Source organism: Cryptomeria japonica, chromosome 1 (assembly GCF_030272615.1).
Source record: "Cryptomeria japonica chromosome 1, Sugi_1.0, whole genome shotgun sequence".
NCBI classification, from domain to species: Eukaryota; Viridiplantae; Streptophyta; class Pinopsida; order Cupressales; family Cupressaceae; genus Cryptomeria; species Cryptomeria japonica.
The window spans coordinates 238,075,604-238,147,692 of NC_081405.1; the positions used below are offsets into that span (position 1 = coordinate 238,075,604).

The 72,089-nt window shown below is 35.8% G+C and overlaps 1 protein-coding gene across 4 annotated transcripts; it reads left to right on the forward strand.

The window, feature by feature from the left end:
• Window positions 1-13,722: 13,722 nt before the first annotated feature.
• Window positions 13,723-45,175, forward strand: LOC131050849 (G-patch domain-containing protein 1). Of its 4 annotated transcripts, none has more exons than XM_057985142.2 (12): window positions 13,724-13,935; window positions 23,184-23,294; window positions 33,457-33,541; window positions 33,647-33,726; window positions 33,936-33,954; window positions 34,079-34,169; window positions 34,313-34,391; window positions 35,848-35,932; window positions 36,219-36,493; window positions 44,125-44,448; window positions 44,563-44,679; window positions 44,810-45,175. In XM_057985142.2, exons 2-12 carry the CDS (start codon window positions 23,196-23,198, stop codon window positions 44,870-44,872), a joined length of 1,317 nt encoding a protein of 438 aa, XP_057841125.1. In that variant the 5' UTR covers window positions 13,724-13,935; window positions 23,184-23,195; the 3' UTR covers window positions 44,873-45,175. The 4 variants fall into 4 exon arrangements, with proteins under 4 accessions (XP_057841127.1, XP_057841125.1, XP_057841126.1 ...); XM_057985143.2 differs by having other exon boundaries at window positions 34,313-34,379; XM_057985144.2 differs by lacking the exon at window positions 23,184-23,294 and having other exon boundaries at window positions 13,723-13,935.
• Window positions 45,176-72,089: the final 26,914 nt, after the last annotated feature.

Genomic DNA, 72,089 nt, shown 5'->3' on the forward strand with positions numbered 1-72,089 from the left:
CACTTGAGTCAACTTTCAAGAAGCTAGTGGCAAACAAAATAATAACAATTTCAGATATGCCTCCATATGAGCCAAAGGTCAAACCAACTTGGTGGAATGATGATGAATACTGTGAATATCACAAGAGAAAAGGCCATAATACAGGAAATTGTCATCGACTAAAGAACATCATATACAAGATCTTATTGATAGAGGAGACATTGAGATCGAAGGACACTCATCTAACCAAGAACATGAAATATTTAAAGAACCATTCCCAAAACATGACAAGGGAAAATCCAAAGCCACAGATGAGCAGACCAACTATACTAGAGCATCTTATAACTATGATTCAACTGTTAATCACATTTCGATGGACAATTATGTCTCCACCATTATTATAAAGGACAAAACGCCTGAAAATTATGCCCAAAGACCCAAAATTGTCCTAAAAGGAATTGGATCTTCTTCTGAACCTACCTTTGAATGTAATGTTACAACTCGTTGAGGTAAGGTCACTTTGCAAGGTGTTCCAGCTAAAACCACTACTTTCTCATCAACTAAACCTGAGTATGACCTTGTAGAATAGTTAGGGAAGACACCCGCGCTTATGTCCATCCTTGAATTGTTACGCATATCCCCTGCACATAAAGCCATTCTTGACAAAACTTTGAGAGACACTTCCATCCCCACTGATCTAAATGTGGACCAGTTTCAAGCCATGGTGGGATACCTTTCCGTTCCATATTCCCTTACATTTACAGAAGCTGACGATGCATTCGTAACCCAGCCACATAATGCACCTTTACACATTGAAGCCTTCCTACACAAACATCGAATAAAATGAGTCCTAATAGATGGAGGAGCTAGTCTCAATATATGTACTTTGAACACAATAATACAATTGGGATATTTTGAAAAATTTGTGAATGCTACAAACAAAATTACCATCAAGGCATATGATGATGAAGAGCGCTCATCCAAAGGCACGGTCACCTTACCTCTCAGAGTAGGGCCAGTTACGAAGGATATGGTTTGTCAATTCCTTGATCTAGATCTCACATACAACATACTCTTGGGATGTCCATGGATTCATGAAATGAGAGTTGTTCCATAAACATATCATCAATGTATCAATTTTTCACACAATGGAGTTGAAGTGACCGTTAAAGGTGATCAAAATCAGTTTATATATTGCAATAACCTGCAACATAGATCAGAAATAACAATACCAGTCAATCGAGAAGTTGTTCCATCTTCAACATATGTGGACCCACAATCATTGAAAGCCTCTACATCAAAATAAACAGAGCTCAAAGAAAAATTCAAGGTTAAAGACCTGGGATGTGGTGAGTATATCTTTCATGTTGATCAACTCCCACTATCTCCTAAGACATTCAGTTGACAGGAACAAACCTACAAATAATTTTCAATGCCAAGGAATTAGGTACGAAGAACCTAGTGTTGTGGCTACTAAGTCTGAAAGCAAATCTCCTCTAGTGGTGCAAGCAACTCTTGATATCAATGGTCCTAAGAGTGGTTCCAACAAAGAATCTATTGAGCGTATCGCCAGCCCTCTTGAGAACTTACATAGCTTTACCATTTCATCCACTCATTCCATTTCCACTCCACTTCCAGACTTGGATCAACAAGAATCACAAAAGCCCTTACTAATTGGGGATCAAAAATCAAGCTTTGAAAAGAAAAATCTAAAAGTCAAAAATAAAGAAAAGTCCTTTAGTCCAAATCAAAATCAAAAGCTATTGGACTCTGCAAAAATCAAAGTCAAGGATAAAATTCCTATGAAGCAAAAATAACAAGAGTTGATCTCCCCTAATATCAAAATAACTGGGGGCAAAAGTTCTACAATTTTTAAGTCAAAAAACATACTTGTTGATCCTAAGTCTCCATCATGCTATCCTACTTTCACTTCTTTTCGCAATCATAAGCCTTCATCACTCATCCACTTGTTCCACACATCCTTTCCCTTCTAGTGATACATCATGGACCTTTAATGGAGCTTCCTCCAGGGACTTTGTTATCAAGGATGCCCAAACTTCTTTAGGTGACACGCATATGGGCCTATGTAGTTCACACTCTAGTAATTTTGCCTTAGTTCCTTCATCAAGGAAGACAATCACTCAAGATACACATCATTCAGTCAAGGAGCGACACAACTACAATCATAAGGTTAAGCCTCATACACTTGAGGTGGGTGACTTAGTTCTCAAGGAACATCCTAAAAATCAGCAAGACAGACAGAAGAAGGACAAGTTCGAACCAAATTGTCTTGGTCCCTACATCATCACAACAATCTATGGATCAGGTGCATATCATCTTTCGACACCATATGGAGAACCTTTGGAGGATCCTATCAACAACATGCACCTTCATAGGCTTTGCACATAGCTCTTTAGAATATCCTAATTCAAAAATTAAAAAAACTACAAAAAACTACAAAAAAAACTAAAAAGAAATAAATTCATCCAACGGTGAAAACCACTTCGGTGGCGCCCTGGGCAAGTACCATGGTGAAAATCGGGTCACCGACGCCATGTGTAGAGACATTGCTCCTCCCTCCTTGAGGATTCAACCTCATCCTTTCACTTTGCACACACTCATAGCCTATCCATCCATAATAAACTTACCCATTTCCATCACGACTTGTTATTGATCTACCTAAGATTGGTTAGCCATTCATAATAATCCCTCTTTTTCACCCCTTTTCATCCATAATAAATCAGCTCCTATCTGTGGCTAAGGCAAAATGCTAAGTCTAGTGATGGGCATGGAACTGAGAGCATCACACATTTTGAGGAGTACAATTTCTTCCAGTTTCTCTAGTCTATCCGCTCACAATCCACAATAAAGCAACACTTGCATCGCCAATCCGCAATAAAGTTTCATCTTCTCCGTAATAAAGTATCAGTTGCATAGATTCAGTTAGTTTCAGATGAGACACAACAACAACAATGGGCTTCAACAAATCAAATCTTTCAATAGACTCAAACAATATTATGGTTCAATGATATCTATCCTTTTGCGAAAGTAAACATTGTGACCACAATCAAATAGACTTATACAAGTGACAAGAGACACTAAACTTGAGGACTACAGTGAATGTTGGTGTCAAGTCTGGTTTTCTTTTGATTTTATCTTTTGGTGACATGTCTTTTAGCTTTTCCAGGATGTCTCTGACTAGAGATTTTATCTCCAAGATGTCTTTGACTAGAAAGGCAAGGATGGGGTATCATCACCTATTTCTTTGCTATCTGTGGATTGTCTCTTAGTAATTCTATGGCTTGTCCAAGGATACAAGGACACTTTGAGTCTAGTGTAAACTGGGGCATTCTTTGTTTGCGATTGTTCGATCTCCATGCAAACAGATACAATGACTTTCTAGGTCCAACATATATCTGGATTGTCATAACCTATTTGCCATAATAAAGCTCAATGATGATAATGCACGAGAAGCTCTTTCACTTTCATATCTTCTATCTTCTATCCCCCTTTCTTGATTGATCTTCATCATCCTTGAGTCCGTGTAGCCTGCTATCACATGATTGAGTATAATGACATGCCAAAAATATTTGCATTTCATGTAGTTTGCACCCACATTACCACATATTAGCATTTCATACATATAGATATCAATATTACATCACATCCTGCACACAACACGTGTTACCACATTTTACATTTTCATCATGTAAATAGTCATTTGCATTATCATATTCATCTGCATTTCATACATTCACATTTGCATTTGCATAACATATTTAAAAACATAAAAGAACAAAAATATTGCATTTCATCATGTACATATTTGCATCCATATCATAAGCATCACATAGATACATGAATCACATAGAAACATCACATAGGTACACATGCATATAGTTGCTGCAAGGATGAATCATCTCATATATATATATCAAAATCATAAGTGTCACGATACAATGATGTCAAAATACATATGGCTACAAAATTACCCGAAGGTGTCTACATCATCATACAAAAAAGGTACAAAAACTGATACATAGGGAGCCCTCTAAGGCTATGATGAACTCCCTCCCTCAGAGCCAACTGACCTCGATGGAGTTTGAGCCCTGGAAGTCCCTGCCCGAGGATCATCTTTCCTGCCCCCTCTATCTCATGGTGGTGGAGGACCCATGACCCCACCGCTAGACGCCTATCTCCTGTCTCTCCCTCTAGTGGTCGTCATCACCTATGATGGTCTCCGGAAGCTCCTAGCCCATTGATCTGGTGGCACCACTCCATAATATAGGTCTCTCTAGTAGGCTATCTCCTCCCCTTCCCATAGAACATAGGTGTATCCTGCCCTTATGTCCTCTATTGTCTGTCTCCCTGCCCTTAGTGTTGTCTCAACCTCTGTATAGCGCTGAATAGCCTGATTCCTCTCTCGCTCAGTGTCCCTTAGCTATCTCTTGAGCCTAGCTGTATCCCTCTCCAGATCCTGGATCTCATCTACCTATCCCTAGGAGATCTCCCTCAAGGATAGTAGCTCATCCTTCTCCTCTCCTCTCCCCTCACCCTGTCCCTGTGGTTGATCCTGTGGTTTCTCCTATCCATGTCCGGCCCTCATCTCCAGTCCTGGATCCTGAAACACTCATCTCAGTGCATCCCTGTCTCCGTCTCAATCGTAAGGAACCAACTCCCCATCGATCGGTATCCGCAGTATCCTATATACATCCTCTATGGTGACTGTCATCTCACCCATCGACAAATGAAACATACATGTCTCTGAGTGCCATCTCTAAGCTAATGCAGTTAGCAACCCCATGTTCGCCTGAAACTCAGGCACATGCAAAATATATCGCAGTCCCATGACCTCCACTGCTTCTCTATCCTCGAATGTCAGCTCTGCTCGTAAACTCTGAGTCGAAGGGAATCTCTCCCTCGACTCCAGCATAGGTAAGTCCTCCTACAGTCAAACAAATCAACTATGTCAATCCTAGTGGCATTCCCTGTTCATCACAAAGTGTTGCTTTTTATCTTAGTGCTTATATCTATCATATGGCAGTCTATCCTAGTGGTACTCCTTGTTCATCACAAAGTGTTGCTTCCTATCCTAGTGGCATTCCCTGTTCATCACAAAGTGTTGCTTCCTTTCCTAGTAGTACTCCCTGTTCATCACAAAGTGCCTCGATCTCTCCTATCCTAGGGCCTCTGCTTGAGTGTATCCTCTTGAGTAGTTCCCTGATTGGCAACGTATGTTCTATCACAAAATTGTCAATTTGAGCCCTATCTGCCATCCTAGTCTTTCCTAGAGGATCTTCTTGAGTGTATCCTTTCAGCAGCTTATCCAATCGACAAAGTATGTTTATCACAAAACTGTCGATTTGACCTTGAAGACATAAACGCCTATTCATGACACAAACACGCTTAAATACTTCACAAACATTTATGCATTTCACAGACGCGTCTGAAACACACAGACATGCCTATCCTGCACAAACACGCCTGAAATACACAGACACGCTTGCATCTAATACAAACGCTACTGGAATCGTAGATGCTCCCGACACGAACCCAGACGCGCCTGGCACCAACATAGACGTGCCTTAACATTTTCCCCCCCGCTTGACATTTTTCTCAACATTCCTAAAGCACATTTATTACATTACCTAGCATGCATTTATGACAACAATTAATGCAACAAGGTACAAGGAGGTTTTGTGGTACTCACTAGCTCTCCTGCATCTGCTAGCCTCTGATATCGGCGAACACAATCGAATCTATGCACCAATGCCATCATTGTTGACTGCTCTCTGCTCTCTCTACACTCTGATCTCTTAGATGTGTGGATGACAATGAGGATGTTTTCCCTCGTAATCTATCTTATAGACTACCCTAGCCCTAGTCTCCCATGTCAGTCTTCTTTATCCCGTGACTTTGTCACTCTATCCTATCTTGTCAGTCCTTTCTCACATTTCTTTCTTATCGAGAGATTGTCTGTGATCTTTTCAGACATTTTCATCCAATCTCTCGAGGGGGCATATCATTCCCATCTTGGGGCAACTTTGTATCAGTTCATCTTATCTTCTTTGAAACAACGCGACAAGCTGCATTGTCTCGAAGAGGGGCAAAATGTAGACACCTAAAATTGTCCAGTCTAATTAAATAAATATCTTTATTTATTTAATTGTTTTATCCTAATTCTTCTATTAATTAAATAAATCTTTATTTATTTAATTAATTCATTTATCCTCTTCTAGCCTTATTTATCATTTAAATAGATACTTTTATTTATTTAAATTATCCTTTTCTTAAATTAAATGAATACTTTATTTATTTAATTGATCCCATTTCCTCTATTAATTAAATAAATCTTTATTTATTTAATTAATTCATTAGCCTTTTCCACCCATGACACATGTCATTCATCTCGTAATTCCTACACTACCTACCCTCTCATTATTTTCTTATTTTCTCTACCTACCCTCTAATCTTAGCTGACCATTTATCGTTTACACCTCTTAATCTTATCCCTCCATTTCTTATAGTGTCTTCTATATAAGGAGATGCTTCCTTCATTATCAACCCCCAACTATGCTTTCGAATTTTCATATGCGATCAAGCCTACTTGTAACCACATTTTCGTTCTTTGTTGAGCTCTTGTGCACACATAAAATTTGAGAGCAAATATCTCAAGCAAGATCAATGGAAATAGGAAGAATGGAGATCCAAACCCTATTGGACATGTGATGGTATAATCTTTGTGATTTCATTTGATTTGCATTGTCTTAGGTAATCTTCATATGTTATGGTGGATCTTTGTTGTTGTTAGGCTAGGGTTTTGTGGTTGAATTCTATTTAGTCTTTCAATATTATTGTTTCCATTTTTACCATAAACAATAACATTATGAAAAGTAGATACATTCACATCTAAAGCTGGGTTCATTTTAAAACACCGAATGAAGTGTTCCTATGATAATATTTAACATAGAATATGATTAACCATCCATCCATAAAAGAGTAGCCACTACTAACACCACACTACTTAAACATTACTCAAAGATTACATAAATTTTCAACTACATTAACTAATATTACATCAACCTCCATAAGGAGTGTCCAATATATAAGAATAAGGTTACATTTACAGTAATATCCAAGTTACATAAAACTTTTTAATACATCACTAAATCATCTACAAAAAGAAATGTGAGAAGCTGGAAAGAAGATACAAGATCCATCTAATGCACATGAATGTGACCATTGGTTCGCAATGGAGGTAGGGAACAACCTCCCAACCATGTGGAACCATTAGGTCCACCCCACCATGCTTTGGAGATAGACACAAGGCCCCACACAACACAAGAAAACTAGGCTGACAAGACCAACCTCCAAGAATATACAAGAGACACAAATGGACAAACACGACTAACCACAAGGTTTTACTAGAGGCTTCTAACATGATCACTTAGGATAGGGCTCTAAGATATAGTTAGGGAAGAGTGTCATCACATAACCCCAACATTGGTTATCCTATCTAGCCTCTCTAGGCCCCGACCCCCATTTGAGAACTCATGTGGAACCGAACACTACTTTCATGAAGACAAGGATGTTCGATCATGCCAGCTCAACATCCCCAGGATGAACAAGCCTTCCTGATCCCATCCTTAGTTTGTACAAGAACTAAGGCCATGGGTGAGGCATCACAATTATCTTGTTAATGCGTGTTTATCCCTGTGGTTCATTTATTAGGTTATCACTTGTTAATGAAACTCACAATGGGTTATCCTAGCTAATTGATTTAGGGCCTCGACCCCCATTGAGAGCCACTCCCCCTAACTTGCACCCATACAACTCTAACCTAGGGCTTAATTACAAGGAATTGTAGGAATTCACAATACAAATCTACCAAATAATTCATACATGAATCATGATCTAAAAATTGAATCAGATATTCACATAAAGCCTTCCTAACCATATCCAAATAGATACACCAATGAAGGTTCCTCAAATGCAATAATAACTAAACATACATACTACCAATCATAGAGTAACGTATGTAGATAAAAATGAACTCAAATAAGACTCTACTAACCTCCAAATACAAATATAACAATGAACAACCCCAAGACAAGCCTGTGAAAACCACCCGAACTCCTGAAACTGAAAAACATGACAAAACTAACTCAAAACCTAAACTTGCATATATGAACACTGAATTTATGCATATGACCACTAATTATATGCATATGCTCAAGTTTTGTACACATAAGATCATTAGTTCTACGTATTTGTGCTTTGTACCCACACATTTGAACTAGAGACCGAGTAGATGAAACAAGGAGAACTTGGAAGGCACAACATACCAACAATCAAACCCTGGAAGTGAAAACAGATAAAGACCCATTTGATATGGATTTGTTTCTCTTCTATAAATTTAATTAATTGTACCGCAAGACAATAAAAAGTGGTTACAAGACTCACAAAATAAATAAAAAACAACCCCTTAGAAACTCCATTTGGAGAAGGCTTCACAACATAAACTTAACTCTCAAAACCAAAAGAATCAATCACACTCAAACCTCATAGAAATACACTAAATACACCATTTCTTTCTACCAAAATCAATCAAAACAAATTTCACTCATTTGCATAAAAACCCTAAACCAATCTATAGAAATCCATTAAGAAGGAGAAGAAATTCGATGCCATTTCCAACACAAATACAACCAACAACCAAAACAATATCAAACCACATTTCTAAGCACTGAAAACATTTCTTTTATTTTCCAATACAAAGAGAATTCATTTAGAAATTATGGGTATCAAACCCTACCTTGAATCCTATAGAGACAACAAGAAAATAAGAAGAAAGAAGAAGACCAAAGCACAAAAGCTAACCACACACAACCAAAAGCTCTTCCAAACAAAAATCAAGGCATAAACAACAAAAAAATTCTAACAATATCTTCAATCAACCATCCCAATAAAACTCCAAAATAATCCCTCTCCAAATTTGAACAAATACAAAGAAAAAATATTTTCCCCAAAAGGTCTCTCTCACAAATGCAAATCAATCTCAAAAAACTTTAGCAAAAGTCCCTTGAAATGAACAACATTCTTCCCTCTAAAAACCCAAGATAAACCAATAAAATTCCTTCACAAAAGTCATCTAAGGGAATGCCAGCCAACTCTAAAAAATAAACTTAATAAAATACTCATACAATGAATAACTAAGTTCCCATAAAAAAAAAATAATAAAATAACATAACCAGAATATAAATATCATTACCTCTCCAAAGTAAAATCACAATTAAAACAATATATATTAATTTTACCATCATCATATAATACTTACATAACAATAGTTTCATAATTAATAGTAATATAAGTGAATTTATAACATATAGTTATATGATTATTTTAATAGAAATACTAATAATCATAAGTACTCACATTTAAATAATATTATCCACTCATAACATAATCAAAATATCACAGAAGAAAGTATAAGACATAACCAAGATAAAACCATCTATCACATGAACATGACAACTAACTCATGGATTCAAATATTGCTTTTATGACAATTCGAACAGGTAGACTCAAGACCATAGGTGATTGTCCTAGTATGGGACAATGATTAGGGCTAAGTCAACTTGGGCCTATATGCTATCTGTATTACCACCATCGGGGATTGTTAGGCACGCTCAAAATTGTGTAGCCAGGTGGATTCGATGCTTAGTACTTGCATCAAAACAAAACACAAAACATCTACACACATACACATCCATATACACATCTAGCAAATAGGATTAGTAGTTCCACAAACATTCCTCATATATAATCATCCGAACATATGTTAGTACATCATAAACTATCATAAACATATTACATCATCTAACATATAATTACCAAGACATCATAAACATGAAACCCTAATATCATCAGTATGACATCATAAGAATAAACCATTAAAATCAATAACATGTCCTGAAACATAGAGATGTCATGAATAATCCATCAACATGAACCAGCTAAATATGTCCACACACACAAGTCCAAAGAAAGTCACTCACACAAAGAATCAATCATGAGTCCATCAGAAACAAGATAGGAATCAAACATGGAAGGGTACTACAATTCCAAGGAGTAATTCATGAATTGCAAACATCAAACTTCAACATCTACGTTAGAATTCACAAAACAACATTGCTGATTTTTCCTTCTTTTTTTTTTCCCCATGCAAGAGTTGAAGAATTCAATAAAGACTTAAAATCCTTCATCCTCTTTCCCATTTCTAGTAAACTTTGTTTGTTGATATATATATTGGGCTGACATAGGAAGAGGAAACAAATTTGAAAATTGAGAATCATTTCCACACATCAAGCTACCCACTAAGAATTCATTCTCATATGTGGAATTGTCAATTGTGGAGACACCATCATGAAGGGCTATAATCGACATGCTTATCCACCTTTTCCATGATCATTTAGATGTTCTCTACACTTTCCATCTTAAAATCAATCACTGGCACGCCATCTGTACACACAAAAGAAAATACACGTCTCCTCATATGGATCACCTCACATCCAACTATCAAGGCCTTTCCTTTCTCACATTTATCATGATTTTGCTAATTTAAGCAATCATCATATCTCAATGAAACATATTTCTTTATCAAATAGGTCTTAACTTTAACTTGTGTATTGGGTATGTCCAAGACATTTATATCCCACAACATCATCCGTGAGATATTTTACAATTATGAAGAATAATTTCCCTTCCACTTTATATATCATATTGTTGAGTTGATTCCTCATTCACTTCCTTGCTACACATATTTTCTTCATGTGATACCTTATTAAAGGTCACTAAAATATTTACCTAGAACATCCAATTTGGGGTTCCTCTTCCTCTTTGGAGCTGATTTAGACTTTGGTTTAATCTTTTCTTTCTTGATATTTTGTGGTTCTATTGCAACCAAATCACCTCTTCCAATTCTAAGGTCTTTTTGGGGTCTTTATCATTGATCTGTTCAATGATATTTTGTGACTCCACCTTCAATTGTTCTTTCTATTCCCTGATTTTGGTATCCTAATTTAGTTGATCTTCTTCCATTATTCTTTTTGGATAATATTTATAAAACGGTATTTCAAATCTTTTCTCTGAAAATTACTACTCAATTTTTTTGATCATCTCTCCTTCTTAGAGAATTTCTTTCTCAGTAAGCTCTGCATATTCATAAAATGTATGGGCTACCTTATAAATGATATATTTTATCAAATGTTCATCAAATCAATTAGATATCACCACAATACTAAATTTATTATTAGTTTTCAAAGTTTTATATAGAAATAAAGGCCTATCACATGAAATTACAACATGCATAAAAATTTGAAACCCAAACTAATCTTCTACAAAAAAACTACAACAAACAAGGAAAACTATTGAGTGTAGTACACTAAAAAAGCCTAAAAAAGCACAAAAAACCCCTCTAGATTGATATAAAATGATCTCGATATCCATAAGAGTGTATCACACACATATAAAAATCATATTTAAATATACAAAAAAACAAATAACAAAATGAAATCCCATACCTAACACTTAGAAATAATACAAATCACACACTGTGAACACACAAATTTGGAAACCCACAAAACTGCAACTTCTTCAACACATTGGCAACCTTTGGTTGAGATTGATTGTAGAAACCTAAGGCCTCCCATTCTTAGATAACTTGAAAACCATGAACATCCTATCCATGAGCCTTTTACTTCAATGGTTTATTGGCCACTAAAGGGTTCACACACATTTTGCTCTGTGAGATAAAATGAAAGATATCAGATTGTGAGAAAATGAATGAATTTTTATATTTTATATGTTGCATACCCAAAAACCCCAATGCTATGATTTGGAAGGGAAAATCAATTTGAATTGGGAATTGGGTCCTACTTGATAACTCTCTGTCAAACATGATAATTTGTCTATTTCTTGATGATGCTTCAATAAATGCAAAAAATAAATCTAATTGACCCCAGAGGAATTCAATGCCCCTCTTGTGCTGATACCAATAAAATAATATTAAATTTAATAATTATTTGTCCAAGGGATGTAAATTAATCTTGGACAATATAAATACTAAATAAATGATTTCTCCCAATATATCCCATCACAATTGAGTTACTACTTTTGGTCAATGGGGATTTACTATTTTTAGTAAGTTTTATTTTTGGAAAAAGGGACATGACAACATCACATTCAATTTACACTAATTGAGAGGACTAAAAGTTATTTAAAAAAAATACAAAATGTTAAAAATAGAGATAAAGCAATGTATGTATGGTGACCTCACATTCCATTTACAACCATACAAAGGACCAATGTTGATTCATAAATATACATAAACCGAAAAAATAGAGCCAAAACAATGGATGATGACGTTAGCTTCCATTTAAAGCCATACAGAGGAGTGAAGTGAACAAATGCCTTTTAGAAAAGCAAAAAAAATATTGAAAAGTTAAATAAATTCTAGTTCATTGCCTTGGAGAGGTTTAACAACCTCATCTCCAAACACATACACATTCCCCTCATGTTGGCATCAAGAAATTGCTTGGAAGCCATGACAAAAGGTGAGTGGAAGTGATCATGTTCTAGTCCCAAACCATGAAGAAGAGTCAATAAAGAAGTGTCAATGAAAGTTTAACGCTACAATACACAACATTGAAGGTTCCATCATTTCAAGACCTAGTGCCATCTTGAACACTGAACAATGAAATTCAAGGGAGACAATTGAGTGTGAGATGACATGGGATAAAGGATACCATTTTCGAATTAAATGGCCATCCACTATTTGATCTTGCAACATGGTGTACACATATGAGGTATGTTGACCTTTGCCACCAGGAATCTGCATGATCTACCCTCGATCAACATTGAAAATTGAAATAAATTGTGGGGCCTCCTCTTCATGTCATCCTCCACGTGGTTGTTGTGTAAGATAATCCTATAAAGAAGATTTTTATGTTCACTACATCATTGCATACGTGGTGGTTTAAAAATAACTGATCTTCATCTCATGTGACACTCCACATAAATCCCACAAGATAGGATGCCTTGTTGTGAGAGTCTCTCCCTTAGATAAAACTTCTTGCCATCCTCCTAAAAATTCAAAATGTAGCATGCCCCACTAAGGCTGGGGTCCCATGAAGGGGGCTTTAAGAACAATTTTAAGGAGTGGGAGGTCCCATAAAATCAAAACAATTTTTTATAGGATTAATTGGAATCTTTTCATGAAAAATAGTAGCCTCTACATTTGAAGGCTACGAATTTGAGTGGGTGCAAATGGTGGGGGGCTAGAAATTGCACACTAACTTTTTTCCACCACTTGTTAATCTTTGAAGTTTTTCATTTTTATCAATTAATTTTTTTATTTATTCACGTGAATTAAATATGTTAAATAAAAAAATTCACAAGACCACCAACATCTATGAATTTTGGAAACATTCTTAAATCTAGAATAAACTACAAAATTCATGAAACGACCCACTTTAAAATAATCTTAAAAAATTTCAACACAACCTGAATTTTTTTTAAGAAGTGCCCTCATAACACACCAGCCTAAGTGATCCTTTTGAAATGTGACCTACAAAACATGAGGGGTAAACGGTCAAGACGGCAAATAAACATTTTACTTCAAACGGGACGGCTGGCAAGTATGAACGCACCAAATATCCAAAATTGCTATAAAATACATTACAACCATCATATGTCTTCTCTTTGTTTCCTCCTTGGGAGGAAGACAGTCAGGGTTCAGGGTACTTCTATAATCGACTCTGGGAGCATTACACTTGTGTAGATAATTGAAGGATTTTGTTGAACTCAGATTAAGAAATCATGGCGGCACCCGAAGGACCTGTTTGTTATCAAGGAGTTGTCAGACAATCTGCAGCTTTTCGACTAATGAAACAAATGGTAAGTCATTTTCTCCGCTTTACATAGTACACGAAATACTTACTAGAAGCAAAGTATGATAAGGAATTGAGAAATTTACAGAAAGAAATTATTTTCGCTCCATTTCAAGTTTTAGGGTTTTAGTGCCAAAACCCTAATTTTGAAGGGCGTACAGTAGCATTCGAAAATGATAGCTATACAATAAATAAACAGAATTTTGAGAGGACATTTTACCTACGTTTTGTCCAGCGACTGGATCAATTCACATGGGAAGATCGATTTACAGTTTTGGAGCTATAACTGCTTAATTATATAACTACATTCCTATATGAAATCATTAGTCAAGACAATCATAGAAATGTTCTTATAAACACTCAAACACATTGTTATATGTTAGTCAGATTTGGTCTGAAGGACTTTAAAGGTAATCTTACCATACCATATGGTATGAGATTAGAATTTTTCATCACGTAATGCCTACTGGATACGAGCTCACAATACATACCCTAAATTTATATAATAATTACTAATTGTTTAAGACAAGCTTTTTGTAAACTAAAGATCCAGAGTCTATATTTTGAGTCACTCTTGTTCATCCATCATCAGTATCAAGCATCTGATCCGGAGTGTTGATTTTCAAAGTCTCTGTACTTGTCTTTTTACAGAAATTTTGGCTTCAACTATTGCGTAAAATGTCTATAAATTGCCAATGCTTTCTACTAGGTGTTCTCTTATAGCTCCCTCATATTTAATTTGTGGATATTTTCCAGTCCGTTGAGCTTTTAATATTTTGAAATGATCACACGAAGTCCCCTATAATGCATCATCATTCTAAGATCACCATGGGTGTACAATTGGATTCTATTAAGCCAAATATTTTTGTGTATTATAGCCTGTATTATAGCAGCTGCATTAATGGCTTAAGGGGCTTAAATTTTGGTCATCATAATGGCAATTGCTTCAACTCACATATAGCAGAGTGTTACTTAAAATCCCAAATTCACAGACTAAAAAAAACCAGAAACATAAATCACATGCATTGAGCTCTCATTCAAGATTACCTCAATCAACAGAAATTATGTCCATAAGATTCACTTCTAGAATTTTTTTTACGGATTCAGCCGTATCTGCTTCACTTAATGCTGAAGTTAAACACCTCTTGTGAGTGGATAATTTACATTTCTCTCTTAAATAGAAGAACCTATTTACATTTTCTAATTAGTTTCTAAAATCAGATGCTGCCTTTATAGTCTTCCCTACCTCTCCAGTCCTACTTTATAATGAACTTTATTACACTTCAATCCCTACATTAGCAACCTGTGTGTATGTATAGAAATTACACTTGCTATTGTGTATCTTTTCTCAATATCACTAACAACAATTTTTGATGGTTTGCAAGGGCATTGAAGGTAGCAATCTTTTACTACTTGACCGTTGTTTGTATAGATTTTGTAGAGTGCATAATACTTTTACATATTTATTTAATTATCCCATGTTGACTATGCATAGGACAAGTTTGCTTAGGTGTTGATTTGTACATGTGTCACATTGTAAGAGGCATCTTCACTCACCCATGTGTCTCATTCATAGCAAGCATCTTCTATTATTAACAACTCATATTATTCTTGCTCCCTTCATTGTGATTCACCTAGTTGTCTTATGGTAGGACTTTTCTTTTGTAATTCTTATAATACTTCTCTCATTCTCATTCTTAGATGGATTGAAGGAATGAGCTTGCATCATTGTAACTTCGCACTTGCAGAATCTTCTTTTTTTGGTCGGTAACATATAGTATATTTTATTAATAATTTTGAAAATGTACATATACTATATATCAATATCGACACCATGCCAGCTCTGTGCAAACAAAAAACAGAGCCATAATCACCTATCTACCATGCCAGTCCTACATATCATTTACAGTGTGAATATTCAAGCCACCCTCCTGGCCCTTACAATTGTGGCAGTAAGCCATCAACAAAAAACCCCAAACCATGAACCCAAAACCAAAATTTATCACAAGAGTGACTCCAAAAAAACTAACCCCAATACATCCCATTCAAACAGAGATTCATAAACACAAAGTCGCTGCCAAAAAAGGAGGCCACAGCTCGCAAAAAAGAATGCAGATAGAACCTCCTGGTCATGCCTTCACCTGCGCCTCCCGCCACTCAATTCCTCCTCTGCGCTCTGCCTCATCTCTTCCTTTTCTTTCGCCTACCATTGTCGCCGCCCTCTCCATCTGCCACCACAATTGCACCACCCCAACTACCTCCCTCTGCTTGAGAAAGTTTTTCAGAGAATCCCAAGCAATGAGGGCCTCAGCCCACCTTTCATCTTGGTTGAAACCGGTTGGCCACCTCATAAAGGGAACCAGCTCATGCAATTCAGCCAATGCAGGGTCTTCAAAACCTTCACTCACGTCGAAGCCCGCACTAGGTACAGCCCATTCCAATACTGAATTTAAACCCCCGGCCATTTGTCATCCACAATCGACCGCACCACCCACAACACATTGTCTGTGGTATCTCCCAGCTCCAGTCCCCATGGTACCACCATGGTCACAATATCCGTATTTGTCCGATAACGGTTTTTTGCATCCAGAGAAACATTTCCCAGCGACAGTTCCATCAGATGGATGAATTCCTCATCCCCCAATTTGAATAACTGCTTCATTCTCCTCGCCGTAACCAGCCCAAAAAAGGCAGCTTGGGGCTTGGAAGTAATAAGGGGAAAATTCGCCTCCATAATAGCTCCGCCACCCAACATCACAACAAAGAAACAGAGAAAGGCATAGACGAAACCGCAGCCAGCCGCTTTATTGCCAGCGCAACTTGCATAGTCCCATCAATCAATCAATACCCTTCCTCTTCATAAATGCCGTTATTATTAATTAGAGTGCCAAAGTACTCATTGAAAGGAATGTTGCAAAAATTTTCAAATTGTACCTCCCCCAATCTCCTCGAAATTTACTGCCCATTTTGATAGGGTGTCTGCAACCTCATTCGCCGAATGTCTCACGTGTGTTGTGAGGTATTCACACATCGCCCCATCGCAAATGGGGACCCCCACTTTTTTTCTTGCTTCCTTGGTTGTGTTTGTGTCCTTAGCTTTTAGCTTTTGCATTTGAAGGGGAATATAAGGTCAGGAGGCCAGGAGTCAGGTGAATAGCCTTGTGTGAAATGTGAAATGAGTAAGTTTGTAGGGTTTGCATGTCATGTCAGTAAATCAGAAGTTTAGCTAAAGAGTCTAAATGAAGTTGCTGATAACGATAATCCAAGAGTCCAAGGTTGTAGGTAAGCTCCATTGTTTTAGTTATCCTTAGTCAAAGTTGTTTCCAAGAGTTTTCATCTCACAAGTTTGAAGGAAGAAAGTGAACCAAGGTGATATGCATAAGGGCAATTTTAAGATGACAAATCACCTTAGTCTCTAGGCCTCAAAACCACACTTCATGTTGAGTGATAGATGAGCGAAATTTTTCCTTGAGACTTTTGATTGAGAATTGGTGTATGTATGAGTTTGAGCATTTGAATGAATTATTCCAAGGATTAAAATCTTGTGCAATGAAGTGATCAATAAGCTCATTTGCAATCCACCTCATCTCTAAGTCTTCTCCAGGTTTTAATTTCATGACTTACACTTTTGAAGCGAACTTCATGTTTGAAGGATATGGAGCGAACTTCATGAATGAGGAGATTGGAGCAAATTTCACTTATAAACTTTCATAAACAAGGTTGGCAATAAAGGAATGAAGTGAAGGAGTTGAGAGCACTAACTTCATGAGTTCACCTTTTGGAGCGAATTTTCAGCTTCATGAGTTGCACTTTTGGAGCGAAGTTCTAACTTCATGAGTTGATGATCTCAAGCGAACTTCTTGAGTTGGGGTATTGGAGCGAATTTCATGACTTGCCACCTTGGAGCGAACTTCATGAGTTAGACTTCTTGAGCAAACTTCATGCTTGAGAGATTTGGAGCGAACTTCTTCATGTTGAAAGTGGAAGAATGAGGGAAATTCAAAAAGTGCGAACTTCATGATCAAACACTCAAGAGCGAACTTCATGACTTCATGTTTTGAAGCGAACTTCATGACTTGCCACCTTGGAGCGAGTTTCATCAATGAGCATACATGAGCGAGCCTATATGAGTGAAGTTGAAAGAGAGATGAAGGATGTTTGATAGTAATTGCCTTGAATAGATTCAATTCCAAGCTAACTTCATGAGTTAGACTTTTGGAGCAAACTTCATGACCTCACCTCTTGGAGCGAATTTCATACTTCATGAGTTGGGTTTTTGGAGTGAACTTCATGATCTCACAATTTGGAGCGAACTTCATGAACTCAACATTTGGAGTGACTTCATGAGTTAAGGAATTGAAGCGAACTTTAGGTTTGAGAGATTTGGAGCGAATTTCATGTTTGGAAGAGACAAGCAAGCTTAGCAAGCAAGGCAATTGAAATAAGACTTCATGTGCACACCACTTATGGCCAAGAGCGAACTTCATGAGTTCAAGGTTTGGAGCAAACTTCATGAGTTCAAGGTTTGGAGTGAACTTCAGGAGTTGAGCAATTGGAGCAAATTTCCTACTTCATGAGTTCAACAATGGGAGTGAATTTCCTACTTCATGAGTTAAACAATTGGAGCGATTTTCCTACTTCATGACTTCACCTTTTGGAGCAAACTTTACAAAATGAACTTCATGAATCAATGAAATGGAGTGAATTTTACACAAAATGCACTTCATGAGTTAGGGAAATGGAGCGAAATTCATGATCAAAGGTAGAAGAGCGAATTCAAGTGTATTGAGAAGCATGAGTGCACTTCATGAGTTAGAGGTTGAGAGTGAATTTCATGATTTAAGAAAATGGAGCGAATTCCTTATGAAGGTGAACTTCATGAATTCATAATTTGGGCGAACTGCATGTTTGAGAGATTTTAAGTGAACTTCATGAGTTTAAGGTTTGGAGCGAATTTCAGGAGTTGAGGATTTGGAGAAAATTTCTACAAAGGTGAACTTCATGACTTAGAAGATGGGAGCGAATTTCATGAGTTGAGAAAGACAAGAAAACTTAATAAGCAAGGTGATTGAAACAAGCTTCACATGCACACCATCTAGAGCAATCTTCATTTTCAAATATACATAAGCGAATCTCAACTCCATGTTCAAACCTACATGAGCGAATATCAACTTCATAAATCGAGCTACATGAGCGAATTTTAACTTTATGTTTGAGATAAGTGAACTTCATGTAGGGGGCTTCAAGGGCGAATTCCAACTTCACAAACCAAGGGATACGAATGAACTTCAAGAATTAAAACATGAGCGAACTTCATGATTTGGCCTACATAAGCGAACCTCACAATTTGAAGGATATGAGCAAATTCCACAAAATGAGCTTCAAGAACGAATTTCAAATGAGTGAACTCTACCCCATGTATTCTTAATAGAAGGCGAAGTTGCAAGATTTGGAAGAGCCATTTTGAGTTGAGGGAAAATGAAGGAGAGCAAGTTCAAAAGACAATGGCAACTTACTGAATATCAAGAGTGGAGTAATTTACGAGCGAAAAACATCTTCAAGTGTTGATTCATGAGGGCGAATTCTCTTTATATGCTCTTATTAAACTTACATATTAAGTGTATTTGATACTTGCTTGTTTGTTTTATAGGAGATGAAGAAAGAAATAAGGAGATCACACAAGAAGCATTCACTTACACAAAGACATGATCTACAACATCAATGACATGTAGTCACAAGAGAAGGAATTCCAAAGGAGAAAGACTGGAATGATATGAGCTTAACTTTGAATTGTTCTACACTCATTGCTTATGCATTAACTTGAATGGTGAGCAATGTTTGATGGTATTGATTCGAACATCTTTGAAATGTCCTTAGAAGATTGCACCAAGCTTGTGTCAAATTGTTCAGTTTGATGGTGAGACCTTGCTCAGTAGGATTCCATCTAATCATTCACCCATCTTCCTGCATTCTTAGGATTAGAATAGACTCTCTGAATCCTTCATATTTTGCCATTTTTTAAAACTCTAGCTAGTTTAGGATCAAAGAGTATCACCATATTGCAACATCAATTGATCTAAGTTCCAACAAATCAAGCATTCAGGCATTCACACGTAAGTCCCCTTGTGATTCCAGCACAATCACATCAACCAACAAAGCTTATCCACACGTAGTGACCCTACATTCATGAACCTTGGAGTCTTCTCAAGTGATCCTTAAGCTAATCTTCAACATTTGAGAGATTTTGTTCAAGAGAGGATAAGATACTTCAGGTATTTTATTCTGTGTTCGCATGTGCCTAAAAAACACATCAACAACGTGCCCGACTTGGAAGCACCGTACAGACGCCAACTCACTTCAAATTGCCAAAACGAACTTCTTCAGATGCCACGCTTCAATATCCCTCGAGATGATAGCATAAATTATTATTAAGGAGTCCCCTTCTAAGCGCAATTTAGTGACTCCCAATTTCTTGCCAAACCTAATAGGATTCAAAGCCGCTAAGGCTTCTGCTACATTATTTGTCCCATTGCCGATTCTTTGAGCCTCAACGGCCATGATATTCCCTCTCCAATCTTGTGCTACGAATCCTATTCCAGATGGTCCAGGATTGCCTTTTGACGCTCTGTCAAAGTTGATTTTCACCTAACCTTCCTCAGGTTAACACCAATCGATCTTCACAGATCTATTAGCATTCAGATTCACCTGATGAAGCCCATGCATGGGCCCGCACTTGCAGAATTTATTATTATATCATTTTGCATATTTATGCTTTTTTTATTGGAATAACTATTGTTTTGCTACTATAATGTGCTTCACTCATTGAGATTGTGGGTTTTGTGCAATGTTGTCTTGATTATAAGCAAATTTACTTTGTATTAGAGCCATATGGTGAGAAGGAGCTTGTGTTGGCAAAAGGCATCTTAAAGGCATCCTAGTGTGAATTTGACATCTCTATTGTGTCTATGGTGTCCAAAATTCCCAATTTGCACCTTTGGTTTGCAAATATTTTTTTTGCAAACTATATTCAAGACAAAAAATAAATAATTTGTTTTGGGGCAAGGTATACCACCTCTCTCCTCATTCCTCTAATAATTTTCTTTTAAAGAAAAAAAATTGAAATTAAGTGAGCAGGTACAAATTGCACAAGAGCACATGCATCTATGAATATTTGCAATCATATACCTCACACCTTTTTTGGCAGTTTTTCCAATTTTTTATTTTGGCATTATGATAAATTTTGAAGAGCTCTCTACATTTGGTGGCACCTCTACATGTAGCAGTTCCTCTATTTATGATGGAGGTTCTATTCTTCATGGTCTTTTTGGCTTGGAGGAATTGGCTTCACAAATGAGCTATTTCCTCTTTATACCTTCACTTCACTTGGCAATATCCTGGTCAAATGGAGGTGATTTTAGCACTTTTTTTGACCTCACCCATTTTGTTGCTAGCTACACACTGGTGAAGATGTTTTTTTATGCCAATAGGCATCTACAATGACATACAAATATCCATAAACAAAAAATTGGTTTTGAATAAATTTGACGTGTAGATGACAGGTAAATGCATGCATGTTTCAGTTTCTCTATAAGTATCATTTTATTGCTCTAAATAAAATAGAATCATTGTCACTTGTCTCTATGTATATGAAACTGTTACATCTTTAATGAGAGTGAAAGAGTGCAGCTCCATGTCCTTCTTGACAACTAATAAACATGCAAGACAATTATGTGATATCTCTCAGCATTATTTAACGTTTTTTTAAAGAATATAAGTATAGTAGTTATAGATCACACCCATATTTTTTTTAGAAAATTAGACTTCTAGTAGACTTTGCTGCACAATCTTTGTTTTGTGAACTTGTAAACCTCATAACTTTCACAAATGAACTTAAGATTTGAGTGCTGTTTTCCCGAATGTTGAGTATTTTCTAAGCACTACAAATTGGTGTGGTGTTGGCCATTTTTTTCCTACTCAAACATTGTATTGTACTTTCAGCTTTGTGGGCCATATTGGATGTTGTAAAACTTTGAAAAATCAGTTTTGATCTCTCTAATTGCACTACCTATAAAGTGCCCAACACTAGTTTGCTTAGGTTGTTTTTATTAAGCAATTTTTGTGTGTAGGGTATTATTAGAGTATTTGTTTAATATTATAATAATTTATGTTTACTCTTGTAGAAAGTTAGGCTTTAATGAAGTTGTGTTGTAACCATCATCTATTTTTAATATGTAATTACTTCCTATTTTTTTTATATGATCAATAATATAATGCAATGCGCTCATCCCAAGAAAGCATGTCATTTTCTTTTTATCTTGTTGTTGTTGGGATTAAGGTGTCTCAACCTTTGCAAGTCTTAGCATTTATTTGGTGATTATTTATTTAATTATTTTATATAAAGTATATTTGCTTATGTAATTTAATTATATGCATTGTTACATGGGGACGCTTCTTCCTTAAAAAACCCCGCGTTCCTTGTAAAGGGATGTTTTTGAGACTTGGGGACTTGGGGACATGTACCCCCATAGCACCACCACCTCTGCCACCTCGGTCAGGGATGCCGCTGGGTTACTTGCTATATGGAATGTGCCATTACATACTAATTACAATCTTTAACTTTGTTAAAACTAGTTTGCCTTTCATGGGGCACTCACAAATATTTTCTATTGCAGATATTGCCTTGAAGATTTCCATTCACCTCAATTTGTATATTAATGCGTTCCCCCCACTATTGCTCCACCGTTGACTCCTTTCCATCCCCTCATTGTCCCCAAATTTTGGCCCTTGGTTCCCCCCATCCTCAAAACCCATATCCGCGTTCTACTTGTTAGGAAACTCTGTGGAACTATGATTGTCTGTGCACTCAATGATGTCATTTATTGGAGTGGCACTTTGAGTTGTCTTCTTACATGTGAAGTACCATGGGTGACATGGTTCCCATTTTTTAGGAGGTAGGCATCCCATTTTGTATGAGTTGACTAGAGTCATAGTTGATAGTTAACTTATGTCGGATTGCCAACTACTAATGAGTCAATGGCAATTTCTATTTTCGAGGAATAAAGTTTGGAAGTTACTATAATAGGTGGAGTTATGCATGTAGGCACATTTTATTTTGTGTTTAAGTGGTGCATTCTATTTTGTGTTTGAGTGGTATGTTAAGTGGGCACCTTGGAGGTGTAGTTAATGATTGACAGGTTGCAATTTTGCATGTGTAGGTGTCTTGACAATTGATAGGTTGCAATTTTGCATTTGCAGGTGTGTTGACAAATGGCAAGTTGCAATTTTGTACGTGTAGCTGTTTTTGGTGCCTTGCTTGTGCATCTTCAGTCTTGGGCGTACCATTTTGGAACATCCATTTTATGCATTGTAATTGCCATATATTGAGCACTTGTATTTTTGAGTTGTATTATGTTGTATTCTTGAGTACTATTAGGTTGTTGAAGTTACTCCGAAATTGTGTAGAAGTGTGAAGACTCTCGCAAGAGCATAGCTCAATAATCGTATTGTAATTACTTTACTGATAATACATTGTGTTGTATTTTGGAGTGTGGGTTTTTTCTCATGAAAGGGTTTTCCCCATGTATATACTGTGTTATGGTGTTCACTATTTGAATATTTGTTTAGATGGTATCGAATGTGCTTCTGAATCTGTAATAATTTAAGGTGTTAGAATTTTTTTTGCACTATCTCTGTTGCTTAGATTGGTGTAGGAAGCGTCTTTCGTGCATTTGGCTTCCTTTCAGTTGGTATTAGAGCTTGGCAAGTCTTCATTTCATTGTTAGGTTGAAGGGTTTTCTTTTATTGATCTTTGTTTCAGTGGAATTTTTCCAAAGTGTTTTTCGTAACTTTGTTGTAGGTAGGCAAGAGATGGAGAAGTTTAATTATAGTGAAGCATTTGTTGCAACCTTGGCAACACATGCATTTGAAGATGTGTGGTTGATAGACTCGAGTGCATCTTTTCACATGACCTCACATAGGGGTGGGTTCTCGAAGTATGAAGAATACGATGGTGGAAGGGTTTATATATGGTTGATGACTCTCACTTGAGGATTGTTGGCCGTGGGAGAGTCAAGATTAGATTCTTTGACAATAGAGTAAAGGGGATTGATGGTGTGTTGCATATCCCTCCTTTTAGTGAGTAAGTTGAATGATGTGGGTGTGTAAGTTGTTTTCTTGAACGGAGGATGCTAGATGATGAGAGGAGCTATAGCGTTGACTAAGGGTGTTGAGAATGACACTTGTACAAAGACAATGAAGCATTTGTTGCAGCCTTGGCGACACATGCATCTAAAAATGTGTGGTTGATAGACTTGAGTGCATCTTTTCACATGACCTTGCATATGGGTTGGTTCTTGAATTATGAAGAATACGAGGGTGGTAAGGTGTCTATGGGCTTGACTCTCATTTGAGGATTGTTGGTTGTGGAAGACTCAAGATTAGATTCTTTGATGGTAGAGTGAAGGGGATTGATGGTGTGCTGCATATCCTAGGTTTGGCAAAAAACCTCCTTTCAGTAAGTTGAATGATGTGGATGTGTAGGTTGTTTTCTTGAGTGGAGGATGCAAGATGACGAAAGATGATGAGAGGAGCTAAAGTGTTGGTTAATGATGTTCAGAATGACACTTTGTAAAAGATGAATGCATACACTGTTTGGTGCAATAGTTCTTTTGACAAGTCGAAGAAAAGAGCCTTAGATTCTTCATCCTCACCTTCAGATCAAGTAGTGAAGAAATTTGTTGCATCTACTTCCAATGGTAGTGCATTTTGGGTTCCTAAGGGTGCTTATTTTTAGAGGTGAAGCTTCCAATTGAGAAGACATGTTGTGGCACCAAAGACTTAGCCATATTGGTGAGAAGGGTCTCAAAGCCTAGAAAAATAAAAGTTGTGTTTAGTTTTATTCAAGTTCTCACGAGTCTTTTGGGGTTTTGGAATGTACTCATTTTGGTGTGTTTGGTACTATTAATGTTCTTTTGCTATCAAAATTTGTATATTTTGTTTCATTCATTGATGATTAAAATAGAAGGATGTTTGTATATTTCCTCAAGAGTAACTCTAAAGTCTAGTAGGTTTAAGAAGTTTAAAGCTTGGTTGAAAATCATATTCATAGAAAGATTAACTGCTTGGGGATTGACAACTGTGGTGACTTTTGTTTGATAGAATTTGCCAAGTTTTGTAAAGAGAACGAGATTGAAAGACATAAGATGAGTCTATACACCCCTTAGTAGAATGGAGTTGTGGAGAGGTTGAATAGGATATTGGCGGAGAGAGCTATGAGTATGTTGAGTGGTGATGGTCTTGAATAGAAGTATTGGGTTGAAATTGTAGCCACTTTTGGTAAACTAATCTCCTACATCAACCAACACTTGTTGATAAGACACCAATAGAGGTGTGGTCAGGAAAGAAGCCTTCGATGAGACATCTCAAAGTATTTGGTTGCGCGGCATATGCACATTTGTTGGGTGAGAAAAGGTCTAAGTTGGAGAACAAGGCAATCAAATGTATTTCCATTGGCTATGGTGTTGGTGTGAAGGGGTACAAGCTTTGAGATTCAGTGATCGAGAAGGTTATCTATATTAGAAATGCAATTTTCAAAGAAATGAAACTTTCCTCTTTTGAATTGCAATGAGAGAAAGGAGAAACAAAAGGAGGGAGTCTAGGTTCCACCCACTTTGATGAAAGATGAACTACGTGCTCTTGTTGGACTTGATGATGAGGAGAGATCAAGAAGTTTTGAAGAAGAAGAATCTTAACCTCAACCATTGAGGAGGTCAATGAGAGTTAGGCAACAATTAGAAAGGTTTGGTTATTCATTGTTGGATTCCAATTGTATTTTTGCTTAGATTGCTAACATTAATGAGCCTATGATTGTTAGAGACTATGGGTATGAGTGATGCGGATTCCTGGATGAAAGCCATGGATGAAGAGATGGTTGCTTTGAATAAAAATAACACATGGGATTTGATACCTTTGCCTGAAGGACGTAATCCCATTGGTTGTCAATGGGTATTCAAGAAGTTTGGTCTTGATGGCAATATTGAAGAGCATAAACCATGGTTGGTTTGGAAAGGGTGTTCATAGGTGGAGGGAATTGTTTTCGGTTCTTGTTATCACTTGCAACAACTTACAATTTAGAAGCTGAGTAAATGGAGGTGAAGACAACATTCCTTCATGGTGGCTTGGATGAAGATATTTATATGTCACAACAAAACATTTTGTGGTAGAAGGTAAGAAAATCTGGTTTTCAAGTTGAAAATATCTCTGTATGGTCTGAAATAGTCTCCTAGGATGTGGTATCAAAAGTTTGATACTTATGTGTTGAGTTTGGGATTTTAGAGGTCTAAATCCGATCACCGTGTTTATTACAAAATTGAAAATGGTTGCATTCTCATTATTGCATAATATGTAGATGATATGTTGTTCATTGGGAAATGAAAATCTTTACTTTTTGATTTGAAGTCGCAATTGTCAACATAGTTTGAGATGAAAGAACTAGGTACATTTTAGGAATGGAGATCAAAAGAGATAGAGCTAGTAAAAAGCTTTGGTTAAGTGAGAGCAAGTACGTGAATTCGATGTTGGAGAGATTCAACATGATAGCTTGCAGATCCTTGGTAGTTCCTCTTTTGCAAGTAACAAAATTATATGTGGAGGACTGTGCAAAATCTCCTATTGAGATGGACGTTATGATGAGAGTACCACATGTGAGTGTTGTTGGTAGTTTGATGTATGCCGTGGTTTGTATGAGGTTAGGCATTGGCCAAGTAATGGGAGTCTTAAGTTGATTTATGGCTAATCTTGGATGGGTACATTGGATGCAATGAGAAGAGTGTTCAAATGCTTTCTGTGTTCTTTGTAGTATTCCTTGTGTTTTGATGATTATCCTATTAGACTTTAGCATTCATTTTGTATTTGTGGATATGTGGATTTAGATTGGGTAGGTGACATTGTCAACAAAAGATCCACCAGTGGATATATGTTCACGATGTTTAGTGGTGCTATTAGTTGGATGAGTAAGCGACAAGTTGTTTTGTCCATGATAGACACAAAGTATATGGTAAGCTACTCATGCTTTGTATGGAAGCCATTTGGCTTAGATGGTTGTGGTCTAATATTGGGTTTGATGCAAGGGTGATTACTCTTTGTTGTGACTATTAGAGTGCCATTTGCTTAGCAAAGAATCCTACTTTAATGCTAGAACAAAGCACATTGACGTTTTTGTTTTATTTTGTTTGTGATATGGTGGAAGATGGGAAGGTGAAATTGGAGAAGGTAGACACTTTAGTGAATGTTGCAAATGCATTGATAAAGCTAATGAGCATTGATAAGTTCAGATGGTGTTTGGAGTTTATGGGCCTGACGACCCTTAGTAGTTGAAATCTTGTTGATACCATTGGCTTTTCAAAGGTGTTTGACAGGTGGGAGAATTTTGGGATTAAGGTGTCACAATCTTCGCAAGCCCTAGCATTTATTTGGTGATTTTATTTTATTTTTTATCCGAACTTTATATGCCTATGCAATTTAATAATATATGCAACCGATGATGTCATTAGTGGAAGTAGCACTTTTAGTTGTTTTCTTACATGTGGCATGGGTGACATGGTTCCTATTTTGGAGGAGGTAGGTGCCCCATTTTGTATGAGTTGATTGGAGTCATAGTTGATAGTTAACTTATGGTAGATTTTTAGTTACTAATGGCAGTTTCTATTTCAGAAGAGTAAAGTTTGGAAGTTGCTATTACAGGTAGAGTTATGCATGGAGGTGCATTCTATTTTGTGTTTGAGTGGTATGTTAAGTGGGTGCATTGGAGGTGCAGTTAATGATTGACAGGTTGCAGTTTTGCATGTGTAGGTGTGTTGACAATTTTGCATGTGTAGGTGTGTTGACAATTTTGCATGTGTAGGTTCTATATGTTTAGTTGTTTTTGGTGCCTTGCTTGTGCATCTTCGATCTTGGGTGTATCATGTTGTATTCTTTAGTATCGTTAGGTTGCCGGAATAATTGCAGAATCATGTAGAAGTGTGAACACTCCGTGCAAGAGCAAAGCTTTGTAATTGTATTGTAATTATTTTACTGATAATAGATTGGGCTGTTTTTTGCAGTGTGGGGTTTTCGTCCTGAAAGGGTTTTCCCCATTTATATGTTTTGTAATAGTGTTTTTGTTTGAATATCTATTTATGCTGATATTGAATGTGCATCTGAATTTGTAATAGTTTAAGGTGTTGGAATTTGTTTTGCACTATCACCTCTATGTAGATTGGTGTAGGAAGTGTTTCCTATGGACTTGGCTTCCTTTTAGTTCTTTGTTTTTATACCAACATTGGTATCAAATGAATTTTCAAAGGTGGTCTGTAAGATAGAGGTTGTATGGTGTAGCTGGTAAAATTTAAATAGGTATAAAATTGTAGGGCAAAAATTATAGGCAAAATCATGTATTGAAATTGTCATTTGCAATCAAAAGCGTGAGGTTTATAATTGGATTTTGTGCTAAAATGGAGGGCATTCATGGCCAATGAAAAAATTATTTAATCGTGTTTTTTTTCTAGCTGAATGTTGTTAGTTCTTTCTGTTGGAAATCTTTATTTTTTTTGTAGGAAATCGTCAGTCTTAACTCTTAAAAGCATCCTAATGGGCATTTTTCCTTTCATAATCGGTTAAACTCATGGAGCATTTTTTAGAAAATTGTGGTAAAAATTCTAGACATGGGAATTTAAGAATTGTTTCCTTTTTGCTGTTGCATTTTTGTTGGTTGCAAGTCAAAGTTGCAATTTTTACCAGTTATGTGATTAATTCACAAAAAATCGGGATCTACTGGGGGAGAAAATAGTCCATGCGACTGATTTGCGAAAAAATGGTTCTAATCAAAAGATTTTTTGGAGATTTTTTTCTTCTACAGCTGGTACAACTGCTTACATTTCTAGTTGTCACTAGGATCACAAGTACAATGAATAACATAGTGTAGCCAATAAAAGGCGTGAGGTGAGTGTGTCGTGACCCAATCTTGACTCGGTAATACCTGATTGGAAATTGTCTCATGACAGTGGGACTTCACAATTTCCCAATTGTAGAATGTGCACATCATGCCTGTGATCACTCCTGAATAGGCCGAAATCATTGTGTCAAAAACATCCGTAACAAGGAGCACAACTTAAATATCGCCCCTCTCTCTCCTTATGAACAGGAGCCTTCCTGTTGCAGGAACAATTAAGCATTTAAACTAATAGAGTGATTATCGACAGTCAAATCAAGGCGATTAAGTGTGAAGAGGTGCAACGAGAACAAATAAAACACGACTCTTTCCCATGGGTTGTGTCCCTGCAGGAAAAGACACCTCCACGAACCCAATAGAGGGATATAAAGGGGCTTCATTGGCATTGAAGGAGGGGCATTGGGAAGGAAAAAGATCATCAGATTACAGCATCAATAACCCAGCACAGAGGATGCAAGTACTGCAATTTGAAAGAAAAAGGCAATCGATCAGCAGACAGATAATAATATAATAAGATCACCGGATTCTGAAATACCTTCTCTCTATATTGTGGTATAACGAGATGTTAATACATCTGTCTTTATGTCTGATTTGTGTATATACTGTATGCAGATGTTAATGCTTATTGTATGCAGATGTGAATGCCTATTGTATGCATATATGATCTAACATTAATGTTTATTTAGGCATGTGAATTCCTATGAGTAATAATCGATCCTATGGAAGGAACGAAGGGAGTGCAAGGAGGGGGAATGGTGAAAGGATCCTCACTAGGTATGGTGCCTCATAAAGATGGTTGAGGACCATTGGTTAAGGACCATGAGGCCACCTCATGATGATGGTTAAGGACCATTGGTTAAGGAAGGAGGATAAGGTCCTAACCTTGGGCCTAGGGTTGAGGGTCAAAGGACACCCTATTGCAACTCTCTACTATCTCCACATTGATCAATTATTGAAGGGATACTCAATCATAAGAAGAGAGGATTACAAGTAGGGGAACAATGTGTTGACTTGGTGGTCAACACCTCCTTGTGGACTTGTGACATGGCTTAACCGCCTTTTATGGGTCGGGTTAAATCTAGCGTTTGTATTGGGCGTTGAAAGTTCGAGCTTTTGGCGCAATGGCAAATGATTCCAACAATTCGTATTAGAGTCTTGGGAAACGGGTTCGAGTCTCCCTTCAATGGGTACTGAGGGGGAGATTGTTGACTTGGTGGTCAACACCTCCTTGGGGACTTGTGACATGGCTTAACTGCCTCTCGTGTGTCGGGTTAAATCTGGCATTTGTATCGGGTGTTGGCAGTTCGAGCTTTTGGCACAACGACAAATGATTCCAACATGGTGGTGGGGTTATCTTCTAGGTACACCACCTCATGGTATATGACTGGGGAGTTCCATGAGGCCAAAGGATGAACTTCCAGGGCACCCTGTTGTGAATGCTCCTCACATCATGGTAAATAAATTAAGAATTTTCAATCATAAGAAGTAGGATAGGGGTGGCAAGATTGAGGGGAATGCTTATAGGACATCTCACTAGGTATTCCACCTCATATTGATGGCATGGGTCACATCAGGCCAAGGGAGGGATAAGGTCCACCCTTGGGCCTAGGGTAGAGGATCTCTAGGGCACCCTATCAAGTCACCATATCTTAGCTCTTCTATGGTTGAGCCTTCTCAAAATGATTTAAGCAATATTGTGATTAGATCTATACTTTTAATATATATACTTGCTGCTTTCTAATTAAGGAGATCTATTGTATGAATTATGATTATGAATTAATCCCTAACTTGTTTGTAGGGCCTCAATCAAAGTAAAAGGTATCTCTAACCCTATCTTGTTTCAATTAAGAATTTTGATCTATGGCAAAATTTGGGATTCCATAATTTGGGGATATTACAGAGTGGAACCAGCCATCTCATGAAAACCATCAGCAATTGGCTTAGCAAGGTAGGCAACATCATGCTTGAGGAATTTAATTTGGGGCAATGTGCTTGCTAGTGATCAACTTATGACTTCTTCCATATGATATTAAAGAAGAAAATGTGGTAGGGGGAATATATATACTCAAAAAATATGTATAGCATACCTACCTGGGATACCATAAGTAGTTGAGGTCTTTGATGCCCAAGTATGAAGATCAAGATCAGAATAAGAGGGATTTTTAAGGAAGAACCTCCAAGCGTTTGTAAGCATTGTTAGAGTGTAATCATGCATGATTTGTTTTTGTTGCATTCAATTGTGCTCCTTTGGGAGCATTGCCCTAAATATGAAAATTCGTACCACCGAAGACAAGTGTCTGATTACTTTGTAGAATATTGTAAAAATTTAAAAACAGACGACGAATTTACAGAAGTAGAGAATAAAAGTCAATTTCATAATTGCTTGAAAGGAAGTTGGTCATTTAAATCTTGGTTGCTTGGCATTCAACTTGTATTGATTTTTTTTCTTTTTTTGCCATGGATATGAACTTTAGTTGTTCGTACCCTTTAACTCGGGTCGAACTTCCCAAACATAGAAGCTCCAAGGAGTTCATCCATGAGTCATCTATGCATGGTATGGGGAAATGGTTTTTGCCAGCCTTTTAGACTTTTAGTTATTATAAATAAAGTTTAGTAGTTATGACCTTTGTTTTAGAGAGAATAATTTAAGCTGCAAAAAGACTTGATTTCTCTAATGTTCATTTCAAACATCATTCAAAAAGGCTTCTAGATATCAAATTTATAGTTGTGTGGATGTCAGCATGGAATATTAACTATGAGTCAAGACGCCTGAAGTGGGTTGCAATCCCAGGGTTAAGTTACCAAAAACCCAAGAACACTCGGATAAAAAATATTGATTTGAATACAAGAACTAAAATATTCAGAAAGTACTTGATATTTGCTCTTGACCTTTAGCTTTATGTACTGAGAATCTGTGGTATCCTCATATTTTCTTATTGATTTTTTTTATCTGTTGTCTCTTGACTATTATATAAATTCGCTTCTTATTTATAAAGAATCTGATAAGCAAAGGTTTAAGATCCCTTTTTGAGTCGTCCATGTTTTACAACTATTGGTTCATACAACGTTTGGATTGCATTTGAGTCAAGCTAAGATCACACTCCGTCTATTATTGGCTCAATATAAGGCTGTGTGAGAGATTTCGTTTTACATTGGGAAGTTTAATCTTCTGTACAATTCTGTCTGGATAAATGTGAGTGCTTAGTGTATCAATTATCTTGAGTGTGACTGTTTCGAGTATTAATTATCTTGAGTGTGACTGTTTTGAGTATCAATTATCTTGAGTGTGAGCATTTCTTGCCTTCTATTATCAATTATCATGGCAAATCTTAATACCTGTTTCAATCCAAGAGCTTTGGGGTTGTGCAGTTTCAGTAATAGCTGAAAGTGATGTAGGTTTGAGGTTTGCAGTGCCTGCGGTTTTTCTAAATTCTTGTATCTCTCCCTTTTCTTGTTGAATTCTTCATTGTATACTTGTTCACATTTCTGTGTCTGTGGTGTCATGAGACCAAGCCTAAGGCTAATGGAATATGGTATTGTTGTAACTTTGTAAGTACCAGTAACCTGTAGGTGTAGGGTACAAGTATGGAGATGTCATTTCAAGTTCATGTATAGGAGTAAATGAATGCGGGTTTGGTTATTTCACATTTAAATGTTCTCACAAAAAGATGTGTATTAGGACAGGGTCCGCATCCCTGTACTGGAGTTTCCTGATGTCTGTGGAACTTTAAACATACAATTATTGTCAAATCTTGATCTTTTGACATAGATAGCCATTATACAGGTACAAGAATACATGTGTGAAAATGATAAACAAATTAAAAAGGTTAAATTTACTGTTGATAATTCCTTTGGTGCAGTGTGCTTTAATTTCTCTCTGTTTGTGTCACCTATCTAACGGACTCTTCTTATTTTTATTCATATTCCTTTTGTAATTTTGCTTCTTTGTGCATTGTGTGGTTGGGAAGGCTTTTCCAATTGTGTGTCTATTGAGTTTGTTATCATGGCACACAAATTCAAGAGCAATTAGAGAAGTGCAATATGCTGAATAAATGTGATCCTGACAAAGTGCAATGCAACTGAATTTAAAGGCAAGCTTGATAAATTCTATCAGACTCCTTAATGGTTATTAGTTCTTGTGTTAAATCATAACATGGTTAAAGCCTTTAACAGATAGCATATGCCCTGTGAAGAACTGGTCAATATCTAATCCTGTGAAGAACTGTTCTATAGTTGTTTTTTAAGGACTGTGAAGATAATATTGTAGTAGTAGTTTTTTCAGTAGTGAACCTGTACAATATATCACGTATCAAAATTCAGCGGCAGTGAAGTTTGAGCAACCTTTTAAAAGTTCTATCAAGTTTATGTGTTGCATGGATTCACTTCAAAAAGTATTGAAGTTTTTTTCTATTTGAACTTTAGTTTATGTCGTGGGCTCAAAAGCATCATGAATTTAATACTAGAAGGTAAAAGCACCTAGTTGTTTTTTGAATGTCTTGTCTAAGTTTTCTTGTTTTTTTCTCTCTGCTTGCTCTTTGCAAGGGTTGGGAAGAAGGTGAAGGCTTAGGAAAAGATGGTCAGGGAATCAAAGAGCATGTTAAGGTTAAGAAGAAACAAGACACTACAGGTCAGTTTTCACCATCATAATATACTTGAATTATTTATGTGCTGTTTACTCTATCTAATAGATATTTGGAATCTCTTTAATGCTCTTGCTTTAATTTATGTCCAGGTATAGGTTTAGATAAGGCAGCCAATAACTGGACATTCAATACTACTGAATTTGACAACATATTACAAAAATTAAAAGTGGTATGTTGATAAATATTCTGTGTTCTTATCATAGCATTGACAGAGTCAACTTTGTTTTTTGTCATTGATTTTTTCCTAACTAACAAAGCATGGAAACTTGTTTTACCAGTATACATTGCTCCTTAGGTTCTAGGTTAGTTAAATGTATTTCCTTTTGTGGGATTTCATCTTTATCTGATTCTGACAAGTAAATTTGGTGTGTACCGCAGCAAGTGGCAGGCTCAGAAGGTTAGGATGATATTTCTAAACTTTACATTTTGTAATATGGTCTCTGATAAAATTCTTCTTATTTTGCTGGTTATCATTGCATAGATAACTGATTCATGTTTCTTGAGTTTCCATCTTACTTCAGCAAAGGAAAATGAAGAGAAACCAAAGGTGAAACATATAGAGACAAGTGAAGTTAGTATCCCAGTACTAAAGACAGTCCGACCACAGGGAAGGTAGTGCATTGCTGTCTTTTTTGAAATGGATAAACACATCTGCTCATGGTTGATTCCCTTAAATTATTGTGTTTATTGTTTTTGGCTTCTTGTTGATGTATTGCAATTTTCATCCTCTGTGTTTAAGCTTATTATGTTTGCAGATACAAGAAGAGAGAGAGGGGGAAGCTTGTGAGTGGATACTCAGAGAAAGAGCTTCAGGAAATTTTGGTAAGCTTTTGTGTAAGTTATTTAAACCTTTCATAAATTTTTAAATTCATGTATGAGATTAAAGTTTCGTTGAATTAGTCAAAAGGCTCAAAGCAATGCCATTCAGGGTAATGTGGAGAATTTTTAGCAAGCATAAAACTGATTTTTCTGCAATGATAATTATCATTATCTGTTTCTAGGACACTGGATTAACCATCTCTAGCTATTTCTTGAACTGTATGCTTAAAATATATAATGGATTATGATGAGAAATGATATAGACGAGGAGGTTCTGATTCTTTGTATCATTCCCTCAAGTTAAACCATTTCACACTTTGCTTTAAATAACTAATCGTTCATGCAATTGCTTTTATATAACATTAGGCAGATATGCCCAGATTTCTGTACACACTTCCTTTTTAGAGAAATGAGTCTTCCACTGAAAAACTATGCTCTCCTCTCATCTCAAGCAGTTTTGTTTTTTCATAACAAAGCACAACTGACAATGGAGCATATTGTTATTATATGATTAATACAATCATGGAGATGAGTTTTTCCAGAATAATTCCTAACTTTTTTGGTTGAACCTTTCTAATGATAAAGAAGAGAACAAAAGTATGTGTTTTTTCTTCTGTTCTGGAAAGTTGTTACATGTAAATTTACCACAGAATTTTCTTCAAGTTAAGTAGTCTGACAATTGAATGTGGCTTGAAATTTAGAAGTTGCAAGTTGTAGCAAATGAAACTCTGTGGTTGATTTAAGGCAATTGAATTGTGGTAGATGGCAAAGTACTTTTAGTTGAACCTTAATCTCTTGATGTTTTGAGTTGTTAAGGATGAATTTATATGGGAAAGCTCAACCCCACCTGACTCCAAATCTTACCTTTCATTCTACTGGGCATTTTGGTGTAGAATTTCTTGAGATTAGCTGATGCATTTTCTTTGCCAAAAAAAGATTTTATCAAGTTCAAACATGGAATGACAAGGGGAATTGAAGAAAGAACCTCTCTTTTGACATTTCTGATGAAAATGCTTTGATGCATATGGGCAACCAATCTGCAAGCCATCATGAAACTGTTTGAATCTTACAGCTGTCAAATATTCCAATCCTCACTCATCATAATATCCAATAATGGAGATTTCCTTTATGTATCTCAACATGATGAGGTTTACAGCCTATTTAATATACGTGACTTTCAATAACTCCCAACTTGGAGAATTATCAAAATATCACTTGAGGCTATCCTTTTGTTTGGAACTGATTTGCTTTACTCAGTTTTAAGTTTTAACATGATAACAAGTTATGGGGTCTTTCCCTGCCTTTATATGGATTGTGTGATTGCAGATTTCATATTCATTTATCTGGTTGTGACTTTAATAACTTGAAGTTTGTGATTTTCAAAACGAGCTGTTTTTAATCTCTGACCGAAGCTTGAATGTTCTTTTGTTTGGACCATTGGCCATTGCAATTAATGACTTGAGCACTGCAGGGAAGTCAAGCTGCAACTTCTGGAGTTCAGTCCTTTGGTGAAACACCAGAGATAAATGTTGTCAAAGAAGAATCCGACTCTGGAGGTAAATGTACCATCCTACCAAAGTCTGTAGTGTTAAAAAAAGCTGCTCCTTTGATTGAGTTACGCTAGCATTTGAGGGTAATTCTTTTGACTTAGTCATAAATGCATGTTGTCCCTTATTGTAATCAGATGAGCATTCCGTTTTGAGAAATAAGATTGTCCTCTTAATTTAAGATGTAGAGCATTTGATTACGCTATTGACCATCATCTTGTGTACTTGAAATGATTGGAAGCTTTCTCAAAACATTTTTACTGTGGAAAGTTTATATATCATCATATTTTTGCAGCACAGTTGGATGAAAGTACATTTGAAGAAGGCAGTGCAAATCTCAACTCTACATCTTCAGTGGTTTTGTCACAAATATCTAGATATCAATCACCAGAATGGTGGGGCCATAAGTATGGATTTGTTTGGGGTGGTCTCCTTGGATCAAAGCCTAAATCCAAGAAAGATACTAGACCAAAAGGAAGTCAGTCTGTCACAGCAAACGTTGTCCAAGGTTCAGCTTTAAGAACTACATTTTGTGAACAGGACCAAGAAAACCTTTATAATCTTGTCCAGGTATGCTCTCTTTGTGGTTTTTGAAGTTATGATCATAAAATACCTTATCTCAGTAGTCGTTATGAATGCTAAACAATGAATAGCTTGCAAGATTTATATATTTAAACAAATAGAATATAATTTTCAGAGCATATTTATAAAAGTTAAAAGTTTGTATTCTAAGCCAACTACATGGTGAGATGTCCCTTACTAGTTATATAAGTATAAATATGTTTGCCTGGGAAAACAGATGGAAAATAAATCAGAAATGGAAACAATGCTCTCCTTTCAAGGAAAAACACATTAATACATACAGAGATTACTTCTTACAGAAAATACATATGCAGCAGAATTAAAGATTCATTCAACTGAACTCACATAGCTTATAAACATTATTTCTTTAGTAATTATAATGGGAGAACACACAGGATGATCCGGTTAGCCCATCCATCCCACTCTGGATCCAAAGGCAGTCATTATGCCCCTTTGGCTTACTAATAGTGGTGTGGGTCTTATCCCCGTAATCATTCCTTGTCCCACCCTTAAATTTATTAAGCCAAGGAAGTAGCAGATTGTAGAGGGGCTTAATTGTTGCCTGTCCCAAGCCCAGTAGCAGTCATATGCCCTACTGGCCTACTGATCTTACATGGACCAGTAGGTGGTCAACATCCTCCTCTACCAATCTCTCTGCCTTCCTGGAATTTTATGTAAATTAGTGAATTTCTTGCAGGATTATTATTATTGTAAGCTTTTACTGTTATATAACTGTGAAACAGGTTTTGTTCAGATTTAGATAAACAACTTATTAACATTTTACCAGTCATTCCACCCATTGTATGATTATGCCAGATCATTAGAGTACGGAAACATCAGACTTATTGTGCCATTTTATGATTTAATTTCATTAGTAATTGTAATGTCCCCTAATAAATTCTAGTTTAAGTTCAACTAGAATATTATATTAATTATCCATTTCATTAATATAAATTAATTAATAATTAAATAAATTATTCAGGTTAATTATTTTGTATTAGTATTTCTTCACTAATATAAACTAATTAATAAGCCAATAAACTATTGTTTATTTTGAAATGGAATAAGTTATCGTGTTGGTTTCCAAACAGTTCCTCACGGAACGGATTTCTTTCTAAATTCACTTTAAATGGAGGCACTGTTGGCAATGAAGGATAGTGGGAAATATCATTAGATTTGATAACTGGAAGAGAGTTCATATTCATCTCTGTAGTTTCCGATAAGAAATACAGAGTATTCCTTTCGTCAATAATAATTGGCCTATTGGGATTTTTTTCTATTGCTATTATATTCATGGCGGGATCGGAACAAAGGAAGTAATGGCACGAGCAGGTTCGGATTGATATAATCCTATCATTCTTCAGGCACAGAGGTATCGTGTTGCTTATTTGCCAATATACAAACCGTCCGGGAGGTATCATGTTGCTTATTTGCCAGTATACAAACACGAAGGTATCATGTTGCTTGTGTCGTGTTTGCTAAAATCACGAGCCATTGCATAGACAGTTCGTAACACGAAGGATTGCAAGTCTGTTCTAACATCATCGAGGGGCTAAGGCATGGCTTGTCTATTTCAACGCAGTAAACTACAAACCCGATATCGGGACTTAATTCATATACTGTGAAAACTGTAGAGAAATTGTCTTGCATCTGTGATTGCTTGCTGTGAATGCTTCAGTGTTTCCGGAAAGAGCCGTTTCAGTGTATTATTTTGAGTCAACACCGAATTGCCAATTTGGCTGTGAACGCTTCAGGTGCACAAATATTAAAATCTTTACCAGTTGCAAACTACATATTCACTTCCTTTCATTTGCAGAATTAGGAACATTATTTGAAATGGTCAATAATTATTTCCCTATTATATCGAACAAGTATAAATTTGCTGCGAATTAAGCAAGAGGAAGGATGCAATTAAAACAGAACTGTGTGATGAAATTTCCAGATATTCAAAGATTCAATATCTTTATGTTTTATTAGCAATCTTTTGCTTGATCTGTGATATTTCTTTTCCCTGCAAATAAATTCAGTTAAGGAATTTTACAGTAATCTATTCATATCAAAACATATCGGGCAACACTATATATAACATTACTCAGATTCATTACTGTTCATTTGTTCATAATGCGGTTGATTGTAACTATTAATACTCTTATGATATTAATCTTAATTAAAATAAATGCACAGCTCTATCGCGTCGTAGTAATAACTGCAGTTTAATGAACTATAAAATTCGAATGGTGGATATTTACGGGTTAAAACCAGAATGCATGAATTTGGCATTGATGCAGATTACCGTTAACATTGTAATCATAAATCTAAATACTGTGTAAGATACAAATCTATTTGAAACGTTAAATAAAATAGTCCAAATTCCCGAGTATGCGACATACCTGGGATGTCGTCTAGCAGTCGAAAAAATCAAAATGATGCCAATTGTATAATCACCCGATGATAGTTTTTTCCTTCCTTTTTTATATTTCCCTGTCCATGTCCCTGACCCGACAAAAATAATCTTTCATAGATCGTGTTGTTAGGATACAACTATTCAGAAAGATGCGAGTCTTCTATAGTCGTGTCTTTGTCTTAGACACCATGGTTAAGTGCTCGATGGTCAAATTATTAATCAATTTATACAGTAAACACTAATTATTATTTAGTTATCAAATTAAAAATAACAATTAATTAATTTAGTATGGCCATCATTAAATTAATTCGATAAGGAATTACTTTGAAAAAAATTGCAATCTGGGAACAAAGAATGTATTACAAAGAATTTGTATTCTGTACATTAGTCATGGGTACATGACACATGGCTTCTTTTCCACCTTGTGACATAGTGTATACACACACGCACGCACTCACACACCCATACATTCATACATGCACACATGTACACACATATACACATACACATACGTATGTACACACACACACACACACACACACATACATAGAGACATACGCGCGCACACACACACACACATACATACATACATACTGTACCCTTGCCATCCCCAAAATGGCCCTCAGACCACTGTCCCTGAAACATGTCTCCTGCCATCACACCATTCATGTCCCTGAAGTGCTGTGGAACATAAAAGAAATCAAAACCTAACCCCTAAAGCAACTCATAATCATAGCTACCAGGTTTGAAAAAAAATGATTCATCTGAGAAGTCAAAAAATATGGAAAGTAAACTTCTGTAGGAATTGAATAGTTCAGATTGAGTCAGAGGAATCTGCTGGTTCAAAAAATACATATCCAGCTGGAGTTGCTTTGAAAATTCAAATTTGGTAAAGAGGCTCACAAGAATGCTTACAACCTTCTGTTCCATGATGAAACAATATTTTGACGACTCTCAGAGAACACTTGTGACTTGAAACACTGGAAATAGAAAAAATAAAAAACCTAACTCCTAAAGAAACTCATAATCATAGCTACCAGGTTTGACAAATTTGATTCATATGAGAAGATAAAATTTGGAAAGAAAACTTTTTTTAGGAATTGAAAAGCCCAGACTCAATCAGAGAAATCTGGCTGGTCCAAAAAATCCATATCCAGCTGGAGTTGCTTTGAAAATTTAAATTTGGTGAAGAGGCTCACAAGTCACAATAATGCTTACAAGTGGCAACCTTCCGTTCCAGAATGAACAATGTTTTGACCACTCTTAAGAGGCACTTTTGCAACTTGTAAAGGTTGTTTTGGAGCTAAAGTTTTGGAGGGATGCATTCTTGACATTGTTGGAGTTGGCCGCTCTCTAAAATCACATTTTTTGAAGCTTCTTGAACAAACTGTAGATGTTCTTTAGTTTGGGGAACTATATTACTATAGATTTCTCTTTTTGTTAGATTTCATATTTTTGGAATTTCTCAGTTCCATTTTGATTTCTTCAATCCTGGCATCAACAATCCATCGCAAGCACCTTGTCCCTTTTACAGTTTTCCAATATAAATTTCTTACCTTGGCAAAAACAAGCTACATGGAGAAACAATGGATTTTCACCTACGGTTATTAGTTTTACGTAGTTGACATGATTCGATGTCTTTGTATAAAGGTAGTGAAAAGCCCAAAGCAATGAATGTATTCACTGTTAACTCACCTCTAGTATCAAATGCTCAAAGGTGCTTTTGTGCTAAGTAGGGCTCCTTGTCATGTGATTTTTACCAATTTAAATTAGGAAAAATACTATAATGACTATTCATTAAGGTCACCTTGAGATGACAAAAACTACATGGGGCAAAACCCACAAAAATAAATCTTAAAAATTAATTATTATATGGGTTGGTGTTTTGTCTGGCTAGTGCAAGCAAAATGAGGGACTTTTTTTTATACCCTGGAACACCCTGACCATTTGTTTTTGTTGCTATTTCTTGTTTCTGGTAGCATAGTCTGGCACTAATCTTGTGATATTGATAGCAGAAGATAATACACCAGTTTTATAAATTTGGGCACTTTCCGTTACTCCAAACATTGCAATCTCAGTTTTCAAGCATTCCACATGTAATTTGTTACTGGGATGTGATGATGTATTGCATTTCTGAGATCCGTGCAGTATGGTAGTTATAGGTACCCTTAAAGCATGAGCAGAAAATTACCATTTTTCTATATGTTGACTAATTACTTTTGTATAGATGGTTCCTACAGTGTTTCCTTAGCTGTGCATTCTAGAGTAGGTCACTTCTATCATTCTTTGGTTGGTTTCCTGAGCGCTCTGACATGCATAATGTCCTTTTTGCTTGGTAGATGTGCACTCCCAAAACGGACGATTTTAGCAACTCTCTTGCACATTAATTCCAAGTTCTCTTCACATTTTTTAACAAAGTATTTAAAATTTTTTGAGGTGTCTGCAAGGAGGTAAGTCATAGCCCAAGTTGAATATTAGTTACTGGAGAGCCTCAATTTAGTTGCGTATATTGCATATGCCATAGATTTTAATTGCTGTAGATTTGAACATGCAGAGAATGAATACGAATGAAAATTAAAGTATAAAACAGCAAAGACAACTATTTTAACACAAATTTTTCTATTCATTCAATCTCTGAAATTGATTACATCATGCCTCAATAAAGAGATCTTTCCTCTGCTCAATACAAATCAGACTTGACACTATTATTACAGAATTACACACTCAACGGCAGGGGATCTCTATATAGAGATAATTGCCCCTAAAGATAGACATTGACTGGATTCTTTCTCCTTCATGCATTTAGCATGCAAGACGCAAACAAATCTAATAATTCATGCAAACTGTCCTAAATCTATGCATTACATAGAAGGGTGATAATGGCATGCAGAACTGGAGTGAATGGTGTGCATGGCAGTGAGGCTCATGCATCACTTCTCAACATACTGCTCCTTAGTGCTGAGACTCACAATTTGATCTTGAAGCTTTGAAAGCTGGATCTTTGCAACTCGATGTGACCTTGTTAGTACAAGATAACTGAATGTGGCAAAATCCAAACCTTTGCAACTCACCGTGCAACATTTGCATCCAAGTGACCATTTTACTTCTTGTAGAACTCAAGTACCCATTTACTCATCTCTCTCTTTCAACATAGATCACAAAGCTTTCTCTTTCTTTCTCTAACATAGAGAAGGCTCATAGTACTTATAATTGCATGACACAAGCAGTCATCAACCACTTGATTCAAATATTCAAACATTGATTTACCACTACGTCTGTTTACGTTCAAACATTTAGGCGTATACAACCTTTTGAACATATTTGTTATCTTTTGTCTACAGCATCATAAACTGCAAAATTTGTAGATTCGGACACATCCTTACCTTCAACTTCACACTCTTTATCTAAAGAAGCATTAGTTATATCACCCATATCGAATGATTCATCAAATGAAGAAAACCAATCACTATTATCTCATGCGACATCACAAGCTAAAGGCTTGGACCTTAGATTCTCATTTTCCTTCCTGCATACTACAAGCAATTGATCTAGTTGTATATTTTGTTCTTTCAACTTTTTAACTTCACCTTTCTAAAAACTTTTCTCCTTTGCAAACGACTTCAATTTTTTTCTAATTTTACATTTCTTATAACATTTTCCAAATTTTTTTCAAGATTCCTAATTTCACATAAATATTCACATCTTTCTTGTCAAATTGTTTTAATTTTCTATCAATGGTGAATTACATTTCTTAATTTCAGTCACTTCTTTCTTCACCTTTTTATCAGTTTTTCCCATTAAAACAAATTAAATTTACCTGATATTGTGGCTTCATTATTTACTTTGACCTCACAGACTTCTTCACCTGATCTGTCGTCTTCAATGTCTTCAAACTTCTTGGATTTACCTGTGACTGTGTCTTTCTTTTCTTGGCAGTGAATTCTTCTCAAACAGCAACTGGCATTGTTTCTTTCTCTAACAATGATGAACTGCGATCTTTCTTTAACAAAAGAGAGATGATAAAAATAAACAGAAAATATTCACCTACCACAGCAATTCTTTGATTCGCGGCTAGACTTCAAATTCTGCAAAAACTGTTGAAAAAACTGCAATCTAATTTCTTGTTACCAATGACTTCCTCTGTTGACTTGGGCAATTTCAATTTTAATTTCCTATGAATCCCTTTTGCATGGCATTTTAAACTGCAGGCACTTTCCTTGGCAGCAACATTCCAACGAATTCTTTTGCTAAAATTGCGTCCACTTCCCTTTGTCTTGTGATAACACCTCACAAAAAATGCTACAGCGATCTGCTTCTTCTTGGCAGTATCTATGATGACTTGGTGACCTCCTTCTAAATGGGGCACTAAGATTTTTCTTTGGTCTTGACAATTCTTGAATGACTTTGACTACAATGACTGCCTCACAAACAATTAAGCAGCAGATCTTTCAAAAAAAACAAACTACTGTTCGTCAATTTTGGGCAGCTGGCTTTGTTTTAGTGGTGTACTTTTCTTTTGCCGAGTCTTTCACGGATTTCTTCTGGAGTTCTAAAATCTGCTGTCTTTTTCTGCAAACTGGTGGCCTTCTTTCACAGTGGGGGTTTCTTCAAACATGCAGTGAACGTGCACCCTTCGTTTACCTGCAAAAAACAACAATCTGCTCTGACCGTTTCATGCCCAAGATCTTTTTCCTCATGCTCTGATGCCAATCATAGATTTGAACTTGCAGAGAATAAATACAAATGAAAATAGAACAGCAAAGACAACTATTTTAACAAACAAATTCTTCTATTCATTCAATCTCTGAAATTTATTATATCCTGCCTCAACAAAGAGGTCTTTCCTTTGCTTAATACAAATTAGGCTTCACACTATTATTACAGACTTCCACACTCAACAGCAGGGGATCTCTATATAGAGATAATTGCCCCTAAAAATAGACATTAACTGGACTGTTTCTCTTTCATGCATTTAGCATGCAAGACTAAAACAAATCTAATAATTCATGCAAACTCACAGTCCTAAAACTATGCATTACATAGGAGGATGGTCATGGAATGCAGAACTGGAGTGAGCAGTGTGCATGGCAGTGAGGCTCATTCAACAGTTGCGATATGCACTTAGTGATAAAATTTTACGTTATCAAAAAGCATCAAATTTTGGTTTGATTTAATTATAGAAAGTTTTGACAATTAAATATGCTCTATCATGCAGGACAAAGCTACAACAGGTAAACGGGGTCTTGGCATTGGTGATCGGCCCAAGAAAATTGCGGGTGCTCATTGGAAAGGACAAAAGGTTTCTTTTGATTCAGATAATGACAAAGAGGGAGGTTCTGCTGATGATAGTGATGTAAAACAGACTGTTGCAAAGAACAATAGTTTAAAGCGTAAAAGGGATGTTGACCTTGCAGAGAATAAAGCAGTTCAGATTCAAAATGCCATATCTGCTAATGAGGATGATGCTAGAAAAGAAACAGAGGTTGTTTCAGGGCCCAAGCTTAAGTTGAAGAGAATATGCAAGCAGCTGCTTCGGGAGGTAAGACACTACACTATGTGTGTATGAATGTTCAAAGCTGATGAAACATATATTCTTGTTGGTTGATAACTTTGTGGTGCAGAATGATTAATACAACATTATCTTTGACTTAAGGCTCCAGGTCAATCAATGAAGATCAAAAACTTGAAGAAGTGTGTTGAGGCCCACTCAAGTTTCTTTTTTTCAGAGTTTTCTTGTAGGCGTGATGCTGTTTCATATTTGACAAGAAAGGTTTGAGATAAGACTTTCACGTCTTTCCTTTTTGTAATATTTCATTTTTTATTGAAAATATGAAGTTTTCCATTTTACTTTCCAAGTCTGGTTGTTGACTATAGTTTAAAATTTAAATGGATTATTGCAGCTCGAGAAAAACTCAAAATTTGTTGTTGATGGGAAAAATGTGTCTCTTTCGAAGTGCAGTTGAGACAATGCACTTCCGTTGCTGGTGGCGTATTTATCCTCAATTCTTTACCATTATGCACGGACGTTTTTGGGATTCCCATTTGTTTCAGTAGAGCTCTCTATTTTTCAACGTGCTATCTGTATAATGTGGGAAGCAATTCTTCCCTAGATTTTGCCATTTGCTTTATAGAATGAATAATTTTGTTTTTAATTATCTTGAAACTAATTAATTTCTGTAGTGCATTAGCCTCTGTGTTTTGTACTCTTGTACCAACATTTTATTTCTAAATGAAATTTGAGAAATAATTTGTCCTGTTTTTTAGAACATCTTGCCCTCTAAATATCAAACAAGAAATTTTGAACAGGTTGAAATTTGTAGTATTTTCATACTTATGGATGAAGATGCAATTTGTCTGTTAAACAAATTACTTATGCAACTTTGAGCTTGGACAACCTATTTGTGAGTAACAGTATACAATCAAATGTAACTACACAAGGGAAAAACATGCAGTTGATGATGTATGGGAGCAACGGCTATGCTGCACAAACTTTATTTTATGTTATAATGCAAGAAGTTATGCAATTTTAATTAATGGGACAATCCACATAATCTTTGCTGGTACACATTTTCCGTCAGGAGAGGTGTATTAATGGTACAGGGCTCAAGGGCTCAGCAAGGTCCTTCAAGATGTAAGAAGGAACATTGTAGGGGTAGCTCAAGGAATGGGATCAATGCTGGATATTGTGGTCATAAGTGGGTTGATGTCGGTCCATTTTATTCTACTTTTATATCACAAAAAATAATTGTTAATGGTGTTAGGCATGTAGGGTGAACTATGTGCATTTGTAAATTTATTACCATATAGAATGGCATAAAATGAATAGCATCACAGATGTTTAGCCGTATTTAAAAAATTACATTTGAAATTAAAGTGGTCATAAATGGGTTGAAGTTGGACCATTGTATTCTAATTTTACATTAAAAAACTAATGTTAATGTAGTGTTATGCATGGAGGGTGAACTATATGCAATTGTAAACAATATTACCATATAAAATGGCATGAAATGAATAGCATCAGATGACTAGCCACATGCAATTATGAGTAGCATAGGAAACTTACAGATGTAGACATTTTTGGCAATGTCCAAATTATGGGCTTTGGTATGGATAAACAATATGCCATCGAAGTACAATGAACAGTTCAGATTTTGACATAAATGGTTATTAAGGGGTTTGATTGTGGATTAAAAGCATCAACAGTATGTTAATGGTTTTTTTTGTTGAGCATATCAGAGTCAAGGTTAGTTTAAGTGTGGTTATTATGGCTTGACATTGCTGTTTTATGATTTTTTTTTGTCAATTTGTAAAATACTCTTTTGTAAAGCAACACAATTTTTAGAGAAGATTATTGATGTCATTTATCAACTACCATTCCTTTCCTAGTGTCAATTTTGGTGGATAGGTAAGTATAGGTTTCGAGAAAACATTGGTTTCAATGAAGCATGCAAAAGATTATTCATGTTGCTGTATTATCATGCTTAATGACAAGGATTACTGTACAAGGGGTTGAGTTTAATTGGTTAAAGCATTGAGTTCTAAATGTGGATTGAGTTCTAAATGTGGAGATAAAATTCAAATCCCAATATGAACTTAATATTGAAATCTAAGTTTTGACATTTGGTATTCCATAGTTCCCCTGCAATGTGGAGGTGGTTTATAAATAAGTGGATTTTCAAGTTGTTATTCTTGGTCTTCCATATATGATTTCTAGTGTGGTGGTTCAACTGGAGTTGATTTTAGTCATTATTGTGCTTTAAGAGCTTGTATTGGTCTCATGTCGATTCTCATATGAATAGAATATCTGTAAATGATTAGCAATATAAAAAATAGCAAGGATTACTTATATCGAAAAATTTGGATTATAGTGTATTAAAAACAAGCTTTATTCAGATTATCCATAAATTGGACCATTCTATAACTTAACTTAAAATGGTGTGCGATTTAGAATAGGTTATTTAGTCATCGTACTAAGTTTGGTCACATTATGTAGCATCAAACTGCGACCATAAGAAGTAAAATGTTTATGAATTTTTCTTGAATCTCCTTAAAGGTTCATACTGCTAGTGTAACCACAAGAAGCTTATGCACAAGATATGAAGGTGGATACATAATGTAGTTGAATATTTAGTTCTCAAATTATTTGTAGTGAGTGCTAAGGTATACATACTCAATCTACTCACTCTACCACGTAGGGTGCATGCCCTACTATTCTAAGTGGTCAACCAATTGCAAGAGCACTAGTATTTTATGGGCATGACCTAGCTTTCTTTAGCGACCCTTTAGAATAGTAGGGCAGTCCTTTGTATTTGCCTAGCACATGCTATGATTAGCTACTCTCATTGGAATAGTTTGATTGGCCATTTTGCTTACTATGGAAGGAACACGCTTGTGATGGGCTTGTGATGGGGTTGGCATATGCATATTTAAAAGCTTGTGTAGCATTTAGGCTTCTCAAATTATTTGAAGCAACTTAAATTTATCATCCATGTATTGTGGGACAAATTTTGGCATCTACTTTGAAAGAAACTTGATCGCATTGACTTGCAAGAACGAGCCATTGCATTAATACTTTCTTCTCATTTTACTTGTGTACTATCTAGATTCCATGAAATAATTAAAATTAATATGTCTGTGCAGTATGATGGTTTATAATCCACTTCAATAAAGTGGCTAATAAGAATTGGGCATTCTTTAATACTCTATATTTTGAAGATTTGGAGGAGTTAGGCATCTAAAGAAATAAATGTTTTGTCAAGATGCACAAAATTTGACCATGCTTTTCAAGGATTTTACATATAGGAGATGATAAGCACTTATTGTAGATTGAGAAGTTCACAAGCTCACCGACATAAGAATTAACATGGTTAGCTAGAACTAGCAATGCCCATTATAAGATACAATAGAAAGATACTGATGACATTGTAATGTCATAATGGATTGATGAGGTCTAGTTTGCTACAAATCACTAGTCAAAGTGCATTATAAAGTTTCAAGATAGCGTGAAGTGTCACCAAGTGAAGGAATTCAAGATCAAAGATTGGGAGTACCATGTAATGCATGACCATAAAGAGAGGTTTGTGGCCCATTCAAAAAGTTATGTAAGAATTAGTGACTTTGAGATGTTAGAGATTATAAATTAGAGCAACTTTATGCATCATACTAAAAGTTGCATGGGAGCATTAAAAGGTCTAATGGCCTAACTAGGAGGTATGAAATCATCACAAATAACCTCAAAAGGCCAGCTAAGCCTAAAATAGTTTTGACCATGCAAAAACAGTGAAAAAAAGAGGGGAAAACAATTTTTTTAAAAAAGCAAAAAATGAGAACAACATGAATAAAAGAATGAGATAAAATAAAGTCAAAACCAAGCACAAACACAAATCAACTACAAGAAAATAAAAATACATGGAAACAAACAAACATAAAAGAAACAAAAAATTCATGAAAATAACATTAAAGAGTAGTGAGGGTTTAAGCACCCTACTTGGTAAAGACATGAGGAAGAAACAAACAAATGCATGATAGACCATTTAACACAAAAAACAATCCACAAACAAACATGAGTAGAAAACACCCCAAACCAAGATGAACTGAAAAATTCAACTCATGTAAAGCATTTATAGAGAGAAGAAATTGTTAGAGCACCAAGGGAATAAAATCACAAAGTAAAGAACATTTAAAAAAAAGGTAAATGTCAAGAAAACCAATTCCCATATGCATCTCAAAATCATCATAAATGTGATGTATAACCATGAATGCAAAGATGAGGGTAGGTTAAGTATATGTCATATCCAGTGTTGGAGTTAGGATGTTATGCACTTGTCTGCCATCATGCTAGCATAATGAGCTTTGGAAGTTTGACAAGGTGAAACATCAACCCAATGTGTGAACCATTGATGAACGAGAAATTAGGGGAGAGGAGCCCAAAGTGGAGCGAGGTCCAATAGTGGGGATGGTAGCTAGGCACAATTAGCCTTTTAGTGGACACAATAAGTGTCATGTCAATACTTATCTCAAAAAGATTTCAGTAAATCTAAAAAAATAACCAATTATGTGATGCCACATCATTGTATCAATAAACATAACTTAGTGCACAACTATGGGTCTTCTTTTTAGGACCATTCTGGACACCTTAGCAAAAAAAGTACATAATGTGGCATCATATTTGACCATGCAAACTTGAAACCATTTTTTTAAGTATGTGACCAGAGAGTTTTTTAGTGGCGAATCTTCGCCAATTGGCGAATTTTGCGTATTTTTTTTGAGGAAATGGCGAATAGTCTGGGGCAACATCATGGTCAAATTGCCCGAAATTTTGGGGTTAATGGTACATTATATTCTGGCTTCACCATTGACCACACACCGTTCGACGTGCATGCCCGTAATATTTGCCTAGAATCACTCGGACCTGGGTATTAGACCACCTTCGTTATTCATAAGCAATAGTAAAATGACCACGTACCCAGGACCTAATTCCCCAATGGTAAATTAAATGTTCATTGCACGTGTCGGCCAAATTTGCCAATATCAATTAAAACATTATAAGCATTCGAGGACCCATTTCGCCTCGCTTAAATTAAATGTTCATTGCACGCTTGCACAATTCGCCAAAAATGCAATCATGGATTGATATAAATACACTCTTTCTTACAATTTGTTCGTGTTTGATTAGTAAATTTGGGAGCTCTCGATTCACATTCCGCAAATTGAGTTGGAACGTTGAAGTTCATTGTAGGGCGGAGGGCCAGAGTTACAATCCTGCAACACAGGCCCAGACATTCCTGATTCCTGATTCAGAGAACTGAGAAGGCATAAAGGTGACTAATCATTTCTTCATACTTGATAGTATTAGTTTTAACTTTAATTCATAGTGAGAGGTCAAGACTCAAGATGTCACAGTCAGACATGGGAGAGACTCCTAAGGGTGGTGAAGGGATTGAGATGTCACACAAGGGCGAGACTGAGACTCCTTAGGGTGGTGAAGGGATTGGGATGTCAGACAAGGGTAAGACTTCCCAGGGCGGTGAAACTAAAGGGATTGGGAGGCCATCAAAACGCCCAAAACTTGAACTTAAAGATACTACCATAAAGTCTTTCTTTGGAATTGGCAAAGTTTTTGGTCCATCAACTTCTGCAGCTGCAGAAGCCATTCACAATAGCTCACCACCACCACAAGGTGGGATTGTCATTGAGTTAAATGCATCAAATGCGGATGACAATACCAATACGACAGAAGATGTTCTAAGGGATACACACAATGAGATAATTCACTCAGATGCAAATGCTAGCACTGAAGATGATGTTGGTAGGAAGAAAAGAAAAAGGAAAGAAAATCTAGGGCGAGAGTGGGAGATGACACAAAGTTTTAAGATTGATTGGGTAGCAAAGTACCCATTCATTGAACCAGTCCCAAACAATGATGAACAACCAACATGATGCAAGTGTAAGATTTGTAGCTAGAAAACTAAAAGAGAGAAGAAGATGCAGCTAAAGCTTGACACCATAGAAAAGCATATTGGTAAGGTTTATGAAAAACAGATCATAGACGGAAAGGAAACACGAGTAGTAAGATGGAAATCAAAGGAAGAATGTCTTCAAGTTAAGTATGCCGCAGAATATGAAGAGAATAACCACAAAATGACATTGATTGGTAATAGTGAATTTGGAAATACAATCAAGACTGGGCTTGAACATGCAACGAAAGATGCAAACCTAGTAAAGACTGTTCAGATGTGTTATTTTTCATATTCTATTGAGAGGGCGTCCTATGAAAGATTTCCCAAAATTTAGTAATTTATTATCTTTTTTGAATGTTCCTCACTATCCTATGTCACATTGGTCAATAAACGCTGGATGGGAAATGGCAAATTGTCTCGCTGAGGTGGAAAAGCAAAATTTACAAGAGAGTGTAAAAGAGTCAAATTTTATTTCATTATCCATAGATGAAGTTACTGTGGTAGATAACACTACTTGGGTTTGTATGCATGTGTATACCATAAAAGAACACGTCCGCTGAGCTCATCTACTTCATGTTCGTAAAATAAGGGACAATTCAACAACAAAAAAATTATATTTGGAAGTTAAGAAAGCTTTGAATGAAATTGCTGGTATGGATGACTTGACAATTGCCAAGAAGTTGGTGTGTGTTGGAGCTGATGGAGCTGCAGTAATGCAAGGTCAAATGAACGGTCTTTGCGCAAGATTACAAACTAGTATTGCACCATACATGGTTGGCATTCACTACATGAACCATCAAATGAATTTAGCATATATAATTGTAAGCAATTTCCGTACAGTGTCAAAAGTTGAAGATCTGGTCCACGAGCTCCACTCATACTTCTGCCGAAGTCCTAAACGTTTTGCAAAATTTCAGATTTTTGCTGAGGGAGTAACAACAAGAAACAAGTTTCTCAGGGATGTTGAGACCAGATGGATCTCCTTGCATGGACCAGCATAACGAGTTCTAACAGAATATCAATCCTTGATCAGACTAATGTATGAGCAATGCCTCATAGTAGACAAAGCTCCTGATCTCTTACACAAGTTAAGCGATATAGAGACTCTGTTAACTTTAGCTAGTCTTCAATGGATGACCCTCCCGCGTCCCAGATTGCTGCTGGATCTTCTGCTGTCCCTGCCTCTCTGGATGTTGGTTCTGTTCCTCCTGATGATGGGAGGTCCTCTATTATGGATCCATCCTCTTGGCAAAAGGCTACTGCTAGGGTTGAGGAGGGATGGATTACTGTTAAAAGTAAAAAATCTAAATTGTCCCAGTCCTCTTTTGATATGACCCTTCGATCCCACAAGGGTAGGACAAATTCTTGATCCTTCCTGGTTGGGTTAGGGCTGTTGGTTTTTTGCAGCCTGTTGGTTTTTGGTGGGGGTATTTGTTGTTCCCCTTCTTTTGATTGGCTGTGTCGAGTCTCTATTATGTTTCATTTCTTTGAGTGGGCTTTCAAGTTTATCTTTCGGTTTGGGTTACAGGTCCTTCTAAAACCTGTCTTGTAAAGGGTTTCTGGTCCCTTAAAAACTTGTTTTTCCTTAATCAAAAACTTTAGCTAGTCTTCTCCCCATGCTGGATTCAATGAACAAACTTGTTAAGAAAGCCCAAGACAAAACTATGTATATCAATGAGTATAGCACTCTACGTAAAATAACATGCTTGAGCCTGGATGGTCTATATTCAGATCTAACAGGGCGAAGCCCAAATTTTTTTAAGTGGCAGATAATTACAGATTTGAATCATACTGATTTTTTTTTACATTTCAATACAAAAAATAAGTTATGTGTCTTTGTAAAAGGATTTCACATACCAATGCACCAATCTAAGACGGGCAAGCGAGGCAGAGCACTACTAGTTAAAAAGGAAGATTTTGACAGGATTGTTAAATCTGTTAGTGATAATTTGAAGTCTATTGCATATGAACTTTCAACTTAGATTCATGAAAGATTCCCTCGAGAAGAAATACTTGAAGCCATGGGTTGTGTGTATCCTCAATTTTGGCATTCAATTGGAGATAATCCAAATGACGCAAAGATGTTTCATAAAAAACTAGAGGAATTGATATTGACATTTTCAAAAGATGCATATTGCAATGGACAACCAATAGAAGAAATTTTAAATTTAGATCATCTTAAAAAACAATGTAAACACTTTGCATTGCTTATGAAACAACAATTGGTTAAGTTGGAGAATCTATTTGAACCTGGATCAATCACAAGGCTTTGGAAAATGATAGATCAAAGTGATGCATTGCACATTGCAATACCAGAATATTTGAAACTTGCTGATTTATGTCAAACAATGATATTGGGGTCGGTGAAAGATGAGAGAGTTTTTAGTGCATTAGGGGTTTTGAAATCAAAGATCATAAACAAATTAGACAAAAAATTGGAAACTTGCTTGAGGTTGTTTGTAACTCATATAATGTTAGAGATTTTCCATATGATAGGGCACTGGCAATCTGGAATTCTATGCATGAAAGACGAGGGTTGTGCAACACTTTAAAAGCTGATGGTGCTGGTGCTGGTGCTAGTGCTAGTGCTGAGACAAATGATGGATCGCAGACTCAGAGTCAGCATGAAGATGAATAAATTTTTGAATACCCAACTCAGAATGAAGATGAACCTGTTAGTACTAGTCAGTTTCCGGATCTTAAGTCCATTTGGGATATAGAAGCCTCGAACTGAGTCACTGAAGTGAATTAGCAGTCAGTTTATAGGTATTTATAATTATACTACAGTTCTTGAGTCATATTACAATTTCAATTTGCAATACTATAGTTGTCATTGATGATTTTTGATATTGTATTCCTTGAATTTGTCAATTAGAACAGATACTTATTTCATATTTTTAATTGTGAATTTGAATTATTAGTAAACAATTAGAATTTATTTTCTGAATTATTAGTAAACAATTGAATTATTAGTAAATTGGTTCCACATTATGTTGAACATGAAATGCAACAATTTGTGTCACAAGATCCATAAAATTATTCATATTGCATAACTGTTAGAACCTTTCTACTGTTCTACATTAAATGCTTAACATGATGTTCATGGTGATTAGGGTTTTGTGTTTGTTTTTTTTGTCTTAGTTGGCTAGTAAACCGAAGTTGTCATGCGTTGAAAATCTGAGTTGTCCTCTCTTTATTTGTCCATGTCAATGTCAAGTGTGGTCAAATGGTTGGTCAGACAATGAGACATGTTTAATGTTTCATCTCTAACTCGCAGATAAATTTCATGTTTAACAATTTAAGTGGCGAGTTAGCGAGTGTTGGTTTGGGTTTAAATCACGAGGTCTCTAGTTTTTTGAGTGTTAGCATTTTATGTTAGCGAGCTGGAGATTGTTAATGAAATTGCTTTGGTCGCGAGGTCTCGAATTGGTTTGATGCCATGCATTATAGCCATGAGAGTTAGCGAGTAAGTCATTAATGGTCTGTGTGCCACTGCTCACGCCTGTTTATGATGGTAATTAACATAAAACATCGATTTTTGTTGGTACTCGCTGGGTCGCTGCGGTCAAGAGATAACAAGTTTTGAGATTTTATGGTTATCGCTAGCTTGCAAGTCCTTTATCATCAAGTCAGTTTAAGTCGCGAGCTTGCGAGTACTGGGAGATTTTAGTTGTCGCTACCACAAAAGATGTTTTGCACTTGACCATTTCATGTTGCGAGGTTGCAACTGGGTGTGATTTTATTTATTGCTAGGTCGCAAGGTGTTCGCAGTTAAGTCATTTTAATTTGCGATCATGCGATGTGGTTGGTATCGCAGCTTAGTTGGTTTTGTTGCTTGCTCGTAGGTTTTGAAGTTGTTTAGCATTTTAAGTTGCGATCTGGTGACATGTAAGTTTTGGTCTGATTTTATGGTCATCGCATGCTCGCGGGTTTGTAAGTCTTAAGTCAAAAAGTGTTGCATGCGATGGCGGTTAAGTGTCTTGTTGTCGCGGAATCGCAAGGGTTTAAGTCAAGTTAAGTTTTGAGTTGCGATGAAATAAGTTGTTTTGTTAGATTTGCAGTGGTTGCCAGCTCATAGGTAAAGAAAGAATATTACAAATGTTTTTGTGAGGTTGCGACTGAAGGGCTTGATGAAGATCAACGACCATCGCTCACTTGCAAGATTATTTGAGGATTCATAAAAGGGGTTGCGAGCTTGCGATTAAGAGGATTTGGTAGCATTGTCGCTAACTCACCGATTACTTTCCAAATTGTTATAACCGGTTGCGAGTGTGTAGTTAAAGATGGGGATTAGCACGTGGACTTGTTTGCCGGGTTCTGTAAATTTTTTGAATGGAAATCGCCAATCAAATAGAATGGCATGAATTCAAATTTCGTTCGAGTACTTCAACTTTGAATTAATGCCACAGTAGCTAGTTCATGCAAGTGTGGCAATTACTGAGACTTGAGAGAAGTGACGACCCCCAAATACCATAAATTGCATGATCGAGCCGAGATTTTATATAATTGAATTAATGCATTCTATCTTCAAGGTAATTCGGTGAATTGAGCTTTGCAACAATGTTGGAGAATTCAGAGTGTTGGGTGTGGGAAAATTTCAGAAAATTGGTTAAGTTTTTCTCCTGCAACTAAAATGAGCAAGGCAACAAGTGGAACTGGAGGTTCCAAGCCCAAGGCCATGACAAGTGGAGGAACTGGAGGTTTCAAGCCCAAGGCCACTGAGGAAAAGATGGTTAAGAAATACAAAGAAGAATTTGTAGATTTGCTGCTAGGCACTTCCGTTGCTTTGAATACAAATGATTTGGCATGGAAAGATTTATGGAGCCAATGCAGAAACCCGACCACGCTTAATATGACTGGTTCTGCTCTATTTCATTTTTTCTGGAATGATAGGGTTAAGGGTGTCCCGATGTCAAACCCTTGGGATTTAAATATGGCAAAGTTAATTGTGCCAAATGTGTATGTTGATGTGGATTTGATCAAAGAGTTGGCCAAATGCTATTGCCCAGTATCTAGGGTAATCAGAAGAAAGAACCAGTCTTCCCTAGTTTCAATTAATAGAGCTAGCTTTGTTGAAGCTTTCCAGATTACTGGTGCTGCATGCACGGATATAGATTTGGAGCGGGTTGCAGAGGATTATGACAAATACAAAGGTGTTATCAAGAAGCATGCAATGCCCAGATACATGTCTAGGGTGAATAGGAAACCGATTATAATTCCAGATAGTATCGAACCACCATTTGACATCACACCTTTCCACAATTATATGCATTGTACAATCTATGGATTATGCAGAGTGTTGGGTTTTGATGGAGATTCAACAATGTCAGCTGAATTACAGATGATGGCTATGGACATTCAACACCCAGATGTTAACAAAGATTATGACTATGTGGGCTATGCGGTTGAACACATTCATAATGCTCTAGTTGAAATTCAAAGTGGTGCACCCAATCCTACATTCAAGCATTATTCATTGCTGATGCATTTAATATTGTTCTATAATGTTGAGTTCATGGATAAAGAATTGGATATTTTCAAAGAAGAATTGGGTGTCTTAATGCCAATACAAAGATGGACCCAGGTTTGCGACAGTAGTTCTCCCCATTCTTCTTTCCTTTTCTTTGAAAATTGGATTGTTTTGCCAATTATGGAAATGCTAGGAATGAATAGGGAACGATTGTCAATTAATGTTAGGAGAGTTTTGAGACCTTACCAGTATGTTCCAAACTGGTCTATTTCACATAACTGGGGGGAGTTTTTCTTTTTTGATAACTTTACTATGATCAGAGTCTATGGGTGTCCTCAACCTCCCCATATCTTACCAAAATTTATTCCAATTAGGATTGCTTTTATGGAGTTTATTTGGCAATTGACCCTAGTTGAAAAAGAATACCTTGACAAACACATGAAGGGTTCTCTTCTTCCTAGGCTTAGGGCTGTGTCTGATTTTACCATTGGTAGGAGTTCCTTTGATGAAGTAAACAATTTCCTTAAACAATATAGGTTGGTTAATGCTGTGTCTAGATTCTATGATCCTGAACAATTTATTAAACGTGCATTGCCAAAAATGACACCTTGGGCCACAATAAAGGACCATGAACCATTGGATGATGAAGACGTGGTTAGAAATTGGTCGAGAAAAGAGGAAGTACAAGAAAGGAGAAAAAAATGGAAAAATTTGATGAGAGTTGAAGTAGAATTGAAGGTTGTTGACCCTAGTTTATCAGGTTTTTGCCTTGATAACCCATAACTGGAGAGGATTAACAAAATGCCGAGTTTATATGAAACTCTGATGGAACAAATGCCTCAAATTCCAGAAGTGGCTGCTCAATAGCAAGACCCCCAAGATGGAAATTCTTCACATGGCAAGAGGCCACTTAGTGTGTCTGCTGATGATGTAGAGAGTGGGGATGAAGTTCAATCTACCCGAGTGCCAGCTGCAAAGAAACAAAAAACCAAAGAGGTCGGTACAATTTTGAGGAGAGACCCTGCTAGAGCAATTGTTATAGAACAAGGACACTAATTTCATCAAATAAGGACCTATGTTAGAGAAGCAGGGCAGAATGACGAACAAGGAGAAACAAACGAAGCCCTTTCTCAAGACTTTGATGAGCGTGTGATGTTGTCAAATGAGTTCATGAAAGATGATGACTTTATTAAGTCAGATGAATTTAAAAGTTTTTTGACAAGGTTGAAACAAAATCAATTAAGACAAAATCTAATCATAGAGGAAGGAAATGTAGAAAAGAAAGAGGAGATCATCAAGGCACTGCAGGAATATGATCTTGACAGAGAGCAAATATCTGTGGAATAGGCAAGACAATTGATTAAGAGTACTGGTATGATTATGATGCCTGACTGGGATAGCCAGTGTATTTTTATTATTGATCAGATTAGGAAGCAAGAGGACCCAATGTTTAAAACTGATTTTGAAATTGGAGATGTAATAAGAGGATCAAGATTTAATCCTAAGTCAAAGACACTTGCTGCTTGGTCTTTGGCCCCTTCCACTCAAAAGCCCCACCTTCTAAATATCCAAGTAGAAAAGAAAGATGACAGAATGATCTGGAATTTGCAGAACACAACTGACACAAAGATTGCCTCATTTTTGACTCAAGTTTCTTTCATGAATTAATCAAAAATAGAGGATTTGTCAAGAAGATACACAGAAACATATAGCCAATTGATTGCATTATCTAAAAAATATGAAGAGACATTGATGAAGAAGTGTGCTCTGGAGGAAGAGTTAGTGGAGTTGAAAGAAAAAAATGCAAATGAGCCCCCTCCAATACAGATTACATAACAAGTACAAGAAATACCAGCTAATGTGACAACAAAAATGGAGGAATACACAGAGAAAATTGAAAAGCTTGAAAAGGAACAAATGCCAAGGCTCTCTGTTGTGTAAGGAATTCTGAAACACAAGATTAATGTATTGAAAGGAAAATTGATGCTAGTGCATGATTTGCACATTTCTTTGAAAGAGGCAAGTAAAACATCCTTTGAGGCTGTCGCTTTTCTTGGACCTTTGTTCAATGTTTGGCCAGGAAGAAGCAGATTAATTGATAAGCTAGATACTACAATGATGTATAGTGACGATTTCCCTCCCAAGATTAGTGACACTAAAGACATGGTGGAGGTAATGAATGCAGCTTATGCATTTTTCACAGGGAAGGATGTGCTTATAAATGAAAAATTGTAGACATTTGGGGAAGGTTATAGTAAATTGGTGCCTTCAATTTATGGTAGTAATGGAGATTTGAAATCAGTTTCTGATTGAACCAACAAATTTGATTTTATTTTGGAGCAAGAAGAAATAATCAAGCATATAGATGAACAGGTTGATGCTGATTTCCTTAACGGTATGCTTGATTCACTATTCAAGGTTGAGGTTGACCATGAAAAGTTTATTGTTGAGGCCAGGGCAGTTACAGATGCTAGATGGACAGATTCAGTTGCAAAGTTGGAAGAGGTAAAGGCATTCAGTTGCCAACAGACAAAGAGGTTGACAGGTGGCAAGCCATGCTAAAGCAAAAGAAGAGTTGTTAGGTTGCTACCTAAGATTCCTCACAGTAATTCTAGGCTTGTTGAATCCTCATCTTATAAAAGGATTCCAAGATTAATTTGAGAGGGATGGCCACTTTTTCTTTTTGATCGTTAGAGAGGGATGACCAATTGGCCACTTTTATTGATGTTGAAAACTCTTATATAGTTATAATAGTTCATCTGTTCAAGAATTTGATAAGTGCATAGCTGAATCACATTTTGAATTTACTTTCTGATATCATTATGAATATAATATCAATATCATTTGCAGTTTGAAATCTTCACATAATTATCTTTGTGTTGAATTAATGTTTTCACTATGAATTCAATGGTCAAGGGTTTTTCAGTTTATGTATGAATCTGGGTTGTGTATGTAATGGCATATTCATTCCTATTTATCTGCAAATGAATCTTATTGAAGTTTATTATCAGGTTGTCTTTGAATTGTAAGTGACTCTATGCCCTAGGATAAGGCACCAGTTTGTTGTCTTGATGTTGACTTGGTGAAGTGACCTTCCAATTATAATAGTTGATTCATTGTGGATGAATATGTTTTCTTGTTTGCCTTTGATTATGAAATTGTGATTTGTCTATAACATCTATCATGGAATTGGATCCTCAAAAGATATTCCCTTTAATTGAGTTGCATGCATGTTTTACTAATTATGTTGTATTCCTATCTATTGTGGTGTTTGATACTTTCATTCTTAATACTCTTATGATTTTATATGATATGGATGTTTATGTAATATATATGGAGGTGTTCTATGACTATCATGTACATGTTTTCCCTCCATAAAGTTGGCATTTACTCATACCTATAATCCGTCCACCAATTACAATGAGGTGAATCCTTAATAGGATTCAAATTTTACATTCCTGGGCATAATAGGAAGCATTAAATGAAAAATTACATACACCATAACAATGCAACAAATGAAAAAAGTTAAAACTCATGGTTCTGATCATTTGAAAGAGATATAATTATACACCGGAGAGAAATAGATCAGAATTTAATTTCTATTGAATAAAATTACTACATCTGTCGGCCATCACAAAAATAATTTATATATAACTCCTTCAAGAACCTGCACAAAGATTGACACTAAATGCTTTTCATTTTCTCTATAAATGACTATACAACTTGCTCCCTTCACCTAGAGTCTAGAATCACTACGGGAACCAAAAAAGGAACCCCAATGACTATACAACTTGCAAAACTGCTTGAGCCATGCCATTATCACCCTGATGCCTTCAGATGGAATGTGAGATGTTACATTCTGTCCAACAGATCGTTTCCAAATAGAGGAGGAAGCCTTCATGTCCAGGAACAAAGAAAATGGAAAGAGGAGCTCGAGCCTTCATGCCCACGATCAGGGAAAGTGGAAAAAGGAGCTTTAGGGTAAATGTAATATGTTGGGAAGGGGTTGCAGCTTCCATGTCGTCACAAAGATGACTGGCTGCCACTCCCCACCCAAATAAATCCTTCTTTCATTTCTCTGCGGGCTCCTTCTCCAAACCCCCTGCCATCCTGTGGCAGAGTAGAAGTAAAGGATGTGCCATGCTTGGCCTTTCTTGATAAGAAAAGGCTTTCACACCCCCTCTGGCAATCCTTCTCACTTTCACAACCCCTCAGACAATAAACAAACTCACACAGGAGAAAACAAAAAAACACCCATCCGGTATCACAAAGCACACAACAACTCCATGCATGATCCTGCTCAAACATCATCTTCCTTTCTGAGGAAAAAACCACTCTCAGATAATGAAAAAGGTTTCTTTTCTCTTCTACCAATTAAGTCACCACTCCATTGTATTTATAACCTTTTAATACTTCATTTGGTGATGCTCATTCATGTGAAAAATCATCATTTTGGTGTTTTTCAACATGACTGTAGACTCTAGAAGTCATGCCTATCAAATTCACTACATCCTGCTAAGGCTCATCTATTGTGAACGATTTTGTTCTGATTTTATTCCTCCTTAATTGGACAAATTTATGCTTCAAAATCCCTGACAACAAGCAACCTGAGCTCTAATTTCTCAGAGAAATCTGTTATCTCCCATCTCTAACTCAGAAGCTATCCAATCCTTTTATGCCTCTAAAACCGTCGTCCTCGCTTATCTAATCAACCTCGACTCAGGAGAAAGCTTCAAACTAGTCCCTCAGGAATGAGTCAGCATCCAAGCCTTAAAAATTCCTCGTACATATTAGCTTGCCACCACAGTTGTCACTAGCTCTCATGTTTGTTTAATGTTAGCATTTTTAGGTTGCGAGCTAGTGACCAGATAGTTTTTGGTTAAGTTTTATGGTTATTGCCAGCTTGTGAGGTAAAATTTCTAAAGACTTGATCAAGCCGTGAGCTGGTGACAAGTTGGTTTGGGTTTACATCGCGAGGTCTCTAGCTTTTTGGGTGTTAGCGTTTTATGTTACCGGCTGGAGATTGTTAGTGAAATTGCTTTGGTCGCGAGGTCTCAAGTTGGTCTGATGTCATACATTATAGCCGCGAGAGTTAGCGAGTAACTCATTTCATACAGTTGTCGCTAGCTCTCATGTTTGTTTAATGTTAGCATTTTTAGGTCGCGAGCTAGCGACTAGACAGTTTGTGGTTAAGTTTTATGGTTATCGCCAGCTCCCAAAGTTAAATGTCTGAAGACCTGATCAAGCCACGAGCTTGTGAGTGAAGTGCTAGCGGTTAAGAGATAAAAAGTTTTATGTTGGCGAGTACGCGACAAGGGTTAAAGTTACCACTATCTCCAAGTCGCTGCGGTGATGAGGACTTAACATTTTATGGTCGAGAATTGGCGAGTGGCAGTTCAGTTTCCCTCAGTTGCTAGATCTCGAGGTTATGAAGGCTTAGCATTTTCAGCTTGCGAGTTGGAGATTGAGTCGTAAGGGCTTGTCGCTAGGTCGCCAGATTTTCTAATGGGCAGTCTTTTAGGCAGAGAGTTGACGAGTGTGTGCCACGTGTTTTAATGACTTAATATCTTGAAATTGCCAATTTTTTTTTTATGGTTTGAAAATAGCTTGAGATCGCCAATATTTTATTTTTATGGTTTGAAAATAGGTTGAAATCGCCAATTTTTTTTTAATGGTTTGAAAATAGGTCGAAATCGCCAATGGAAATATTTTTCTGGTTTTAAAAACATTACAATTCACCCATGCAAATATTTTTTTGGTTTTAAAAACATTACAATTCGCCAGGATTTTTCACAAACTTTGAGCGATCACGGCTAATTCACCAATGAAGATTATTATTTTTCTCCGTAAACTGCAAAAATTTGCCAGTAAAATTAAAATTTTCCTCGGGAATTATACAACTTTCGCCAGGTTTTTACACCTTGTCCAAGGGGGGGGGGGTTCTTAAAGTTTTCCCTATATGTGACTTGATAAGTAATTAGTTATACAAAATTGAAATTGATTTGAAATATCTGGGCAAATTTTGGGAGGCACGAAGTTAGAGTGCTCCATCATAGGCCCCTCTCTCCTAGAGATTACTTTACAGTCATATTGAGATGATAAATTTCAATAGGCCAATTGATATTAAGGTACATGAATCAAATCTAAAAAGGACAACATCAAAGTTTTATAGATTCTTATATTGTCATACTACGATGGAAAACCTTGAAAGTTTGATAGATCAAAAGATAAAACAAAAGAAAAGAAATACACTCAAGACCAAGAAAATATGAAATCCATATTTTTACAAATCAAGTGAAACGTGGGTATAAGGAACAACACATGAATTTGAGTTGAAATATTTTACATATAACTTATAAAAGGAACACTATCTTTAAAAAGAATAATTTTAAAAATAAATCAACTTATGTGAATTTATTTTTCATTTAATCCAAAACAGATACGAGATATTAGAATTGGTGGAAATTTGGGATATTAATTTATAAATAAGTATATACATGTCTTGAATATAATGCAGTTATAGTAAATACAATCATTAATTTTTTAACAATAGGTATAGTTTCAATAAAAAAAGATTAATGGCATGAATATTCGTAGTTTTGGAGGGTCAATTTAGAAAATTTGAATATGGTGGACATGAGTTTTATAGAGTTGGAAAAATAGATGAAATTTGAAATAGTATTTATAAGAGAAATATACGGTATGTAATATAATTTTGGTTGTGGTTAAAGTAGTTAAGGTGATATTTTATTTTAATTGAATTTATAGACAATTTTTTTTAAGGGAAACTTTTTGAATTGTATTTGAATTTTAGATAAGATTTAGAGGAATAATTTAAATTTAGTAGTCGTTAATATCATTTGGAGTATGGGAAAATTAATACGAAGAATTAATTTAAATTTGAATATGGAAAAATCAATAAGAAGAATTAATTCAAATTGATATTGTTAAGGATGTGTGTTTGAATTGCAATCCAAATGAGTGCAGTATTAATCTTTTATAATATGTTTGCAACAACTACAATCGATATTTTGAATGACACCTTAGAAGGTTTTGAGAGAGTAAGAATTTTGTTTCTTTAAGTTAAGATAAATTATAGAGAAATGTTGCGGTATGATAAGAGAAATAGAAGAGAATATTGAGTTGGTTGTTTGAATACTATGAACAATGTTAACAGATTTAGACTCCTAGATGTGTAATTTTGGTAACAAGGGTTTTCTTAAGGATCAAAATAACAAAAGGGTTTCATTTTGTAAATAAATAAAGTTGCCACCACGATTTGTTGAAACTATTGATAGCTTCTTGATGATTTTTTTTTGTTTTTGATAAATAATGGGCCGAAGCTGATAAAGTGTACATACCCTACCCCCCTTTGTGGGTTTTGAACTTGTGACCTCTATTTCAAGAGCACAAGTTCTCCACCACTAGGCCAACTCAGGTTGTTCTTGGTGTAATTTTTAAACATGCATAAAAATGTTTTTTTTTTTCCATATATATATATATATATATAATTTTCATGTTTATATTAGCTTGTATAAGGTAGATAAGTTGAAGATCTATTGAGAATATTACAACACTGTAAGGTATTTTTTAATACTGTAAAGGCTATGCAAGGAGCTATTAGAAGTAAGATAGTTGAAGTAGTGTTATATGAGAGGATAGGTTTGAGATGCATTTTGATTTTAGACTCAATACTTTGCTCTTTTACATTACATCTAGGGTAATGCTATTTTAAGTGGAAGCTATATAATGCCCCACAAATGCTATTCTTTGTCTAAATTAGGATGATATTGAATTATTGATATTTGATCATTTAGTATGCTAGACAATTTAGTTCAATATAATTGATAAATAGTTAAGTAGATGATTTGGTTAATAAATAGTTCATTGTGTGAACTTTATCTATGGGTAAGTGAAACTAGTTAAATGACAAAAAAATATTATTTTAATATTAAAATAAAAATAAAATATAATTCAAAAGTATACAAAAGATAATTATTGGAATTAAAAATAGGTATTAATTAAATCTTCTTTCTTTATTTATAAATTGTATTATAATTGATTTATTAGATAATTTAAAAAAATAAATTTTCTTTTTTGAAAATAATTTAAGATAACTGAAAATATTGGTAGGAGAATAATTACTTCAAAAATAACTAGAAAGTCTAAACATGACTACTTGATTATTTATTTCAATGGTAGATTTTTGGGGTGAAATCTAAGTTCCATATGAAATGCACCATCTAATATGCTTTAACACATCATTGTATAATTAAAATGAATACTCCACACTAGATGTATCATGAATCATGCATCGACATTAATGGGGCTTATTTATTATTGAATGCTAAGTCCTTAACACATAACATCCTTATCCGTATTGAGATATTTGTGTGATTCACATGGTCATTATTGAAATCATCAATACCCATATCATGCCATCTATTAATGTTTGGGAATACATCAAGAAATTTGAGGTGAATTTGAGGATAATAGTCTACTGTTGACAAAAAATCTGCAAGGTACTGCTTGCTTGAATTTTCTTTGGATGTTCCTAATGACAGTATTGCCTAGACCGTTGTTTGTTGCAGGTGGAAGGGGAAGTTTTCCCCCTTCTCCAAACCCCTCATTGTCAAGTTTTGGTTGTTTCACCCCAATCTTGAGTTGGGTTTTAGGTTATTGCAGGTTTGACAGGTTTTTATAGTGGCCTTCTACCTTGTTGTGTTTGGCCTATCCGACCTTATTTGTTTTGGGTTTTCACCCCTATTTTGTTGTCAGTCTTTTGCCGCCTATGAGTTGTTTTATAATGGGTCAACACCCTTGTTTTGTTGCTTTCTTAATCAAAAACATATCAAGAGGTACCCATTCCCACTTCAATGTCTATTGAAGTCTACATTAACCATTTAATTACTATTATCAAGGTATACATTCGTCATTTAGCCACCATTTTTGACATGATGCATATGTATACTGCTAAGTTTACTAAACTTCAAAATTGAAAACCAAAACTAAGTTTTCAGTATTCAATTTTAATAAGCTTCAAAAAATATTTATAGTCTCTTTTTAGTTTAACAATCTTCTTGATTCATTTCATATTATTTTTTTAAAGACAAATTATTATGAACCAAATTTATTAATTTATAAAATTTGTAATATTTTTATCATTTTAACACACTTTTACCCTCCCGTCTACTGGGGATGTAGGGGCCTCAGGTTCTTTGGATGGGTTGTGTGCCCCTCTCATTCTGCTGAGGAGGCTGTCATCGGTTCTGGAGCTGCTCTGTCTGGTAGAGCTACTACTGCCAATGTTGCGGGTCCTAAAGTTTCCCAACCTTCTGCAGGTGGGTGTATCTTTGCTCGCGTGGCTAGATCTGTTGCTCATCCTGCTAAGGGGATCCACCCTTTTCCTTGTGCCAAGACTTCTCCTGTGGTGGTCTGGAAGTTGCTAAGAATATTGATTACTACTTTTGCACAATGCTGGTATGTAGAATTTATGGGTTTGTGGCCTTCTCTCCTAGATCTCCATCATTGGGTGAGTGTTTCTTGGAAACCTTTGATTTCTTGTAGCATTGAGCTTTTCTCTTGTGCTAAAGGCTTTTTCATTGCTTCTTTTGTTTTTTCCCTTGATCATGATTTAGTGTTGGGCAAGTTGTGGGCTTGGGGAGATCACTCTCTCTCTACCAAATCTTGGACAGCTTCTTTTATCCCCCTTACCGAACCACTCAATGTGCGTCCAGTTTGGGTTCAACTACCAAATCTTCCTCTTCATTTTTGGGAGCAATCATGTTATGAGGCCATTGATAACTCTATTGGCCAATTCTTGAAGGTTGATGAAGCCACATCCTTTATGGGCCATTCTACCTTTGCCCGCATTTTAATCAACATTGACATTTCCAAGCCTCTCCTTGGGGATGTAGTTCGTTGGGGATAGACCTTGGACTCAATCATTGGACTATGAGGGCCTTCCATTTCGCTACCGAAGGTGATTCTCTATGGGTCACTTGGCTTCAGATTGTTCTCTCCCTTGACACAAATGCTTTTCTACTTGGTGGAAGGACGCTACTACTGATCATTTGACGGTCAATGTTGTTGATACTGATGACTCCTCCCAAGATGAGGTTGTGCTTCTTACTGCTGTTGAAGCTCCTGTTGAACCCCTCAATGCTATTGACTTGGCCTCCTCTAGCCCTATGAGTGTTGCTCGTATTCTACATCATGGATCCACTCCTACCGAATCAACTCTTGCTGATGTTCTGCTGCAACAACCTGCTGCCATTCTGTTGTAGCAACCTACTGCCGATGCTGACTGTAACTCTACAAGGCCCTCCCCACCTAATCCTTCCTTTGATAGTCTTAATGAAAGTATTTCCAGGAGTGTGGTTCGGCACAGGTGGAAGGGAAAATCTTCCCCCCTCCCCCAAATTTTTCTTGGCTTAGATGATTTTCCCCATCTTTGAGCTGGATTTTTGGATGTTGCAGGTTTGACCTTGGTTCCTCAGGTGACCTTGGTTCCACTGGGGTTCATACCCCTGTTTTTGTTTCGTTTACTACCTTTGGGTTGTGTTTTTTAGGGTCTACACCCTTGTCTCCGGTTTTTGTAATGTTGATAGTGTTTGGCTATGTTAAGGGTCAACACCCTAATTAACACTACTTTATTAATAAAAAACACACTTCAAATTTATTTACAACTAGAATTGCTATATGTCTTCATCCTCTATAATTTTTCTCATAGAAACCATACATTATTCTAAATATTTTTATTTTTCTAATGCAAAATATTTCAAATTTCTTTAAAACTAACATTCCTATATTTCTTCATCCTTCATAATGCTATTCCCATAGACTATAAATTATTTTAATATTTAGGATTTTTTTCTTTAAATATACCATTAGATCATTAAAATTAATTCTATCCTACAAATTTTACATACCATCATAGGGTTTATAGTTAAGTTATTTAAGCATTCATTGTTTGTAAGGACAGGGAAGATTTTTGAATGGAAAAGTGAAACTGTAGATTGTTAATATGGAGCAGGGATAAATGACCTCGAGGGGCTTGACCATGAAGTACATATTGCTCTCTTTCTCTTTCTATTAATTACAATTATGAGTAAAATTTTAATTTATAAATTAATGTATGATATATTATATAGCTAAACATGAATTCAAATTATGACGGAAAAAATAATGCAAATATTTTAAACTTGTGAATTAGACTTAAATTGTTATTGTATTACTTCATGTAGAAATGAATTTCACTTTAAATGTAAACATCTATGATGAATTTAATGTATGAGTCTTAAAATTTATTAGTTTCTTTGAGAGTAATTATTCGTTAGTATATATGTGTCATTCGAATTGTATAATCAATGTATTGTAAAAAATTATTTGATTATAGTGTATCTAAAGAATTTAGGGATATTTTCATCACATAAGTTAGACATTCTTGGAGAGAGTTTGCATAATGTATGTAATATTGGGATAAATACTTATCTTGGGTTCTAGGAAAATATTTAATATTGAAAAAAAATTATATCAAAAGGTTAATGTGGTGGTGATGTCTTTGTAATCTTATGATTTAGAGACACATGGTTTATGCAATACAATTTTGATGATTGTGCAATTTTATTTCAATAAAAGAAAGCACATGAGTAGTTGTTGAGACTAGTTTTCATAACCTTTGGCTTGTTGGTGAAGGTTGGATTGCATATCTCTCATATGTTAGGAGAGGAGTTATAGATTGGGATGTGTTGTTACATGATACTCATTTTCTAGTTCACATGGAATGTAATTAGAGAGCTTGATATTTTAGAAGCCTTGCATAGAGACTATGCCAGTGTATTATAATATTTTTTCATGAGAGAATAAATTAAGTATGTGAATGCTTTTAGAGGCTAGTTAATTCCCTTTTGATGGTTTTCCTAGGATAAATCTACTGTCATCTTGATGGTATGTTTTGTTATTCTTTTGTATTATGATTTTTTAATATTTTTTGCATATTATTATCTCTTGAAGCTATGTGAAAATGTTTTATTATGTCTAAAGATTTATTTTCATTATTCTATTTAATAACTAATTGAAAAATAATCACATGTATTTTAAAAACGCTTTTCAACCTCCTTACTTTCTCCCAAAACTTTACACAAACTTTCACTAATTAAATATATTTAATGTATAATTTGAATATTTTTGATTAAAATAAACAACAAAACAAGAGTGTTGGCCCTGCATACAAACAACCCCTAGGCTGTATAAAAGAAAGGTAGAAAAACAAGGGTGATGACACTATAAAATCTTAGGTCAAGCATGCCAAAAATAGCATATCAAAGGCCTACCCAACCAACAACAACACAAAAAGCAGAGCCCACCTCAAGAGTGGGGAGAATCACCCAAAACTCAACACAAATGAGTTTTGTTTTTGGGGTGGGGGTGTGGGGGGGAGATTTACCTTTACACATATGAAAAACAACAACCCAATAAATACTATTATTAGGAATATTATTGCAAGAGGGAAAAATCAGGGGAATCCCCTCAAAGTGTCGTTAGCACCTGGAGAAAACTGTAGTTGTAGAACAACCCTTGGAGCAGACTATTGTTGCAGAATATGAGCAACATGAGTAAAACCCTCAAGGCCTAAGGAAGCCACACCAGTAGGGTCTAGAGGGCAGTAGAGGCCATAGTAGCAGTAAGAGGCACAACCTCATCTCGAGAGGAGTCATCATCATTATTTGAATAATCATTAGAGTTAGGAAACTTGATAGTCAAATGATCAGCACTAACATCTTTCCACAAAGTAGCAACACATTTACGATGAGAGAGAGAACAATCCAAAGCTAGGTGACTAGTTGAGAAGCATCTACAACAACGAAAGGGGATGTCATAATGTAGTAGTTGAGTTCATGGCCTATCCCCAACCATAAGAACCACATCCCCAGGGAAAGGCATGAAAATGTCAATGTGACTTGAAATGCAAGAAAAATTAGAATGACCTATGAAGGATGTGGAAGCATCAACCTTTAAGAATCAACCAATAAAGTTACCAATGGCCTTGTAACAAGAATGCTCCTAAAAATGAAGAAGAAGATTGGGAAGGAAAACCCACAACAAGGGAAGTTTTGGAACAAGGACGTATAATTTGAATGCTACACACATAATTTTTTTAATTATACTCTAAATTCATCAAAAGTGTCATTGATAGGGAAAAATCATATGAAAACATCAAAGAATAATTAGTAGAGAATACAAGTTTCTACATTATTATTAAAGAATTAAATCTTGAAGTGAAAGAAAAAGGTATGAAAACTTTCATCAAAGGCATCTTCCAACTTTTTGAAAAGCATTGAGAGGTATGGTCTTATGTCCATAAAAATAATTTAGAATTATGACTATTATGTTGTTTAAAATTGTTATTAGGATAGTTTTGATATGATTTTAAAAATAAATTAGAAAACTAGTAAATTAATTCTTTTAGAAACACATGGATAGATTAATTAAAAGTAGGATCTTGATTTGATTTAAAAAATATTAGAAAATATGCTTATATTAGTACAATAATTAGAATAATTTATATTTATATAATTGCAAATTTTGGCAAACTTGTGAAAGATACAAAATAATTGAAAAACTAAAAAATAAATTCACTAAAAAAATAAGATAAAAAGATCATAATTCTTATCTTTGAGAAAACAAAATCATGAATGAATACATGCTTAAATTTGTGATTATCCATCCATGATTGAGATATGACAACTATACTTTAACAAGAGCTATGATGCAACTAGAGTCCCTGCCTTTTATAAAAAAATAGAGTTTTGTTCTGTGTTTGTGTTGAAAATGTTATGTTGAGCATTGGGTATCTAAGATTTTGTATGTATAGACTACCCAAATTTATTTGGAATAAAGAATCAAGTGTATAAAAAGGAATTTGAATCTCTTGTGACATAAAGTATAACCCAATAAATTTTCATTATTGTACAAAAATATAATCTAAAGTCAAAATACTTGCTAAAATTAATAAAGAATCCTAAAATTTAGAGTATACTCTAGTTAAGAAAATAGAATGCTAGGAGTGGAGAAGTCAAAGGAAAGAATATAATGGAATGTAGAATAATCCCAACTTATAAAATAAAATAAATAAATAAGATATATATAATTTTTTTTTGCATTTTAAAAATGTAACAAGAATTTAGAATGGGTGGATGAAAATCTAAGTGAAGATTATTCCTTTTAAAAAATGTTTTCAAATTTGATTCATTGTCCATAGATTAAATGATGATAGACTAAAAGACTCCTAAATAAACTATTTAAAAAATCATAAACAAATGTATTTTAAAAGACATAATTAAATACAAGAATATTTAAAAATATAAAATCAATACAATTTAAAATTACTCAAGATGCTTTCTACAATAAGAACACATATTTACATATAGAATAATATATGATATAACAATATTTCTATTTAAAACCACAGTTCTGCAAATTTTTGTGGGTTATGGAGGACAAACATCGGTTGGGTTCATGGGCAGATGTTGCCTGGGAAGATCCACCACATACCCCTCAGTGGGTTTTCACTAGAGGTCGTTGGGAAGACAAAGCTTGGCACAATACCAAAGCTGTGCGGAAGGAGTGGTATCAGCCTGTTTCGTGATATTTTTCAGGTTTTTTTTGGCAATCAGGGCATCTCCTCTGGGCGGTAGTTTCCTACAAATTCATCCCGTCATCTGCACTCTCAGGGCATGCGGTCTCGCCAGTAGTACATTTCGAAGTCAAAATGGGGTCGTGTGTGGGGTGATAATCGTTCTTTTGCCTAGGTTGTGAATTCGGGAAATAGGGTTAGTCTGCCAGATGCTTTACATTCTGCGAAACATTTGGAGAACACAGCAATATCAAACCCTAAAATTGCTTCCCTAGTGAAGGAAACGGTAAGTACTCCTTTGGAATCCATTATTTCTCCTTCTGCCTGGGTGCCGATACCTTGTATTGATTTGGTAGGATCTTTAGTTGACAAGAAAGCACATTGTTTTCATTCGAATGTTGTTTTGGGGGAAATTTGGGGGGATCAATTGGGTTTGTCCAAACTTTATATTAAATTGCAAAAACGGTGGAAAGATATGCATTATTTTCAGTTAATTTCGGCAAATTCCTTCATTATTATTTTTGATTCACCTTTGGTTTGCACTGAGGTTTTGGGTTCTGAACACCATTGGTTTGGAAAGCATTTATTGTCTGTTTCAATCTGGAAGCCATTTTTTGTGCCCGCTTTGTCAAAAAAGAAACTAACTCCTTATTGGTATGGTTTACCAAGGATTCCCTTTGAATTTATGGACCTTGATGTTCTGAAGCAAATTGGGAATTCGTTTGGCACTTTTATTACATCCCGAATGGATTTTGTGGAGGGGAAGGTTTTGGTAAAAATCTGTGTTTTGGTTAAACCTGGGAATGTGCATCCTCGTACATGCAATATCAAGTCTCAGGAGGGGATTTGGCACCAAAATATTGAAAGGTTGGATTCTGAACTTCTTCAATCCCCTCTTCTCTTAGATGCTCCGTTATTCATGGATTTTAAGAAACATTGTCCTATAGATGAGTCTGTTTCTAAGTCTTCTCCTGCATTATTGCCTGTGGGTCAATCGGTTGCGGTTAATTTGTGTAATCCTTAGAATAACCCCACTGAAAGGACTTCTCATCTGCTCCTTGTTCAGCCAAACATTCCACCAAATTCCAATATAGGGGGTCCTGAGTTTTAGTTTCACCCTCAGAAATCTATCAATAATCCTGGTTTACCTTCTGCTTCTGACTGTGGGTTACATCAGAATCTGAAGCATGCTAATGTTTTGTCTTCCAACTTAAAGCCCTTGGATCCTCCTAAGAAGGATAAAGGCAATGGATCTAATTTTAAGGTTCCTGATATTGTAGCTCCACATGATTCGGCTTTAATTATTGAAATTCAGAATCTTGCTTCTTTTCCTTCCCATCAGGGTCAAGTTGTTTTAGATAAGGAAGTGAATTTGGGTTTTAATACAATGCCGAAAGTAATTGTGCCTGCTATTGAATTGGTTGAACAAGTAAATGATCTGTTTATTAAACATGCCCCTCAGTTAGGAGGGGAGGTTGTAGATGTTAGAGTAAAGTAATTAATTAACTTTACTCTCCTCTTACGATTTCACTTTATGCATATATTAGTCATTTAATAATTAATATTTAATTATTAAATGCACTCACCTTAGGGTTAGGTTTTCCTTTCAGTGT

What these genes read in the sequence shown, in the direction of transcription:
- LOC131050849 (XM_057985142.2), top strand. Translation starts at nt 23,196, where the DNA reads ATGGCAAGTTGCAATTTTGTACGTGTAGCTGTTTTTGGTGCCTTGCTT. An exon ending in AAATTTTGGTAAGCTTTTGT is followed by an intron (nt 34,392 to 35,847) that starts GTAAGTTATTTA and finishes TGAGCACTGCAG; the next exon opens with GGAAGTCAAGCTGCAACTTC. An exon ending in TTTCATATTTGACAAGAAAG is followed by an intron (nt 44,680 to 44,809) that starts GTTTGAGATAAG and finishes GGATTATTGCAG; the next exon opens with CTCGAGAAAAACTCAAAATT.